At 46.6% G+C, this 72,089-nt stretch overlaps 1 protein-coding gene across 1 annotated transcript; it reads left to right on the top strand.

Moving 5' to 3' along the window:
• Nucleotides 1-51,485: 51,485 nt before the first annotated feature.
• On the top strand, nucleotides 51,486-58,848 carry LOC145348549 (calcium homeostasis modulator protein 6-like). The gene is made up of 2 exons (XM_080196738.1): nucleotides 51,486-52,086; nucleotides 57,703-58,848. The coding sequence occupies exons 1-2, from the start codon at nucleotides 51,556-51,558 to the stop codon at nucleotides 57,991-57,993; spliced, it is 822 nt and encodes a 273-aa protein (XP_080052864.1). The 5' UTR covers nucleotides 51,486-51,555; the 3' UTR covers nucleotides 57,994-58,848.
• Nucleotides 58,849-72,089: the final 13,241 nt, after the last annotated feature.

Here is a 72,089-nt window from a genome sequence, read left to right as displayed (position 1 = left end):
GAGCATACCGTTTATAGAGAAGGAAGGGAGAGAATGCAGAATGTAGTCATTAGTTAAGGTGTAAAGAAAGATCAACTTAACGCAAGGTAAGTCTCTTCAAAAGCAGCAGGGAAGAAGCTGTTCTTGAGTTGGTTGGTACGCTTATGGTGGTTGTGAGTTGTTAGCAACCTTGGAAGGCCTGTTGTAGATAACTCGCAATGCATACTAGCCTTTTGTTACTGTGTAATGTTGATTTGTGCTATTGTTTTATAGACGGCATGTTTATTATTGATACAGTGTTATATTTATTAATGCAGGATGGATTGTATTTAGAAGTGTAATTTTTTTGCATTTGCAAATTGTTTGAATACAAAAGATTGGGTCCAACTGATGGGTCAATCAGAGAGTCTTTAACTTAACTGGGAGTGCCAGTTCCTCTGTCACCCCAGGAGGTCGACTGCTCGCACTCTGTGTACTGCTGTTAAAAGTTAGTAAATAAAGGGATTTTGGCGAAGGGATTTCTGCCTCTCATTACAGCAGCCAAAAGGATTCATCCAATGCTTTCATTGGATTCACCAGTCCAATTAATGAAAAAAAAATACCCAAGTCCCTTTGCAAACTACTTCCGGTTTTCGGAATAAAATTTAAAGAAAAAATTATCAAAGTTAATTTTTTAAAAAATCACTTTAACTTACCCACAAGCTCTCCTTTCACAAATCACTGCCTCTCTTCAGTGCTCCCAAGGAACAATGAGCAAACTCATATTAACACAATACCGACACAATAATATGATACCCCCCCGCCATGCTACAAAGTTTACTTACTTATCAGTCACAAGTAATGCTTACATTAATACTGCAATGAAGTTACTGTGAAATTCCCCTCGTCGCCACAGTCCGGTGCCTGTTTGAGCCAATTCACCTAACTAGCTCACCTTTCAGAATGTGGGAGGAAACCGGTGCATCCGGAGGAAACCCACGCAGACACGGGGAGAACATGCAAACTCCATACAGACAGTGACCCGAGCCCGGAATCGTACCAGATCTATTTACCTTATAGAAACATAGAAAAACTACAGCTTAAACAGGCCCTTTGGCCCACAAGTTGCACCGAACATGTCCTTACCTACTAGACATACCTATAACCCTCCATCTTACTAACTTCCTGCACTTATCCAAAAGCCCCTTAAAAGACCCTATCGAATCCGCCTCCAACACCACTGCTGGCAGCCGATTCCATGCACCCACCACCCTCTGAGTGAAAAACCTACCCCTGACATCTCTTCCGTACCTACTCCCCAGCACCCTAAACCTGTGTCCTCTTACCTAGCCCTTAACCCTGTAACCCCCCATGTACTTACCCTGCTAACCCCACTAAACTATGCACTTGGGACACTACGGGGCGATTTAGCATGGCCAACCCACCTAACTATCTTTGGACTGTGGGAGGAAACCAGAGCACCCGGAGGAAACCCACGTAGACACGGGGAGAACGTGCAGACTTCACACCGATTGTCCACCCAAGGCTGGAATCAAACCTGGGTCCTTGTGAGGCAGCAATGTTAACCACTTTGGCACAGTGCCACCCTCAACAGGGGAATGATGTGTTGCAATCCCAGCTGATATCAATACTGGACATGTCACGTTCCAGAATTAAACCTTTTTCAATTTTTTTTTGATTCATTCATGGGTGTCACTGGCTGGCCAGCATTTATTACCCATTATTAGGGTGCAGAGGAGATTTACAAGGATGTTGCCTGGATTGGGAGGCATGCCTTATGAAGATAGGTTGAGGGAGCTAAGTCTCTTCTCCCTGGAGAGACGAAGGTTGAGAGGCGACCTGATAGAGGTTTATAAAATGTCGAGAGGAATAGATAGGGTGGATTCTCGGAGGCTATTTCCCAGGGCTGAAATGGTCGCTATGAGAGGACACAGGTTTAAGGTGCTGGGAAGCAAGTACAGAGGAGATGTTAGGGTAAAGTTTTTCACTCAGAGGGTGGTGAGTGAGTGGAATCGGCTGCCGTCAGTGGTGGTAGAGGCGAACTCGCTGGAGTCTTTTAAGAGACTTCTGGATGAGTATATGGGATCTAATGGCATTGGAAGTTACAGATGAAGTTCTATGGATTGGTAGGTATAGATGTGATAGGCACAACTTGTGGGCCGAAGGGCCTGTTTGTGCTGTAGTGTTCTATGTTCTATGTTCTATCCCCAGTTGCCCTTGTAACTGAATGGTTTGCTGGGTCATTTCTGAGGGCAATTGAGAGTCAACCACGTTGCAGTTACTCTGGATTTACTTGTAGACCAGGACAGGTAAAAATGGCAGATTTCCTTCCCTAAAGAACATTAGTGAATCAGATGGTTTTTTTTGGCAATAGTTTCACAGTCATAGTGTCTTAGAGTCCTACAGTGCAGAAGGAGGCCATTTGGCCCATTGAGTCTGCATCAACCACAATCCCACCCTGGCCCTATCCCCACAACCCTATGCATTTACCCCAGCTAGTCCCCCCCCGATACTAAGGGGCAATTTAGCATGGCCAATTTATTTACCTTATCCAGCCCCTAACCCTGTAACCCCATGTACTTACCCCACTAAACTACACACCTTGAGACACTAAGAGGCAATTTAACATGGCCAATCCACCAAACTCGCACATCTTTGGGCTGTGGGAGGAAACCGGAGCACCCGGAGGGAACCCACACAGACACAGGGAGAATGTGCAAACTCCACACAGACAGTGACCCAACCCGGGAATCGAATGGGGGTCCCTGGCACTGTGAGGCAGCAGTGCTAAACCACAGTGCCACCGTGCCGCCCACCATCTATCTATACAGACTCTCCAGTGCAGTATGAACTGGGTGCTGCTCTGTCAGAGGTGGTGTTTTTCAGTCGACACATTCAAACTCAGCTCCCGGCTGCCGTGATGTGGATCCGATGGCTCCATTTTGAAGAAGACCGGAGGAGCTCTCCCTTCGTGTCCTGCCCACTGTTTATTCTTCAACCGAAACCTGACTATCTCACCACTTATTATCGTCTGTGTGTAGTACTGTCTGCTCATTGGCTGCTCAACTTTATTACTGAGAACACAGCTCAAAAATCACTTTACTGCCTGTAATACCCCTTAGAACATCCTGACATTCTGAAGCTGTGAAAGTTGTAGTGGTATTATGTGTGTGTGTGTGTGTGAGTGTGTGTGTGTGTGTGCTTGTGTTTGTGTGTGTGTGTACGTGCATGTGCATGTGTGTGTGTAAACGTGTGTATGCATGTGAGTATGTGTACATGTGTGTGTTGAGTACATGTGTGTGTGTATATCTGTGTGTGTTGAGTGTGTGTGTGTCTATCAGTGTATGCGAGTGAGTGTGTGTTGTGAGCAAGTATGTGTGAGTGTGTGCGCACGTGCGCGTGTGTGTGTATGTATGTGTGTAAGTGTGTGAGTGTGTGTGTGAGTATGCGAGTGACTATATATGCGTGAGTGTGTGTGTGGGTGGGTGAGTATGTGAGTGTGTGGGTGTGTATGTGTGGGTGAGCGTGTGTGGGTGAGTATGTGAGTGTGTGTGTGTGTGTGTGAGTGGACGAGTGCATGTGAGAGTGAGTGAGTGTGCGAGGAGATGTACCACAGACAATCGGGAACCACTGAATCCTCTGAAAGCTCCCATTGTTTCTCAGTGGGAGTGACATTGAGCTTTGACACTCACTGAGGAAGGAAATGCAGTTACTGATTTGAGAATATTCATCCCAAACCCTCTTATCATTTGTCACAGGCCTCTGGTGATTTGAGATCTATTTTACCAGTGACCCCCGGGCTGACTGATTGTAGAGTCTGCACGGCCCAGTCACCAGGATACAGGACAGAACTCTGCTGGAATATCCCCTAACCGGGGATATGAGCGCTCTACAGAATCGTAGAATCCTACAGTGCAGAAGGAGGCCATTCAGCCCCATCGAGTCAGCACCAGCTACAATCCCACCCAGGCACTATCCCTGTAACCCCATGCATTTACCCTGGCTAGTCCCCCAACACAAACAGACAATTAAACATGGCCAATCCTCCTAGCCCACACATCTTTGGACTGTGGGAGGAAACTGGAGAACCCGGAGGAACCCCACGCAGACATGAGGAGAATATGCAAACTCCACACAGACAGTGGCCCGAGCCGGGAATCGAACCCAGGACCCCAGAGCTGTGAAGCAGCAGTGCTAACCGCTGTGCTACCGTGCCGCCCACGTAACAAATTAAGGCCTCTAATAAACTAGTATTTTTTGCATGGTATATAATCTAGATGAGATGAGCTAATAGAGCATTGAAACTCTCCGGAAAGGCATGTTTTTGAAAAAACAGCCCCTGGCCCAAGCTTCCTGTTCAATTTTTAAGTTGGTTGGATTGTATCCAGTATATCTATCCTTCATTTTTGTGGGGACATGCCTTTCCTGACATTTCAATCAACTGGCCATTAAAAGCCCCGCAGAACCCTTCGTAACGTTAACATACACATGGATCTAGACGTGCAAGTCCATAGTTCCCTAAAAGTGACAACATGTATCCAAGGAGATGAAGAAGGCACATGGCACGCTTGCCTTCATCAGCCAGGAATTGAGTACAAGAGTCGGAAATCATGTTGAAGGTATATAAAACCTTGGTTAGGCCACATTTGGAGTACTGCGGGCAGTTCTGGTCACCACACCACCAGGAGGATGTGGGAGCTTTGGAGAGAGTGCAAAGAAGGTTCAACAGGATGTTGCCTGGTCTCGAGGGTGTTGGCTACGAGGAGAGTTTGAATGAACTAGGGTTGTTTTCACTGGAAAGACGGAGGCTGAGGGGAGACCTGATAGAGGTCTACAAAATTGTGGGAGGCACAGACAGGCTGGATGGCCAGAGGTTTATTCTCAGGATGCAAGTGTCAATTACAAGAGGGCGCAGGTCAAGGTGAGAGGGGGAAAGTTTAAGGGAGATTTGCGGGGGAGGTTTTTCACGCAGAGTGTGGTGGTTGCCTGGAACGCGCTGCCAGAGGAGGTGGCGGAAGAAGGCACATTAACAACATTTAAGAGGCATCTGGATGGGTACATAGGTGAATAGGGAGAGAACAGAGGAATATGGACCGAGTAAGGGCAGAAGGTTATTTTTATTTTAGTTAGGGCATCATGATCAGCGCAGGCTTGGAGGGCTGAAAGGTCTGCTCCTGTGTTGTGCTTTTCTATGGTCTTTGTGCTAACCACTCAGCAATGACAGGCATTCCCCACCTCACACACACACACACACACACACACACACACACACACACACACACACACACACACACACACACACACACACGCATGAGGTTTGTCTGACCAGATAACCCCACGCCAGCATCTTCCCCCCTCAGATCCATCACAGACCCACCCCTCCCCCACTTCTCTCCTAGACAACCCCCGCACTCTCACAAATTCATAAGTTCAAAAGATATAGGAGCACAATTAGGCCATTCGGCCCATCGAGTCCACTCTGTCTTTCGATCATGGCTGATATGCTCCTCATCCCCATTTTCCTGCCTTATCCTCCTAACCTTTAAATGCATTAGCAATTTAAAAATCTGTCGAACTCCTCCTTAAATTTATTCACTGTCCCAGCATCCGCTGCAACTATTTACAATCTATATTAATGACTTGGATACAGGGAGAGATGAAACTCTGGTTTAATCTTCCAAGGGACTGACATTCACCCTAGCGACTCTTTTCCCTTTTACGTACCTATGGAAGCTTTTGCTATCCTTCTTGATGTTTTTCGCTAATTTTCTTTCATAGCTTACCTTAGGTCTTTTTATAACTTTTTTAGTAACCCTTTGTTTATGTTTGAAAGTTTCCCGATCTTCCAACCTGCCACAAATCTTTGCAATACAGTATACTTTACTTTTTGTGTTTATATTGCTCTTAGCCTCCTTGTTTAGCCATGGATTTTTTTCACCCATTCCCTTACCATCTTTCTTCCTCACTGGCTTACATTTTAGTCGCGAGGACTTGAGGATCTCCTTAAACAACGGCCACTGCTCATCCACTGACCTTTTAGCCTTCCTATCCACTCTACTCAAGCCAAATCTGTCCTCATGCCTATTTAATTCCCTTTATTTAATTCAGAATGCCAGTGTGGGAGTCCACTTTCTCACCTCCCCCAAACTGAATTTTGAATTCTATCATACAATGCTCACTACTTCCTTAGAATCATCAATTAAGAACATAAGAACATAAGAAATAGGAGCAGGAGTAGGCCATCTAGCCCTTCGAGCCTGCCCCGCCATTCAATAAGATCATGGCTGATCTGTCGTGGCTCAGTTCCACATTCCCGCCCTCTCCCCATCACCCTTAATCCCCTCACTTATCAAAAACCCATCAACCCGCGTCTTAAAAATATTTAGCGAGGCAGCCTCCACCACTTCAACGGGCAGAGAATTCCAGAGATTCACCACCCTTTGAGTGAAGAAGTTCTTCCTCAACTCCGTTCTAAACCGCTCCCCCTTTATCTTGAGGCTGTGCCCCCTAGTCCTACTGTCCTTTCTGAGCGGGAAGAGTCTCTCCACCTCTATCCTATCCATCCCATTCATCATCTTCTTTGTCTCAATGAGATCTCCCCTCATTCTTCTAAACTCTAACGAGTACAAGCCTAGTTTATTCAGCCTCTCCTCATAGCTCAACCCCCTCAACTCCGGCATCAGCCTAGTAAACCTCCTCTGCACTCCCTCCAAGGCCAAAATATCCTTGCGTAAGTACGGCGACCAAAACTGCACACAGTACTCCAGCTGCAGCCTCACCAATGCCCTATACAGCTGCAGCAAGACCTCCCTACTTTTATATTCAATCCCCCTCGCTATGAAGGCCAGCATCCCATTCGCCTTCCTGACCACCTGCTGCACCTGCAAGCTGGGTTTTTGCGACTCATGCACAAGGACCCCGAGGTCCCTCTGCACCGTCGCCTGCTGCAGTTTTTCGCCACATAATTAATCCCTCCTCGTTATACAACACCAAATCCAGGCTAACCTGGTTGGTTCCACAGCATGCTGTTCCAAGAAATAATCTCTAATACATTCAATGAACAGTCCCTCCAGGTTACCCTTTGCCAATTTCATCCCTCCAGTCTGGGTTAAGGGTGACGGGGGAAAAGTTTAAAGGGAATATTGGGGGGGGGGTTCTTCACACAGAGAGTGGTGGGAGTGTGGAATGAGCTGCCAGGCGAAGTGGTGAAAGCGGGTTCACTTTTATCATTTAAGAAAAACTTGGACGGGTACATGGATGAGAGGGGTGTGGAGGGATATGGTCCAGGTGCAGGTCAGTGGGAGTAGGCAGAAAAATGATTTGGCTCAGCCAAGAAGGACCAAAAGGCCTGTTTCTGTGCTGTAATGTTCTATGATTCTATGGTGCATATTAAAATTACCCATGATTATTACCCATTACTCTTTCTTGCTGGCCCCCAGTATTTCCTGGATTATACTGGTGCCCCACTGCAGGACTAATGCTTGGGGACTTATCGCTTACTCCAACCAAGCACTTTTTTCCTTTGTTACTTCTTATTTCCAGTTGGATTGATTCCACATCTTGGTGCCCTGTGCTTATGTCATTTCTCATTACAGCAGTGACCCATTTCTTCACCAGCAAAGCTACAACACCTCCGTTTCTTTTCAGTCTACCTTCCCGAAATGTTACGTACCCTTAGATATTCAATCCCCAGGCCTGGTCTCTTTGTAACCATGTCTCAATAACTGCCATCAGATCATACCCTTCTGTTTCGATTTGCACCGTTAACTCATTAATTTTGTCCCAATCGCTTCATGCATTTAAACTTGTTCTACTGGTATATTTCTCTACTCTTTCATAATTCCTTGGTGCATAAAGATATTCAGCCGTTCTAGCCCACTCTTTTAGTGTTTGGTAAAATCTGTCACATCATTAACCTGCACTCTTACCTTCTCCTTTAATTTGGGTTTTCTAATTTCCTCTACAACTGAACCCTCTCCCCCATATTCAGTTTAAAGTGTTATCTACAGCCCAAGTTATGTGATTCACTAGGAGTCTGGTCCCAGCATAATTCAGATGAAGACCATCCCATCAGAACAGGTCCCCTCTTTCCTTCTGGTGCCAATGTCCCATGAATTCAAACCAATTCCCCCCACACCAATCTTTAAGCCATGCATTTACCTGCTTAATCTTATTGACCCCGTGCCAATTAGCTCATGGCTCAGGTAGGAATCCAGAGATTAATACCTTTTTGGTTCTGCTTTTTAATTTAGCTCCTAGCTAAAGTGAAAAGGCTGATGCCAAAGCCTTCAATAAATTGGCAATGGAATGGGATTTACCCTGGCCAGAAAGAAACTGTGACAACATCTTGATTTGGTAAGTATGTTCCATCACTCGTTATCACAGTTGGATCCTATTGTTAACCTCTCGTAGCTGATTTGAAGAATGAAATCCAAACCCAAGATAAAGTGGACCAGACAAGGATAATGAAAAGGGAGATGCCCCTGGTTTTTGTAAAGAATAAACATATGCCTGCGGTGGTCAGCAAGACCATGGGTCATGGTGATTGCCAAGAAGGCTAAATGGTCGGACTCTGAAGAGTGCAGTTGAACAGAGGGACCTGGGAATACAGGTTCAGAATTCCCTTAAAGTGACGTCACAAGTGGATAGGGTCGTGAAGAATGCTTTTGGTACATTGGCCTTTATAAATCGGAGTATCGGGTTTAAAAGTTGGAGTGTTATAGTTAGGTTATATAAGGCATTGGTGAGGCTGAATTTAGAGTATTGTGTACAGTTTTGGTCACCTAGTTACAGGAAGGATGTAAATAAGGTTGAAAGAGTGCAGAGAAGGTTCACAAGGATGTTGCTGGGTCTTGAGAAGCTGAGTTATAGATAAGGATTGAATATTTAGGACTTTATTCCCTGTAGCGTAGAAGAATGAGGAGAGATTTGATAGAGGTGTATAAGATTTTAATGAGTATAGATAGACTGAATGCAAGCAGGCTTTTCCCACTGAGACTAGGGGAGAAAAAAAACAGAGGGTGTGGGTTAAGAGTGAAAGGAGAAAAGTGTAAAGGGAATATTAGGGGGGGCTTCTTCACACAGAGAGTGGTGGGAGTGTGGAATGAGCTACCGGATAAAATGGTAAATGCGGGGTCACTTTTAACATTTAAGAAAATCGTGGACAGGTACATGGATGAGAGGGGTGTGGAGGGATATGGTCTAAGTGCAGGTCAGTGGGGCTTGGCAAAAAATGGTTCAGTACAGACAAGAAGGGCCAAAAGGCCTGTTTTTGAGCTGTAATTTTCTATGGTTCTATGGTAAGGCGAATGCCAACAAGGCAGCAGTCAAAAAGATGGAACTTGAATTTATTACTGAATAAGGAGGAGACGCAGTAAAAATATTGATTTAAGAGCTCTCTCTTAAATCAAGGCTCCGAATGTGGTGGGAGGCACCACAACTGTAGAAAAATGTGATGAATTGATATCTGCCTAGAGGACGGGTGAGTTGTAGGTTTGAACTACACCTATAAAGTAAGGAGTCTTGTTTGGTTTATCTGGACATTCATAGATTTGTTTATTTTGGTATTGAACTCAATGTCTTTCCATCTGAAGAGATAACTTCATAGGATTTTTTGCAGGAAATTAGAAGGTCAGAAACAGAACCATGAGAAGTGTTTACTGAATTCATCGCTGCTTTAAAGTGGGTGTTAAGTTTCTCTGTTTTTGACCCCGTCTGTCGACAGGTCACAGCAGAGTGAATGCAGAGCCAAGGACAGAATGGGCAATAATTGAACATGTTAGGACAAAACTGAAAATGGGATTTATTTGGTGGATGACGAGAATGATGATGGTGATTAAAAGAAAAGACGTTGAAAGGGATTCCAAGAGGGGAAAAGAAATAAATAGTTTGTGTGGATGTAGGAACCATTTTTTTTCCTTCTAGATCCTTGAATGGCTCTAATTTTAACTCATTTCCTGCATACCAGTTTTCCAAGGATTCTAGCGAGTATTCATATATCCCTTTACTTAGAACGGTATTACTCATAAAATTCCCTGGTGGTTAGTTGTGCCATGGCTTTGTGCTCGCCTGCACTCTTAAGTAGAAGGGAGGTGATGGCCTCGTGGTACCATCGCCCGACTATTAATCCAGAAATACAGTTAATGTCCTGGGGATCCCAGGTTCGAATCCCACCATGGCAGATGGCGGAATTTGAATTCCATATAAAATATCTGGAATTAAGAATCTACTGGTGACCATGAAATAATTGCCAACTGTTGGAAAATCCATCTGGTTCACTAATGTCCTTTCAGGGAGGAAATGTGCCATCCTTACCCAGTCTGGCCTACATGTGACTCCAGAGCCATGGCAATGTGATTAACTCTCAATTGCCCTCCAAGGGCAACTAGGAATGGGTAATAAATGCTGGCCAGCCATTGACACCCATGTCCCATGGATGAATTAAAAAAATAATATTTTGATTACATTATCGATAGATAAGGGTTGCATAAAGAAGCTAGAAGCCGTAATGAAGCCACCGACATCAGAAAATGTTTCCCAGTTGAAGTATTTCCATGGCAAACTTGACGATCATATTGAAATGACTATCTCGGTTAGTGATGAAGGGAGAGGCATGGTGACAGTGGGTGCCGGAGTGTGTCAGAGCTTACCAGGCAGCAAAGAAGGCATTGAACGAATCCAAATTACATCTGTAGCTGGCCTGTATCGCTTCACCATATGGCATAGGGGCAGTGAGACCCCCATGGGATGGCAAATGGAGAAGAGAGGCCCATTGCATTCACGTCTCGGACACTCTCTAACGCGCAGATAGAGAAGGAGGCATCATTTTTGGGATTGCCAAGTTTCACCACTCCCTTTAGAAACTTTGTCTTAATCACAGACCACAGACAGCTGACCAAACTTTTGGGACCTCACTCGGGGATTCCATCCATGGCCGCAGCTCATCTGCAAGGGTGGGCATTGTTACTGTGGGACCATTCATCGGAAATCCACTTCTGTCCCAAGGCAGTCATTTGCCTCATTTATAGAATCAGAGAAACCCGATAGTGCAGAAAGAGGCCACTTGGCCCATCGAGTCTGCACCAACCACAATCTCACCCAGGCCCTACCCCCATATCCCTACATATTTACTCGTTAATCCCTCTGACCTATACATCTCAGGACACTAAGGGGCAATTTTAGCATGGCCAGTCAACCTAACCCGCACATCTTTGGACTGTGGGAGGAAACCGGAGCACCCGACGGAAACGAGGAGAATGTGCAATCTTCACATTGTTCTGTGTGTGCCTGCTCCAGACTTTTCTGATATTTGTTCACCCTCACTCCTATCCAGCACTGAATTACATTTTTGGGAAATATTATAAATCTGTACTGTTTGTCTCTCTTACTCCATCAGATGGCCATCCACTTACTGTTCTCCCGAACTCTCGGAAGTGTGGAGTGGGAATGTGGGAATGTCTGCTCGAGGGAATTTCCAGCTTTCCAAATCCCCTGCATGGCTCCAGACTCCCCTCAAACTCAAGTTGCTGCGGCTGGAGGCATTTCCTTGGTTACCCAGGACCTCACAGCTCGGGAAATGAAGTCCAGGCTCTCAGCCATCTGAGCGCTTTGCTTCAAAGTTCCTTCACATCTTGGAATACAGTGTTCAATTCTGGCCGCCACACTACCAGAAGAATATGGAGGCTTTGGAGAGGGTACAGAAAAGATTTGCCAGGATGTTGTCTGGCATGGAGGACACTAGCTATGAGGAGAGGTTGGAGAAACTTGGTTTGTTCTCACTGGAATGATAGAGGTTGAGGATCGGCCTGATAGGAGTCTACAAGATTATGAGGGGCATTGGCAGAGTGGATAGTCAGAAGCTGTTTCCCAAGGCGGAAGAGTCAATTACTAGGGGGCATAGGTTAAGGTGCGAGGGGCAAGGTTTAAAGGAGACGTACGAGGCAAATTTTTTACGCAGAGGGTGGTGGGTGCTTGGAACTCGCTGCCGGGGGAGGTAGTGGAAACAGATACGATAGCGACTTTTAAGAGGCATCTGGACAAATACAGGAATAGGGTGGGAATAGAGGGATATGGTTCCTGGAAGGGTAGGGGTTTTAGTTCAGACAGGCAGCATGGTCAGTGCAGGCTTGGAGGGCCAAAGGCCCTCTTCCTATGCTGTAATTTTCTTTGTTCTTTGTCTAATTAATTTCTCCGATTATTTAGAAATTTACCACTCCCGTTTGCAATTACTGAGGGTCTGCTTCCAACTCTGCTCTGAATTCATACTTGCACCAAGTTCCTGAATGTTCACACTGCTCACTTAGAAGCATATTTACCGTAAGGAACAAAGCCTGTAGCTTCAGAATCGATTTGGTATAAACTGGGGTTGGGGCATGGGGGAGTTGGGGTGGGGGTGTCATTGGTGGGGAGTGCACACATGCTTTCAGTGTATAGTTTCTATGTTGATGCATTGCAGTCACTCAAACCAGGGCAGGACTTACTCAGTTAATGGTAAAGTGTTGGGGAGACTTATAGAACAAAGAGATCTAGGGACACAGATTCACAGCTCATTGAAAGTGGAGTCACAGGTGAACAGAATGGTCAAAAAAGCATTCGGCATGTTTGATTTCACTGGTCAGAACACTGAATACAGGAGTTGGGACATCTTGTTGCAGTTGTACAAGACATTGGTAAAGCCATACTTGGAATACTGTGTGCAATTCTGGTCATCCTATTATAGAGAGGATATTATTAAACTAGAAAGAGTGCAGAAAAGATTTACTAGGATGCTCCCGGGGCTTGATAGTTTGAGTTATAAGAAGAGCCTGGATAGACTGGGACATTTTTCTCCGGAGCATTTTCCTCTGGGATGACCTTAGTGAGGTCTATAAAATAATGAGGGGCATTGATCAGCTAGAAAGTCAATATCTTTCCCCAAAGGTAAGGGAGTCTAAAATTAGAGGGCATAGGTTTAAGGTGAGAAGGGAGAGATACAAAAGTGTTCAGAGGGGCAACTTTTTCTCACAGAGGGTGGCAAGTGTCTGGAACGAGCTGCCAGAGGCAGTAGTAGAGGGTACAATTTTGTTTTTTAAAAAGCGTTTAGATGGATAAGATGGGTATAGAGGGATAAAGGTCAAACGTGGGCAATTGGGACTAGCTTAGGGGTTAAAAATACAGGTGGCATGGACAAGTTGGGCTGAAGGGCCTGTTTCTGTGCTGTAAACCTCTCTGACTCTATGATTTTATTGATGCAAGTGTATGGTTCAGGGGACAGTATCTGCTGCAAATGAATGAATAAATGAACACACTTTCCAACACAGAACTCACATAAGTGTCTTTTGCAAATTGTGTGCGCCCAACTCGAACACAATGTTTACTTTTAAATTTTACCAATGATACATTGCAACATCTGTGTTAAGCGACTGAGATTACATTGAAACAAGTTCAATAAATGATGCTGAATGACATTCCAGATGTGGGCTATGTGCGGAGCTCGGACATTTCCACGGATCCTGGTGGCTGTCTTGTTTCCTGGTTCGTCTGTGGAACGCTAGCCGGTCCGGAAGTGCGATTCTGTTTGGAAAATCACAGGTATAATTGTTAATTTTTAATAATCATTGTTACACAAATGGAGTCACATCTACTTCTGGTTATCATCGGCACCGGAAGTGAGAACATCAACCTTTTTGAACTTGGCAACACCCTTCTTACTAACAGCTATTCATATCACTATCAGCTACTCATATAAAAACCTGGACTGAAAGTAAAGAGGATGGTGCCACAATTCGTCAGAGCAAATCAGACCCTACCTGCAGCATAGGGTGGAGATAACATGTGAGGACCCACCCAGGCCTGATCCCACAATCATATGTATTTACCCTGGCTAGTCCCCCAGACACTGAGGGGCAATTTAGCATGGCTAATCCACCTAACCCCCGCATCTTTGGATTGTGGAGGAAACCTACGCAGACATGGGGAGAATGTGCAAACTCCGCACAGACAGTGACCCGAGCTGGGAGTCGAACCGAGGTCCCTGGAGCTGTGAGGTAGCAGTGCTAACCACTGTGCCACAATGCCACCCCAGTCAATGCGACTGCCCCCGAGAGATCTCTCTCTCTCCTCTAAATTCTTAGCCCACCCCTCCCGGGTTTGAGGATTGAACCTGGGTCCCTGGCGTTGTGAGGCAGCAGTGTTAACCACTGTGCCGCCACTCTTGTTCTGGAGCTCTCAGTCTGCAGACGGTGCTGTTTTAACACATTCATACAAATTCAAATTATGATAATCAATTAGCACCACAGGTATGTGCTAAATCCAGGCTTTCAACAGGCGAGTCTTGTTCCGTATCCAATTTCACTCTCAACAAAATAATGTTCAAACTATGGAGGCAGCAATACCCTGTTATAATAAGACAATTATGTCAACTGGGTTTGAGAGAGTAGCAGCTCACTTTTGGAATCTCACTTTGTGTCCAACTTAGGTGGACATAACTTGTTTATCCAATTTGGAGACTCTCAATGACCGGGATGTTCCTGCTCCAACTCTGTGGGAGGCCTAAAATCGGAATTGTGCCCAAGCCTTTTTTTATTCTGCCCTGCACCAGGCACTGGTGCGAGGCTGATTTTAACATCGATTCATCTTTGGCGAGTTCCAGATGCAATTGTCCAGGCTCACTTGGTTTCCTGAGTGACGTTTCCCAGCGGGACTCGGAGATGTCTCCAGCAATGGGGAGCAGACATGATGGCTTCACCAGTTGGCCATTGAGGTGCCCCGTGGGAGGTCAGGGACACAGGGAGCAGTACCCCAACACTGCCAGTCTAGGACCCTGGTACTGCCAGCCTGGCACACTGGCAGTGCCTTCCGCACACTGGGCAGTGCCAAGTGAGTGGGGCCAAATGGGGGCAGAGTCAGCCAGGTGGGCTGAGGGAGAGGGAGGGGAGGAAGTGGGGGGACACTCATCCGGGGGAGCGGGCTGGTGCTGGGGTTGGTGATTGGGGTTAGGAGCCGTCTATAAATGAAGGATTTTGGGGGGGTGGTCAATGCCAGCAATTGGGAGTCAGGATCGGCGGTTGGGAGGCTGGCAATCAGGACCACTGATCAGAGGCCGGGTGGGGCCTGACTATCAGGGGGAGGGGGTGCGTTCTGTCGGGTGGGGTGGTGACTGTTGGGAGATCTGTGGGGTTGGCAGTGATCAGGGGGATTCCATGGGGAGGGTTTGTGTGGGGGGAGGACCATATCCATGGAGGGGACAGGGGGTGTGTTTTAACAGACCTTCCATGTACTGTGTAGACATTTATACAGTGGGCAGAATGTCCCAAAAAAATTCTAACGGCTGAATTTTACCATCAAGTTTCCAGGCGCGAACACTTGGTAAAGTCGGGTGTGAGGCGAGTAGCGCGATTAGAGTCCACTTCCTCTTCAGTCCCCCTTTACAAGGGGTCCAAAATGGCAACTGAAATGGGCATGATGTCAATTTAAATGCATTCACATGCATTTAACTTGACTTAATGGGCTGCACGCCCAAACTTATTGGCACTTCCCCCTTCACCTATCCAGATTCGATAGCAAACAGACATGCTGTAAAAAAGTCCAATTTGGGCGCTCCAGCTTCTGAGGGGGTAAGTTCCAAGCGCCCTGCAGCTCTCTGACTCCACTCAGGTCAGTGGCAGGGGTGAGGGAGGCTGCGGAGGGGTGGGCAGGAGGGGTTCCACTGCCACTCTGCCTCTGCTCAGTGAGGGGGGAAAGTCGGGGGGAGAGTCCTCTGCCACTCTGCGTATGATCAGTGGGAGGCACGGGTGGTTTGCTGCCACTCTGTGTATGATCAGTCAGGGGAAAGGGGGGGGGGGTCCACAGTGTGTGATTGGTGGGGTGGGAGGAAGGGGGTGGTCTGCTGCCACTCTGCGTTTGATCAGTGGGGGGGGGGGGGAGGATTGGGGGGTCTGCTGCCACTCTGCGTGCCATCAGTGGGGGGGATGGAGGGGGGGTGGATCACTGGCTGAGATTGGTGGGGGGGAAAGTGAGAAGAGGCTACAATTGGTCTGGGTAGCGGAGGGTGGGTGGGGGAGGCAGAAGGGGGTCATTAATGTTGTGGGGGGTGGGGCAATGTCTGTGGGGGCCAGGGCGGAATCATTATCCAGCCCAGGAGCAGGGGGACATTGTATTTTATTTAACTGTGCACGTGTAGTTGGGGATGCCGATGGGAGCTGCGGGATTTCGGGTGGGTTAAGCCCTGTCCACAGGCTCCTGCAGCGCCATTCAGAATCGCTGCTATTTTTTTAACCCCAGGCAGGGTGCGTAAGGTGACGTCTGAGAAGGGGTCTAAAAGTCGGATCTGAAATGCCCCCAGTTTCAAATCCACCCCAGAACTTCGAATGAAAATGTGAAAAATAGGGCCCTAAGTGGCACAAAGGTCTGAAAATCGGAGTTTTTAGCTGAAAACTGGAACTCAGGCTCCTCATCCTCACCCCCCCACCCCCACCCCCTAACCCCCTCCACTTACCAGTGTAAAACTCCCTACTGCCAAAAGAATTTGACAGAGGAAATAGCACAGGGTACCTTACTCAAAAAACCCGAGTGAAACTCTCCGGTTTGTTTTGGAGGGTGGGGAGAGTGGATAACTTTCTCCCAGGAATACTGGGTACTCACTCTAACGATGTCTGCGATGGGAAGCAGCACAATATTTGACTCTACGTTTGCGGGTCGATTTTAGTGATATTCATCGCTCTTATTCTATGTTCAGAGCTCGTTCATTGATTAGTGCTTTGAATTTGAATGACATTTACCTGACTGGTGTTGCTCATTCCATCATTTCCTCTGGATCCAGAGTCGAGGAAGGGATTTAATTCGTCGACCAAGTCATTGGCGTACCCTTTGGCCTTTTCCCGTGATCTCGTTTGCAGTTTGACAGTAATCGCCAGATCTTTCTCCGTCTCATGCAGGTAATCGTATGGATATTTGTAATACGTCTTCCTGTTGCAGCATTTGCTACAATGGCAACAGTGGAGGAGTAGCAGTATGGCGAAGTAGATGAAGATGACAATGCCACCAATGAGCTATTGAGGAAGCGGTGAAGAGTTAAGAATCATTTTAGCAACAACCCTTGATCAGAATTGCTCCGTTTGTGAGGCAATCTCCCGGGTGCACGGTGGTTAGCTGCTGCCTCGCAGCACCAGCGAGCCGGGTTCGATTCCCGGCTTGGGTCGCTGTCAGAGTGGGAGTCTGCATGCTCTCTCTGTGGAAAATACTACACGTTTTACAGTAAATGTGTAAACCCCACACATTTACTCTGCTAATCCCCCTGACACTAGGGTCAATTTAGCGTTGCCAATCAACCTAGCCTGCACATTTTTGGAGTTTGGGAGGAAACTGGAGACCCAGAGGAAACCCTCGCAGACAAGGGGAGAAGGTTTACTAATATCCTAGTTTAATAAGATCCATATTATAATAGGGTGACCAGAACTGTAAACAGTATTCCAAGTACGGCCTTACCAATGTCTTGTACAACTTCAACAAGACGTCCCAACTCCAGTATTCAATGTTCTGACCAATGAAACCAAGCATGCTAAATGCCCTTTTCACCACCCTGTGACTCCACTTTCAAGGAGCTATGAACCTGTACCCCTAGATCTCTTTGTTCTGTAACTCTCCCTAATGCACCATTAGACACACTATTAAGCCGCTCATCCAAGGCACCCCTGATGACTCTCCCACCCCGGGTTCAGCGCTTTGCCTCCAGTTAAGCCTCCACTTCCCGCATTGAGAAGTTCAAGCCATCCATGCAATGCAGAACCACTTACTTCTCCCCTGTAGGCCTCGGTGCCATTTGATACCTTTCGGTACTTTAATTCTAATCAAAAAATGCCAATTCACAGAATCATAGAATCCCTGCAGTGAAGAAGGAGGACGTTCGGCCCATCAAGCCTTCACAATCCCACCCAGGCCCTATCCCCATAATCCCATGCATTTAACCTAGCTAGTCCCCCCAATACACCAAGGGGGCAACTTAGCATGGCCAATCCACCTAACCCTCACATCTTTGGAGTGTGGGAGGAAACCCACGCAGACACGGGGAGAACATGCAACTCCACATAGACAGTGAGCCAAACCACGATTCGAACCCCGGTCCCTGGCACAGTGAGAGAGCGGCGCTTACTACTGTGCCACCATGTCATCCAATTCAAATTAAGTCCAATCATGGTCCCTGCATGAGGGACAAACCAAATCCAAGCTGACACGGCAAGACCTTGCATCCCATCCTGGGCTTGATCTAATGCTTCACTTCAGCCTAAAGGCCGAGATGGCTTTTGAAGCACAGAACTAAAGCACAATGGTTAGCACTGCTGCCTCACAGCGCCAGGGATCTGGGCTCGATTCCTGGCTTGGGTCACTGCCTGTGTGGAGACTGCACGTTCTCCCTGTGTCTGCGTGGGTTTCCTCCGGGTGCTCCGGTTTCCTCCCACATTCTGAAAGGCGTGCAGGTTAGGTGCATTGACCTGAACAGGCGCCAGACTGTGGCGACTAGAGGAATTTCACAGTGACTTCATTACAGTGTTAATGTAAGCCTTACTTGTGACTAATAAATACACTTTACTTTAAATCACACCCAGATGACTCACAGCTGGGGAGCTGGGTGCATAAGCGGGCAGTGGCTGAATGGACCATCGAGCATGCTAATGTTATTAAAATGAAAGGTTTAGCATAATTATCAGGTTGCTAACCACTCTGGGGCCAATCAGGGCCAGCAGAGCAAGTTGAGTGAAGCTGAAATACTCTTCGGATAAGCGTTCTCCAAGGTGGCCTTCACAACACACAACATAGAGTCACTGAGCAGAGACAGATAGCCAAGTTCCACACACTCGAGGACGGCCTCAACCAGGATCTTGGGGTCATGTCACGCTATCTGTAACCCCCACAACTTGCCTGGGCTTGCAAAATCTCACTAACTGTCCTGGCTGGAGGCATTACACATCCCTGTAACCTGTGCTTAACACTCTCTCCACTCACATTGTCTGTACCTTTAAGACCTGTAAAGACTCGCATTCCAACCATTATTTTGTACATTGAGTTTGTGTCTTTATATGCCCTGTTTGTGAACAGAATCCCACTCACCTGATGAAGGAGCTGCGCTCCGAAAGCTAGTGGCTTGTGCTACCAAATAAACCTGTTGGACTTTAACCTGGTGTTGTGAGACTTCTTGCTGTCACCGGCATCTCTACATCATAGAACCATACACTGCAGAAAGAGGCCATTCCGCCCATCGAGTCTGCACCAAATACAATCCCACCAAGGCTCTACCCCCATATCCCTATATATTTACCCACTACTCCCTCTAACCTACGCACCTCAGGACTCTAAGGGGCAATTTTAGCATGGCCAATCAACCTAACCCGCACATCTTTGGACTGTGGGAGGAAAGAGGAGCACGCGGAGGAAACCCACGCAGACATGGGGAGAATGTGCAAACTCCACACTGACAGTGACCCGAGCTGAGAATCGAACCCAGGGCCCTGGGGCTGTGAATCAGCGGTGCGAACCACTGTGGTACCGTGCCGCTCATGGCTACATTTTCTAAACAGTAGTTACATTTATTATGTTTAAAGGCATTACTCACCCGCGAAATATTACAATGATGATAGACTTCAGATAACATGTTACTGGGTTTCCCTGCGCAGCTGAATTCGAGGCATGTTTTATTTGTCATTCCTTCAGTGTTCATTATCCGAGGACAGGTATAGTAATCACCATCCAGAAACAACAGCGACACCCATATCATTGGTGGAGTGAATATTTTAAAGAAGAATATGGCACGCATAATATTATATCTCCGAACTTCTGCTGTTCCCCCCTGTCTAGAACCCCCTGCAGTCTCCTGTCTAGAACTCCCTGCAGTCCCCTGTCCAGGACCCTCTCCTGTTCCCTGTCCAGAACCCTCTCCTGTTCCCTGTCCAGGACCCTCTGCCGGCCCCGCTCCTGGCGTCGCTCCTGGCGCTGCTCCCTTGCTCATTTCGCAATCACAGCATTGACACCATGGGCCGTGCACTGATCATCGCCAATATCACCGAAAGTATAACAAAAAACACCACGCAGTAGCAAATATCCTGTCCCAAAACACACGGGCACGGGATGTTTTTTTCAAAGAGCTCTTCCAGTCCATAAAGGATCAGAGAGAGTATACTATTCTGAATGAGTGTGGACGCGTTGTTGGTTTTAAAGAACTTCAGTCGATCGGCAATTTCCTTAACAACTGCCATTGTAGCGGTAATCGAAATTACACTGACTCCAGCACTCACAGCAACTAAAGATTATAGGGGAACATTTGTGTGTGTGTGGGTGGGGGTGGGGGTGGGGCGGGGGGTGTTATAGGAAGATCTGTGAAGATCCGCCCAGATCTTGTCGTTCAAGAAACGGAATTGAAATGTGTACACTTGAATTGTAGCTGTTCCAGTTTCGAAGTGAACGCAGTAAAAGTTAACACATTACCCAATCTTTCCGTGCTAAACTCTCTTGTGAATCGCTGAGTCTCTCTAACCGAACAGCTTCCAGGGGCGAGAATTTGCATTCAGACGGTTCATTCAGAATTTTACAAAGGAATTTTTTTGCGGAACAGCCAGTTGCAACAACAATAAGCGGGTGACTGACATTCTGGCCGAGGGAGAGTTTTGACCAGGACACTGATAATTTGGGCGTTGCAAAAATCCATCCTGTCCTTTCCGGACTTCGCCCACAGCTGTGATTCTCCGGTCCCGCTGCAGGGAAGGGCTGAGCGCCAAATCCACTCTGGCAGCAGGGATGGGGTGTGAACCAGCCCGCAGAATTTGTAGAAACACTCCGCTAACTAACGGGCAGAAATTTGACTGGGCTCCCTTTCATGCTGTTCTGGATCTGACTTTTCCTGTACTTAACTTTGGCAGTGATCCAACATTCCCAGGAAGAGGAATATCCCCTGGAATGAAACAAAAATCCCCCAGTGCAGCATTCCTCCCGCAGTCCGAATCCCAGCCTATGGCCAATCCGGCCCGATGTATGACATGCAGCGTTAAAGTTTATTTGTTAGTCACAAGTAAGGCTTACATTAACACTGCAATGAAGTTATTGTGAAAATCCACAGTCCGGTACACCGGGAGGGAGAATTTAGCACGGCCAATGCACCTAACCAGCATGACTTTCAGAATGGGGGAGGAAACCCACGCCGACACGGGGAGAACGTGCAGACAGTGGCCCAAGCCAGGAACCAAACCCGGGTCTCTGGTGCTGTGAAGCATCAGTGCTGACAGTAGGTTCCACTGTGCACCCAGTGTACATGTTTCATTGCTTTCTCTCTTCCCTTGTTCCAATTATTTGGCATTGCTGCTGGCAACAATATAAATTTGTAACCAGTATTGGCTGCTGGTTGTATATTTTAACAGGGTTGCAGGTTGTTTTAAGTGATCACGCGATTTGAGGGTGCTGTCATTATGGGTGACACAATGATTAGCACTGCTGCCTCACAGACACCTAGGTTTGATTCCAGCCTCAGGTCACTGCACGTTCTCCCTCAAAAGTTACTGAATGCCTTTAGAAAATTCTGAACGAATTGCTCCCAAAGACTATGAAGAACGGAGATGTTGAAAGCTGTTCGATTGGAGACTCGCCGATTAACAGAATATAGAGAGTTTAAAATGAAAGCTTGGATAACGTGTGAACTTTTCTGTCTTTTACTGCGTGCACTTCCAAATTGCCTGTGTGGGTTTCCTCTGGATGCTCCTGTTTCCTCCCACTGTCCGAATCCCAAGCTCGTGTCCAGGTCAGCGAATCTGGCCCCATGCATGCAAACCAAGTCTTTTCTTTCTGTTAAAAAGCAACAACCCCAAACATAGTGAATACATTACAGGGAGTATGAAGAGCTCAACAGGAAACGAATCTACCTTCAAGATTGTTAGAATCAACACAGACAAGTCAAGGAGAGCTGCCTATGAGTGTGTGTGTGTGTATGAGAGTGTGTGTGTATATGCATGTGTGTGTGTGTATCATTCTAAGGCACACAGCAATCACTGCAGTGTGACAAAGGGCTGCAGCCTCTGCACTGAGGAAACAAAGGGTTGACCATCGTTAAGTGTTTGATGGTGAGATTGGAAAACCTCTTGAGATGGCTGTAGACGTTGTTAGCACAATGCTCAGCACTACTGCGTAACAGCTCCAGGGACCTGGGTTCAATTCAGGTCACTGTCTGTGCGGAGTTTGCACATTCTCCCCGTGTCTGCGTGGGTTTCCTCCAGATGCTCTGGTTTTGGCCCACAGTCATAAATTGTGTGGATTAGGTGGATTGGCTGTGCTAAATTGTGCCTCAGTGTCAGGGGGATTAGCTAGGGTCAATATGGGGATAGGGCCTGGTTGGGATTGTTGTCGCTGCAGGCTTGATGGGCCAAATGGCCTTCTTCCGCACTGTTGGGACTCTATGATTTCATGAAATGTTGGAAATTTTACTTTAATAAATTTGCATCTCTTTATTCTATCCACACACGGAAATCACCGCCACACATACCTCCCACTCCAGACCAAAATTAGGTCCCACCTTGACATGCCTTTAGAATATGCTGATTTATAACTGCTTTTAAAGGGTGTATAGTGGATGGCCTGAACTTCAAGGGGAACTAGGAGGTAAGCGCGCACAATTTGGCACAATGTTGGCAAGGAACTGACTCCCCAAATTTGGGGAATGAGGGGGAGGGTCACAGCAGCTTCTTTGGGGCTGCTTTGCGGTTCTAGGACAAGTGCTGGGGAGAGGGGAGGGAAGAAGAGAACCTCAGGGCAAGGGCAACACTGCCTAAAGTGTGCCAATGAGTGCTGCTGTACCTTTAACCCCTCACATGCAGACTTCCAAATCAAATGAATGCTATGGTGTTGCAGAACCATTGGGTGGCTGGGTGAGCTTAACCTTAGACCTTTCCCCTTAGAAAGGTGGCCGTGGGGCACTGACCGAGGAGCGTGTGTTCCTAATCCCTTGTGTTATGTGTTTATGAACTTGAGTTGGACGATCAGCCATGATCATAATGAACGGTGGAGAAGGTTTGAAGGGCCTCCTCCTACTCCAATCTTCTATGTTTCCTAAACTGCAAGGCCAGCGAACAGCAATGAGTGGTGAAAAATTTACAGGCATGTGTTCCAGGCCATATCGCTGGCAGGGCGGCCTTTGAGGTATCCAGCCCGTCATCACCTCAGTGCCGTAATCATACTGGGGCCAGATTTAAAGGCTGCCTCATTTCACAGCTCACTGGGAAGTGGTGGGCTGACAGCAAGTGTGCTCCAAAGTTCTCAGACGCCTCCTGGAGAGATTGTGCGATGTTATGGAGAATTGCTGTGATCTCTGGGAGGCGGGCACGAGTGCCAATCCCATTCAGAAGAGGACTCCCAACGAGTGCAGGACGCAGATGAATGAACCCCTCCGTTCTGCCAGGGTATGTCACCCATCTCATCGCTCACAACTCACACATCAACACCAATTCAGGGTACGCCACCATTCGCTACCTCTTCTCCCCCTTGGGTCATACTGTTATCCCACACATGGGCTCACTCACCACTCGCACATGCCAGGCATACTTATCATAGATCATAGAATCTCTACAGTGCAGAAAGAGGCCATTCAGCCCATCAAGTCTGCACTGACCACAATCTCACCCAGACCCTATACACGTAACCCCACATATTTATCCCTGCTAATCCCCCTTGACGCTAGGGTCAGTTTAATATGGCCAATCAACCTAGCCCGCACAGCTTTGGAGTGTGGGAGGAAACCGGAGGAAACCCATACAGAGAACGTACAAACTCCACACAGACAGTGACCCAAGGCTGGAATTGAACCTGGGACCCCAGCACTGAGAAGCAGCAGTGCTAATAACTGCACCACTGTGCCACCCCTTATCACCTGGTCTGGCAGGTATCCTGCTTCCACTTTCTCCATCTGTCTTCATATAGGACAAACTGGCATATAACAGGGAGGAGACATGCCAGACTGTTGAATGCCTGAACAGGATATCCTCCTGAACTTTGAGGAGCGAGCAATTCAGCTAGCCAGTAAGGAGATAGAAATATAGGAACTAGAAGCAGGAGTAGGCCTTTGGCCCTTCGAGCCTGCTCCACCATTCATTTGATCATCAAATTCAATATCCTGATTCCTCCTTCTTCCCACAACCCTTGATCCTTTTAGCCCCAAGAGCTATTTCTAATTTCTTGAAATCATACAAAGTTTTGGCCTCAGTTACTTGCTGTGGTAATGAATTCCACACATTCACCACCCTCTGGGTGAAGACATTTCTCCTCACCCCATTCCGAGAAGACATGAACCATTCTTGTGCTGATGCAGAGTTTGATGGCGATAAACAAAGTGGGGATTCAGCACCACAGCACCCATCAGAATACCTTGCTGCGAGTGATGTTTCCTGTTTCCCAGGTCCCTACCGAGCACTCATAACTCTTGGTGCGGCATGTTGGCACAGTGGTTAGCACCATTGCCTCACGGCACCAGGGACCTGGATTCGATTGCCAGCTTGCAATCTAGTTGTGAGAGAACCCCTGGGGACAAGTGACCATAATATGGTAGAATTCTTTGTCAAGGTGGATAGTGGTGAAGTTGATTCTGAGACCAGGGTTCTGAATCTCAATAAAGGTACCTATGATGGCATGAGGCATGAATTTCATCAGAATGTACTGGGAAACATTACTGAAAGGAAAGACAGTAGACAGGCAATGGCAGGCGTTTAAAGAACGGATAGGTGAACTCCAGAAGTTGTTTATTCCTGTTTAGCATGAGTGGTAAGGGAATTGTGGTCAATCCATGGCTTACAAGGAAAATTAGAGAGAGTATCAGATTCAAGGAAGAAGTGTACAAATTGGCAAGAAAAGAAATAGGCCTGAGGATTGGGAGCCGTTTAAAGTTCAGCAAAGGAGGACCAAGGGATTGATTAAGAAGGGAAAAATAGAGTGTGAAAGTAGGCTAGGAGGGAACAAAAAGACTGACTGTAAAAGTTTCTATAGATATGTAAAGAGAAAAAGATTCACAAAAATGAATGTAGGCCCCTTACAGTCAGAAACAAGAGAATTCATAACGGGGGATAAAGAAATGGGCGAGGAACTAAATTTCTACTTTGCCTCAGTCGTCACAAAAGGAGACATGAATAATGTGCCTGAAGTGCTGTGAGAAACATACTTTAGTGAGGAGCTGAAGGAAATCAGCATTAGTAAAAAAAGTGGTTTTGGGAAGTTGATGGGATTGAAGATGGATAAATCTTCAGGCCCTGAATCTTCATCCCAGAGTATTTAAGGAATTGCCCCTGGAAATAGTAGATCCATTGGGGGCTATTTTCCAAAATTCTTTGGACTCTAGAATAGCTCCTTCATTCTGGAGGGTAACTAATGTAAGCCCACTATTCAAAAAGGGAAGTAGAGAGAAAACAGGAAACTATAGACTAGTGAGCCTAACGTTGACACTGGGGAAGTTGCTCAAATCTATTATCAAGGATTTCATAGCATTTGGAAGGCAGAGATATAATCAGACAAAGTCAGCATGGATTTACAAACGGGAAATCATGCTTGACAAATCTATTGGAATTTTTTGAGGATGTAACTAATAGAGTTGACTGAGGATAACCAGTGGATGTGATTTATTTAGAGTCTCAGGAGACTTTCAACAAGGCCTCACATAAGCCGCAGCTGGAGTACTGTGTGCAGTTTTGGGCGCTGTACTTACGCCAGGATATTTTGGCCTTGCAGGGAGTGCAGAGGAGATTTACTAGACTGATGCCAGAGTTGAGGGGGTTGAGCTATGAGGAAGGCTGAATAAATTAGGCTTGTACTTGTTAGAGTTTAGAAGAATGAAGGGAGATCTCATTGAGACATATAAGATGATGAATGGGATGGATAGGATAGAGGTGGAGAGACTCTTCCCGCTCAGAAAGGACAGTAGGACTAGGGGGCACAGCCTCAAGATAAAGGGGGGGCGGTTTAGAACAGAGTTGAGGAGGAACTTCTTCACTCAAAGGGTGGTCAATCTCTGCCCGTTGAAGTGGTGGAGGCTGCCTCGCTAAATATTTTTAAGACGCGGGTTGATGGGTTTTTGATAAGAGAGGGGATTAAGGGTTATGGGGAGAGGGCGGGAATGTGGAACTGAGCCACGACAGATCAGCCATGATTTTATTGAATGGCGGGGCAGGCTCGAAGGGCTAGTTGGCCTCCTCCTGCTCCTATTTCTTATGTTCTTAAAGTTAAAGCACATGGGATTTAGAGAATCATAGGATCCCTCCAGTACACATTGCAGGTAATGCATTGAGATGGATAGAAAGCTGGTTAGCAGATAGGAAGCAAAAGAGTTTTCATAAATAGGTCTTTTTCTGATTGGCAGTCAGTGACTATTGGGTTTGGCACAGATCTATGCAAAACCCCAACTGCTCACCTTGTATATTAATGATTTGGAAGAGGGAGCTGAATGTATTATCTCCAAATTTACAGATGATACAAAGTTGGGTGGGAGGGTGAGCTGTGAGGAGGATGCACAGATGTTTCAGTGTGATTTGGACAGGCTGAGTGTGTGGACATCTGCATGGCAGATACAGTATATTGTGGATAAATGTGAGTTATCTGTATGGAACCAATAATAGGAAGTCAGAATATTACTTGGATTGAAAGAGGTGGATTCTCAACAAGATCTTGGAGTCCTCGTGCATCAGTTGCTAAAAGTAAGCATGCAGGTAGGTACAGCAGACAGTAAAGAAGGCAAATGGTATGTTGGTCTTCATAGCAAAAGGATATGAGTATAGGAATAAGGATGATCAGGTGCAATTGTATTGGGTGTTGGTGAGGCCACACCTGGAGTATTGTGTGCAGTTTTGGTGTCCTATCTGAGGAAGGATGTCCTTATTATAGAGGCAGTGCAGTGAAGAGTTACCAGGCTGATTCCTGGGATGGCAGGTCTGTCATATGAGGAGAGACTAAGTCACTCATGATTGTATTCACTGGAGTTTAGAAGAATGAGAGGGGACCTCATAGAAACTTACAAAACACTGACAGGGTTAGGCAGGAAAGATTCAGAAAGAATGAAACCAGTGGTGGTCAAGCCCAGAACTAGGGTGGGGTGGGGGGGGGGGGGGGGGGGTCATAGTTTGAGGATAAGGGGCAAACCTTTTAGTACTGAGGTGAAATTTCATCACCCAGAGAGTGGTGAATGTGTGGAATTCACTATCAGAGAATGTAATTGAGTCCAAAACGTCGTGTGATTTCTAGAAGAAATTAGATATATCTCCTGGGGCTAAAGGGATCAAGGGGTATGGGAGAAGGGGTGGGGGGGTGAAATCAGGGTATTGAATTTGATGATCAGTCATGATCAAGATGAATGGCAGAGCAAGCTTAAAGGGTCAAATGGCCTGTTCCTGCTTCTAGTTTCTATGTTTCTCTGTGCTCTGGCTCAGGGGTTATGGGGTTTTAGTCGAAGGGATGGAGGGATGAGTCGGGGGATATGGGGCGGGGGTGGGGAGTGCTGGGGGACACAGGGATTGACAGCCAAGTCTGAACAGCAGCATTTCAGAGGATGCCGTCTGCTGCCATGCCATGGGCTTCTTGGAAGTGGTGTGCAGAGGGATGCGAAAACTGGGGGCATGGACTTCAGTGCAGAGGGCAGGGTGGGGAGTCAGCACGGACTGACAGTTCCACACAAGCATGAGATTGGGAGGGTTTCTGAGACAGGATGTTGATAGGGCAAGGAAAAATGTGATAATAAAGAACAAAATTACAGCACAGGAACAGGCCCTTCAGCCATCCAAAATTGCGCTGACCATGCTGCCTGACTGAACTAAAACACCCTGTCCTTCTGGGGACCATATCACTCTATCCCCATCATATTCATGTATTTGTCAAGATGCTCCTTAAATGTCACTCTCGTATCTGCTTCCACTATTTCCCCTGGCAGCAAGTTCCAGGGACCCACCACGCTCTACATAAAAAAAAACTTGCCTCGTTCACCTCCTTTAAACCTTGCCCATCGCACCTTAAACCTGTGCCCCCCAGTAACTGACTCTTCCACCCTGGGAAAAAGCTTCTGACGATCCACTCTGTCCATGCCCCTCATAACCTTGTGGATTTGGATCAGATCAGCCCTCAACCTCCGATCTTCCAGTGGGAACAATCCAAGTTTCTCCAACCTCTCCTCATAGCTAATGCCCTCCATGCCAGGCAACATCGGGATAAATCTTTCCTCGACCCTCTACAAACCTTCCACATCCTTCTGGTAGTGTGGTGACCAGAATTGAACACTGCATTCCAAGTGCAGCCTAACCAAGGTTCTATAAAGCTACAACATGACTTGCCAATTTTTAAACTCAATGGCCCAGCCAATGATGGCAAGCATGCCATATGCCTTCTTGATGACCTTCTCTACCACTTAGTGACCTGTGTACCTGTACACCCAGATCCCTCTGCCTATCAAAGGTTCTGCCATTTACTGTATAGTTTCCATCTGTATTAGACTTTCCAGAAAGCATTACCTCATGTTTGTCTGGATTAAACTCCACCTGCCATCTCTCCGCCCAATTATCCAACAGATCTACATCCTCTGATGGTCCTCATTGCTATCTGCAATTGCACAACCTTTCTGTCATCTGCAAACTTACTAATCAAGCCAGTTACATTTTCCTCCAAATCATTTATACATATATATATTACAAACAGCAAAGGTCCCAGCACTGATCCCTGAGGAAGGCAACTAGTCACAGCCCTCCATCAGTGCAGTGATCAATATTGCCACTGAGGCCTCTCAGCTTGAGCTCAATTGTCATGCTTGGATTCATAATAGTCACACAATAGCCCACTCAAGTAGCACTGATGAGTGCCGCTGATTGCTACTCAGCATTTAATCCCTGGCTCACAGACTTAAAAAAAATCAATGACTGCCACGATGTGCCTGCACCATTGCCTGAGTGAGCAAGCAATTATAACCCCTTAGGAAGTTAGCAGTGACACACTGCCCATAGGAGAGCACTCCTAATTCTTGGCTCTGTGCCGAGGTGCCTATTGACAAGTGGCCCCCAAGGGCTAAGATGAGCACAAGGCTTTGGAGTGTAGTTGAGGACAATACCTGCACCTGAGAGCTCAGGATGCCCGTGGAGTGACCAAATTGGGCCGGCACGGTGGCACAGAGGTTAGCACAGCTGCCCACAGTGCCAGGGACCCAGATTCGATTCCCAGCTTGGGCCATTGTCTGTGTGGAGTTTGCACATTCTTCCCGTGTCTGTGTGGGTTTCCTCCGGGTGCTCCAGTTTCTTCCCACACCCCAAAGATGTGCGGGTTAGATGGTTTGGCCACGCTAATTTTCCCCTTAGTGTCCGGGGATGCGGAGGTTGGATGGATTAGCAGGGTAAATATGTGGGGTTATGGGGATCGGGCCTGGGTAAGATTGTTGTCGGTGCATATTCGATGCTCTGAATGGTCTATTTTTGCACTGTCAGGATTCTACGAATATATCACCACTGTGGTGTGGGTTTCTTTTCCAATCAACTTCGAACTAAGAGCTGCCCATGGATTTTGTGACAATGGACACGAGTCTGTGAGAGGCAGTTGAAGTTGTTGAATGGAAAAAGAATGGTAGACAAATGTTAACCATCAAGTCTCTCTCTTTGGAATGTCAGCACGGAGACTGCCTGGAACAAGGGGGCTGGTGATCTCACTGTCATTCCTCTTACTCGTAAGCAAGAGAGAAAAATATAAAGATGTCAAAGGCAGGAGCAACAGAGTGAAAAGGAAAGGATGGGAAAGTGGGTTCCATGCGCAGAGGATGAGCCCCGCAGCGAGTCATCACTCATGTGTCTCACAAGACCCAGATCCTACAGACATAAGGAACAAAGAACAAAGAAAAGAACAGCACAGGAACAGACCCTTTGGCCCTCCAAGCCTGCACCAATCATGATGCCTGCCTAAACTGAAACCATATGCACTTACAGAGTCCGTATCCTTCCATTCCCATCCTATTCATGTATTTGTCTAGTTGCCCCTTAAATGCCACTATCGTACCTGCTGCCACCACCTCCCTGGGCATCACATTCCAGACATCCACCTCCCTCTGTGTAAAAGACTTGCCTCACACATCTCCTCTAAAACTTTTCCCCATGAACCTTAAATCTATGTCCTCTAGTACTTGACCTTTCTACCCTAGGAAAGAGCATCTGACTATCCACTCTGTCCATGCCACTCAATCTTGTAAACATTTATCAGGTCGCCCCTCAACCTCCATCATTCCAGTGAGAACAAACTCAGTTTCTCCAACTTCTCCTCGTCGCTAATGCCCTCCACACCAGGCAACATCCTGGTAAATCTCTTCAGTACTCTCTCCAAAGCATCCACATCCTTCTGGTAGTGTGGTGACCGGAATTGTACACTATATTCTAAATGAGGCCTAACTAAGGCTCTGTACAGCTGCAGCATGACCTGCTAATTTTTATACTCAGATAGTGCCTCATATACCTGGATATGTCCCAGAAACAATGTCAACGAAGGCTATGCATGTCCAGGGAAACAGCTGGTCACATCTGCCACGTGCTGCAGGATTTGGTGCCATGGGGAACTGGAGGGCATCCACTGCCAGTCACAATGACTGTGGCACTCAATTTTTTTAATTCAATCATGGGACATGGGCGTCGCTGGCTGGCCGGCATTTATTGCCTCTGCTTGGTAGCGCGTTCCAGGCCCCCACCGTCCTCTGTGTAAAATACCCGCTTACCTTGAACTTGTGACCCCTTGTGTTTGTCATTTCTGACCTAGGAAAAAGCTTCCAACAGTTCACCCTATCTCAATGGATTCTATGATTACTGCTACCTGCTCCAGTAACCTGAGTTCCTCCAATAAAGTCCCTAATCTGCTTCTCATGCTGTATGTGTCCTCCAGCCTATCCTCCAGGTGACATATCCCCTGCCCGCCCATGCTACCAGTGTAAACATTAATTCTCTGATCTCTGGCTAGCTTTACTGATTCCGTTAAGACTTTTAATTCAGCCGCCTGGGCTGAGTACCTTCCTGGGATCAGCTCCCCTGCTCTCCAATTCCTTTCCATGCCCACTACTGTCCATGTGGTGCAAGGAGTCCCTTCCTAATAATTCCGAGAGACACGCACACACAGTTCCCTCACCCTATCTCCTTCCAAAGGTTCCTTGGTGTGATGACCCTCAGGAGTTGCGTGGGGAAATCACTGATTGACTTCCCTGTAGTGGTCCTTGAACACGAGCACCCTGGGGTGGTTTAATCAGGTGGAACTCATACACCGAGCCAGGTATAAAGCAAGACCCTGAGTAGGTCCATTGTTATATTCTCCCAGTTGGGACCTGTTGTGTGTAGCATAGGCTTGTGGTTTTTCTTTCCTTTATTTTGTGTAGTAAAAACACCGTTCCTTTACGGTCTGCTCGTGGAGTTATTATACCCAGGAATCCCACTGCTCTCGTCACCTTCAACTTCTCTCACTCATATTTCTACTCTTATATTTACTCATGTTTCAACAGCTGTTGCAGCTAAAGGGATCAAGGGATATTGGAGGAAGTGGGTTGGGGGATGGGGTAGAGACAGGAAATTGAATCTGATGATCAACTGTGATCAAGATGAATGGCAGAGCAGGCTCAAAGGGCCGAATGGCCTGTTCCTGCTTTTAATTTCTATGTTTCTACGTTCATTCCCTTCCTGCCAGATCCACTAAATTGTCCTTGACAATTTGTATACATTTGTCAGCAGATAATGATAAAAGATTCCCATTTGGCTCTTAATCATGTGTCTGACACTGTTCTTAATGTCCCTGTTTCCAGTAGCTTTCCCTCTCTAATCATATGGCCCAGGTTGGCAACTTCTGACTTTGCAAGCAGCGTTTTGTGGGGATTAACTTTATTTCATTCGGTTTAATTCTTTATTTACTGTCCTTACATGCTCCTTCTCTCCTGCCAATGCTCTCAGGATACCATCTACATATTGCACCACCACACTCCCTATTCCAGTTCGATCTGTACAATAGGGTTCAATACTTGAGGTGAGGAGGAGTTACTTCGCGCAGAGGGTGGTGAATTTGTGGAACTCGCTGCCCTGCAGTGTGGTGGAGTCTGAATGGTTGAGTGGTTACGGGAAGGAGGTAGATAGATTTCTAATTTTAAAAATGGAAATCAGGATGAGGAACAGGTGGGGAGGTGGATTTGAGACCAGGGAGAGATCAACTGTGATATGATTGAATGGCAGGGTAGGTTTGAGAGCTGAATTTGCCTACTCCTAATTCCTATGTCCTTACCCTTCCAGCTATTTGGCTTGGCGGAAGAAGCTATCTGTCCCACCTGCTCCAGATTTGCACAATTTCCTCTAGGTTTCCTTTGCTCCATCACAATTTTCATGGAACTTCTTCCCTTATTCCGTCCCACTCAGGGTCTGACTTTCCCTCCATCAGTTCTTTGGTACCACAACTCACATCCAACAGTCAGCCACATGGCAGACTACCCTAACTACAGGTACTAAAATAAATTAGGAGCCACATAGTCAGTTGCTGTCCAGTGCAGTCCCTACTTTCAGGGAGGGTTTGATAAAGATTAAATCTTCAGACCTGAGTGAAACAAGGCAAATTTAATCAAGCTTCTACCACACGCACAGGGGAGAGGCCAAGTCAAGTTCAAAGATGCTCCAAGCGCTATATGTTGGCACTTCACAGCTGAAACCTGCATACAGTAAACAAAGGTTAATCAAATGCTATATCTCCGTACTGCAAACTAGATCAAACCTGAGTCACGGATCTCTAACCTCTGGTTTGGTTAACTCCTGTTGTTTTAAAGAACAAAGAACATAAAAAAAATCAGCCCAGGAAACAGGCCCTTCAGCCCAACGAGTCCGCGCCGCCGTCTCAACACCACCAGTCCGCCTCTCTACCCACGACCCCTGTCTAATGTTTTATGGCCATCCAGATTGAGGGAAACTGATTTAGGGACAATTTATTCCTGCCAATCAGCCTAACAGCACATCTTTGGGGTGTGGGAGGAAACCGGAGCACCCGGAGAAAACCCACGCAAGCACGGGGACAATGCGCAAACTCCCACAGACACCGGCCCAAATCCATGTGTCTGCACAGCAATCAGCGATAGTCACTGAGCTGTCGTCTTGCCCAGTATCTTGTCCAGTTTAGGCACACACTAACGACATGAAGCACTAGGCCAATCTCGAACAACCAAGAGCAGCCCCAGTATGACCCATCGCGTGTATGCCCCTCGTTGGACACGAGGTGGACCAACTTAAAACCTGTGAATGAAAAGAGAAAAAATATTATCATACTATACCCATTTACATTACCAGGGACGCCCCAATGCTAATGACTCTTATTAAAAGGATCTCCTATATCCACCCATCTCCAACTCAGTCATGTGCCTGTCTAAGTTACTCTTAAAGGACTCTAGCGTGTTTGCCTCCACCACCTTACTTGGCAGAGCATTCCATACCCCCATTACCCTCTGTGTGAAAAATCTCCCCCTAATATCTGTGTTGTACCTCTCCCCCCTCACCTTAAGTCCATGGCCCCTTGTCCTACGTGTCTGTATGATAGAGTAAACAGAGGTAAGCTATTTCCTATCTATACCCTTCATAATCTTATATACTTCTATTAGATCCCCCCTCAGTCGGTGTCTTTCAAGGGAAAAGAGCCCCAATTTCTTCAATCTTTGTTTTTGCAATAGCACACCCTGTCTGTTCTACGCTTTCACAAGTACATAGATCACAATGTGGTTAAATCATCTGAATCTATAAATGTCACACTTACGGTTCATGTCACAATCTTGCTGCTAATTAGCTAAGCTGCATTCTGTCCCTACCTCGTCCATTTTGTACTGTGCCACAAGACACAGTGTCCTGTTTTCTCTCTTTATGTTTTTCCCCTTTTTACACTCTCTTATCTACCGTAACCATTTTCAGGGTTAAATATTTTATATGGGTGTAGGGTCTGGGAGGAATGTTATCAGTGGAGGCTCAGCAGGTTGAACACCCTCATTTGTAAGGATTGTATGGTTCTGATCTCTTTAGTGGCACGATTGAGCCAGCCTCCAACTAGAACAGAAATCAGTCAATTGAATTTAACTTCTTCCTAATGTCAGGCTAAAATTTGAACCTATGCCGCCCCAGGGTTGGATCTCTGGATTACCACTATTCAATACTTTACGTATCATCATTATGAAAGAAAATGGGGGGGGTTCTCCATGTCCATTCGCTCCGATCGTGAATCCTGATGGCCCACAGAATTGAGCGTCGGTGCACAAACATGTTTGCACTGGGTGCCAAATCTGCTGCGGCCTCTGAGGCTGCGCTGCCAGCCCTGGGCAGTCCCTACACACAACGGGCATGAACCCGATGCATATGCAAATCAACAACTTTAAACATAATTAGCGGGCTCGCAGCCCGATTCAAACAGCCCTCGCTAATCACCCGCCAGTCCAGCAGGAATCTTCAGTGGTTGACTTTTTCGTGCAATGTTGGACCCAAGGGTCAAGGGAGAACTGCCAACCATACTAGACTTGGTAGTGGGCAACGAGCCGGCCCAGGTGATTGATGTTTCAACGGAGGAGCATTTTGGGTTTAGTGACCATAGTTCCATAAGATTTTGTGTAGTCACGGATCAGGCCAAGAGTGGCCCTCGGGTGAGGATGCTTAATTGGGCAAGGGCCAATAACAGCCAAATTAGACAGGAACTGGCGAATAAACTTGGGAACGGCTAGTTGAGGGCAAATTCACAGGTGGCGTGTGTGTGGCTTCTACAGGCCAATTAATTGAAGGGCAGGGCGGGCATCCTGGTGTATTGAGACTTCTTATAGGAAAGACGGAGGCTGAGGGGAGACCTGATAGAGGTTGAAAAATTTACGAAAGGCATTGACAGAGTGGATGGTCAGAGGTTTATTCCCAGGGTGGAAGTGTCAATTACAAGGGGGGGGCACAGGTTCAAGGTGAGAGGGGGAAAGTTTAAGGGAGATGTGCGGGGGGAGTTTTTCACCTAGAGAGTGGACGGGGGGGTGCCTGGAACGCACTGCCAGGGATGGTAGTGGAGGCAGGCACATTAGCAACATTTAAGAGGCATCTGGACAGGTACATGAATAGGGAGGGACTAGAGGGATATGGGCCGAGTAAGGGCAGAAAGTTTCTTTTAGATTAGTTCTGGCATCATCATCGGCACAGGCTTGGAGGGCCAAAGGGCCTGTTCCTGTGCTGCATTTTTCTTTGTGCTAAACCCTCAGCAACCACACACACACACACACACTTTATCTGACACAATACCCCCACGCAGGTGCCTTCCCCCACACAGACCCCCTTCCCTCCCAGACACCACCCGCACCCCCCCCCACCCCCAAAGCCTCCTTCCCTTAGCCTCCCTTGGCCGTACACATGGTCAGTACCAGCAATGCATGGCCCCCGGCACACTGACACTGATAACCTGGGGGCTCAAGGAGGTAGGTTTAGTGGCCATTTATTCACCCCTGCTGCAGCGTGCCTGCAAAGGATGGCACCCTGAAGGGTCCTGGAAGATTGGCTGGGCTCAGGCTGGAGTCAGTGTTAATGTCATCACTCTATGCCAGGTTTTGTGCCTCTTCTAGTCCTGGCAAACTTGAAGATCACCCCTGGCATGGTGACTTCAGGCAGCCCTGTGGATTCCTGGCTGTTAGCTGTGCAAATTCTGCAGTGGCCAGGTCACTTTTAACCTCCATGCCTCCTGGATACTTGACATGATTTTAAACCAAAGGTACAATCTAAGTAGAAAAATTAACACTGGTTAAATATTGAGTGGAACGGTCTGACGTGGGTCGGTAAATAACCATTTTAATAAAGGAGCAGGGAAAATGTTTAAGTGTGCACTCTGCAGTCCGAGTGGACATTTTTGGCTAAGATCGAGGGTAGGATGGAGTGTGAGATCAGATGTAATGCCTATCTTGTATGTCTCTTTAGTGGAGACCTTGAAGCGGATTCAAGTTGAAATTGTATTAGAGTTTGGAACAAGTGCCGAAATGGATTAAGGGCTTACCCTGTCTGCTCTACACATTGGATTTGTAACACTGAGGAAGCCATAAAATACATAAATCTGACAGAGTTCAAAATACATGAGGTTTGAAGTACAAATTGGTTGGCAGGTGTGTTAAATTTGGCAAACCTTTGTTCAGGCCCCACTTCTACAATTCCATTGAACTCATACCATTTTATTATCGGACTTTTTTTTATTCATCCATGGGACATGGGCGTCACTGGCTGGCATTTATTTCTCATCCCTGGTTTTGTTTAGTACTTTATTCCTCATCAAAAAGCCAATTAAGTCCAATCAAGTTCCCCAGGAGGGACAAACCAGATCCGAGCTGACAAGTTAAACATCCCATTTTGGGCTCAATCAAACCAGATCTAAGTTGACAGGATGAGCCATTGGGCCCCCTTCAGGGCTTGATCTGAACTCCATTTCAATCAAAAGTGGCTTTCAAAAATTGTATCAGGAGAAGCCTCAGTTGGCTACCTTTGGTACAAGCAACCCTACTTAACCTTCAATTGAGTGGCTTGCTAGGCCATATCAGAGAGCAGTTGAGAGTCAACCATGTTGCTAGGGCTCTGGAGCCACATGTAAGCCAGACCAGGTAAGGATGGCAGAATTCTTTCCCTAAAAAAGATTAGTGAACCAGATGGGTGTTTTCTCCGATAATGGTTTCATGGTCATCAGTAGATTCTTGATTCCAGATTTTTTTGTTGAATTCAAATTCCACCATCTGCCATGGTGGGATTCGAACTCGGTTCCCTAGAACATTAACTGATTAATAATCGAACGATAACACCACGAGGCTATCGCTGCCTGAGGTTGAATTCTGTCAAATGCACTGTTATCCAAGGTGTCCGTCCTTCCAATCTTGTGGCCGTCACCCCAAACTCCATGACTGAGCTCCTGTGGTTCCGGAAGAGCAGCTGAAGTGGGATTTGTGTTACCCTCAGAGACTTACGGACAACTGACCAACTTAATGAGTCTGCTCCTCTTTCTGCTTTTACCTTTATCCTCAGGCTGTCTTTAGATGATAAACCAGTGCAAGGAACTGCAACTGAGATGTGAAATCAGCACCAATTCCATGCAAATCATATCCAATTCTCTGTGTAACACACATATTTGGACAGAAAGAACGGATGAAAATCTAGGTTCCGTGTGAAAGGAGTAGGTGAATGAACTTGTAATCCCTCCACCACTGACGTACAATGGCATCGACAAGATGCACTGCAGCAACTTACCAAGGCTCCTTAGACAGCATCTGCTCAAATATTGCACATAAAACTCCTACCCTTTACCAATATGTTATCAGCTTCCTCCTATTGCAAAGCTGAACTGCCTAAAAACTGACTGATTGTTATTAATATTTTGGGCCCAATTTTGATTCGAAGTGTCGAGTCTGGGTGTAGTCCAGATCCAACTCAGAAATCCCCTTTCGGGCGCCCCCAATCACTCTCAGCCATCTCCAGTCCCATTCGCGCTGTGGGCGAGACTTAGCGCTGCTGGAACGATCGGAGCTCTGAACTGCGCCCGCGCGGTTAGAAAAGTGCACCCGTGTCAGATCGCTCCCGAGCCGCAGAAAGTGGCCCAGGAACGAAAGTGGGAGTGAGGGTGTATCCTGGAAGGTGGGGGGGGGCGGTGGGGGTAAGATATATCTCTGGGGGAAGTAGGGTTGTCCGCTGCCACTCTGCGAGCAATAGGTGGGGGACAAGGGATGGTGATCGGTCTGGGTAGTGGAGGGGTGGATAAGAGGAGCAGTGATGTGTGTGGGCGGGGGGGAAAAGGATAAGGGGGACACACACATCACTGCCTCCTGTATCCACTCCCCCCCCCATCCAGACCTATTGCCACCTCTGTCCCCCACCGATCACCTGCAGAGTGGCAGCGGAACCTCCTGCCTCCTCCCAACCAGAGATCCATCTGACCTCACTCCCCTCCTCCCCCCGTCAACCAGACAGCGATCTGACCTCACTCCTCCCCAACCAGACAGCGATCTGACCTCACTCCCCTCCCCCTACAACCAGACAGCGATCTGACCTCACCCCCCCCGCAAACCAGACAGTGATCTGACCTCACTCCCCTCCCCCCACAACCAGACAGCGATCTGACCTCACTCCCCCCCAGACAGCAATCTGACCTCACTCCCCTCCTCTCCCCCCACCAGAGAATGACCTGACCCACTTCCACCCCCACCCCCACCACTGATCTGAGTCAGGGAACAGTTGGAAACAATGAAGACGCTCTTCAGAGGCTGGAGTAGCCCACTCAGACTTTTATTTAACAGATCCGTAACAGCGTGGTCCCGGATCGGCGAACACAGCGGAAAAGGGGGAATTGCTGATAGAGTTGGGCGCGCAGTTCATTAATTCAACTTAAAACGCATTCAAATGCATTTAAATCGTCGTTGCGCCCAATTTCTTTACTCAGAGAGTGGCTGGGGTGTGGAACGCACTGCCTACTGTGATAGTGGAGTCGGACACTTTAGGAACTTTCACACGGTTATTGGATAGGCACATGGAGCACACCGGAATGACAGGGAGTGGGATCGCTTGGTCTTGGGTTTGGACATCGCTCGGCACAACATCGAGGGCCGAAGGGCCTGTACTGTGCTATGTTTCCATGATTTGGGCGCAGAACGGATCCACACCATACGCGGGTCTCGGTAAAGTCGCAATCTGCTCGGACTCGGATGCAGATCGCAATAAAGGCCTCACACCCAATTTTCCCACTGACGCAAATTGTTGGTAAAATCAGGCCCTTTGTGTTGTTTTAAGGGAGACCAACGTACTGGGGTGGGTGGCACTCCCTGGCGAGTGATTGAAAAACATCCAGTGGAGTACGTTGCTAACCAGTGTGATGTATTACTTATGCATCATTTATTTACTTATTAATGTCACAAGTCGTCTCACAGTAACACTGAAACAAAGTTACTGTGAAAATCCCCTAGTCACCACATTCCAGCACCTGTCTGGGTACACTGAAGGAGTGCTTAGCATGGCAAGTGTACCTAACCTGCAGGTCTTTTGGACTGTGGGGGCATCTGGAGAAAGCAGTTCTGGTCACCTCACTACAGGAAGGATGTGGAAGCTATTGAGAGGCTGCAGAGATTTACAAGGATGTTGCCTGGATTGGGAGGCATCCTTATGAGGATAGGTTGAGGGAGCTGGGACTCTTCTCCCTAGAGAGATGAAGGTTGAGAGGCGACCTGATAGAGGTTCATAAAATGTTGAGAGGAATAGATCGGGTGGATTCTCGGAGGCTATTTCCCAGGGCTGAAATGGTCGCTACAAGAGGACACAGGTTTAAGGTGCTGGGAAGCAAGTACAGAGGAGATGTTAGGGGTTAGTTTTTCACTCAGAGGGTGGTGAGTGAATGGAATCGGCTGCCGTCGGCGGCGGTAGAGGCAAACTTGCTGGGGTCTTTTAAGAGACTTCTGGATGAGTATATGGGATCTAATGGCATTGGAAATTACAGATAGTTCTATGGCTTGGTAGGTATAGATGTGATCAGCACAACTTGTGGGCCGAAGGGCCTGTTTGTGCTGTAGTGTTCTATGTTCACACAGACATGGGAAGAACGTGCAGACTCCACATAAGACAGTGACCCAAGCCAGGAATTGAACCCGGGTCCCTGGCATTGTGAGGCAGCAGTGCTAACCACTGTGCCACTATGCTGCCCAGTGTGCTAACTGCTAACAGTGTGTTTGTCACAATTGATAAAGGACAATGAACTCAGGCAGGATTGCGCAGGGTCCTAGAATCATATAGTGCAGAAAGAAGCCATTCCACCCACCAAGTCTGCACCGACCACAATCCCACGCTGATAAAACAGAAAATATCGGAAACACTCAGATCTGACAGCACCTGTCAAGAGTGAAAATGGCTCAAAGATTCAGATCGCGTTGAGCATTTCTTTCCTTATTTCAGATTTCCAGCAGTATTTTGTTTATGAAGAAATTTTATGCAGAAAATAAGACGAGGCCATTTGGCCCTTTGAACCTGCTTCTATAATAGATCAGCAATCAAGAAGGGGAGATCCATTTAAAGGTGTCAGAAAAGCAGTTATTACAAAATCTGGAGTTGCTCATGTATATCGTCAGGTTTTGTGCTGCAGAAAGAGAAAGTAAGAATTAGAGAAAAGGGTAACTCAATGTACTGAAGTTTGTGTTTGTTGGAAGTGTGATTTTCTGTTTATGACTCTAAGTAGTGGCAGATTTCCTCTCACTTGAAATGTTTCAGCTCTTCAAAGGATTGTTTTGAAATAAGGGTGTGCTCACGTAAGACAGAGGTAAGATTCTTTTTCTTTGAAGGCAGATTTTTTTCCCCTTTTCTTCCCGCTTTGAAGGAAAAAGAAACTCACCTCTCGTCTTACATGAGCAACCTTCATTTTAAAACAAATGAGCCCTAGTTCTAGATTCTCAACAGAGGAGACACCCTCTCCACATGTCAATACCTCTTAGTCTTAAATCAGGATTGATCGGGAATTATTGCTATTTAACTGTGAGAAAGCAGCCATTCAACAATGTTAGGCTCAAAGGGCTAGATGGCCTACTCCTGCTCCTATTTCTTATGTCCTCAAATTGTGAAGCTCCCTGCTGCCCCTTATGAAACTACCAAATCTCAATATTGGCAATTTAGAATTTGATTCATAATTTCAGCTGTTTGTCTTTGTCCACCTTCTTCCAACTGTCTTTATTTTCAAAGGGGAACGAGCGCAGTAGATAAGTCTCACTAAACTGTACGGGGGAATTGCCGAGTACTGGGTACAGTATTAACCTGTTTATCGAAAGAAAGAATTTTCCCAGTAGAATTTCAAATAAAGTTCGCCAGGCTGATTTCAGAGATGCGAAATGAACAATAGTTCAACAGTTTGATTTATTATTGTCACCTGGATTAGATTACAGGTGAAAAATCTTTTTTTGCACGATGTATAAAGACACAGACAAGAAAAGGAGAGGGTGAAGAATGTAATGTTAGTTATAAGGCATATGTTCACTGGAATTTATATGATGAGATGTGATCTTATTCAAACATCCAAGATTCTGGGGGTAAAGTTGAATTTATACAAATATCCTCAACTTTGCCCCTCGCCCAACCTTCAGGTTAAAGCTCTCAAAGGGGAGAGCAGCCTATGGTCATAGAACAAAGAACAACACAGCACGGGAAACAGGCCCTTCGGCCCAACGAGCCCACGCCGCCATCTTAACAATGTTTTTTTCCCCCTCCACCCTTGACCCATGTCTATGCTTATGGTACCCCCATTGGAAACCAGATTCAGGGGAGAATAATTTACGGATAATTTGTTACACCAATCAGCCTAAGAGCACATCTTTGGGGTGTGGGAGGAAACCAGAGCACCCAGTCATCTGAGACATGGTGACACGTACATTTTATTTTTATTTTGCTGGACATGGTGGATACTGCAACTGTTTCCCCACAAGGATAATCTAGAACTAGAGGGCACGGATTTATGACAAGGAGGAAATTCTTCTCTGATGGTCACTTGGAATACTTTTCTCGAGAGCAGTGGGAGATTGAGTCATTGAATATATTCAACATTGTGAATCAAAATCTGTCTGGCTCAAAGGAGTCAAGGGTTATAGGGGGTTGGGGGGGGGGAAGGGGAGGAAAATAGGTAAGAGTGTTCATGGGCTAATGGTCAATGGACTTCTGTTGGTCCATGGTTATATGTGCTGAGGTATCACAGTGGTTTGCCATTGCCTTTTACGTTTTTTTTTTAATTCAATTCACAGGATGTTGCTGGCTAGGCCAGCATTTATTGCCCATCCCCAACTGCTCTCCATTTCAGAAGACATTCAAGAGTGAACCACAGGCTGAGTAAGGACAGACTTCCTTCACTAAAAGACATTTGTGAACTCAGATGACTCTTTACAGCAATCAATTTAGGGGCATCGTTAGACCTTTAGATCCAGATTTTTATTTAATTCAAGTTTCACCATCTGCCTTGGGAGGATTTGAACCTGGATCCCCAGATCTTGCTCTGGCTTTGTAGATCACTAGTCCAGTGGCAATACCACTGCTTGATCAGAGACATTTGCACTCTTGCCACTGCCATGGGAAAGACTTGCAAATTGTTTTTTTAGTTTGGTCACATTGTGAACATACCCTCCATGCCCATCAAGTCCTGGAGTGGGACTCCATCCAGAAGCTTGTCTTAGATAAGGACCCTGCCCACTTTGACACAGAATTTCTGGCCCCCTGCAATGCAGCATGCTGGCTACAACTATTACCTCACAGATCCACGGATCTGGATTCAAATCCTGGCTTGGTTACTGTGTGGAGTCTGCTCACTCTCTAAAGATATGTGGATTAGATTGATTGGCCTTGCTAAATTCTGAGTGCCCCAGATGCCTAGATTAGAGCAATTAATGGGGTGAATATGTGGGATTGTTGTCAGTACAGACCTGATGGGTCAAGTGGCTCCCTTCAGCACTGTAGGGGTTCAAATTGACTTTCAGTTAAGAACTGTGTTAAGTCAACTCCCACCTGGTTTCTTAGGTGAATGAATTGATTGTAAAGTGCCACGTGGTAGCACACAAAACATTTTAAGAGCACCTGGTTTTCTGCATCCGGATGTAAAGGCAAAGATAAGAATTGCAACAAGTATTCTATTGAGTCCCTGGCAAAACAATATCATTCACCAAGTATTAGACCTCAAAATACTTTGTCACTAATCTTGTCAAAAGTAACTTTATTGGATCTCCTTAATTTTATCTTTGGTCCATGCAGGAATCCCTCAAGAAACATAGTGTATTCCTTGTTCATTCTATGTGGAAACGCCAGCATGAGATTTAAATCTAATAGGGGTATTTGGAATCACGAGCTTTCAGAGCACTGCTCCATCAGATGAGCGTTCTTGCAACTCATTCCAATTATACCTGTGTAACTTTAACCTGTTGTGGAACGTTCACTAATCCCTAATGTTGTGGTCCTCCTTTAAGGTCAAACCAAATAAACACTCAAAAATAGGACAAAGTAAATAAAAAGGGGCAGCTCGCGAAAAGGGGAACAACCCAAACAAAAAAAAGGGAAACTTAAAACACATCAAGTTAAAACGTGATTATTCAGGTCAATAACGCGACCCATTCCCTGCGGTGCCCAACGACTGCGAAAGGCTTTAAACTGCGCCGAGACACGTGGCTATTAAGCAGCTGTCCACTGAGGCCATTGTAACAAACGCATCTTCTCATCGCCCGGTTTCTTCAGGCGCTATCTTCCTTACGCGCCGGTTTCTCCCGCTTTTCGTTCTCCGATTAACGAATTCTACACGTTTCAGGACCTCTTCACAGGTTGGTTACAACTCTATAAATTCCGTAATAAATATTAAAGTTGGTACACCTTGCCATTGGGCGCCAGACACGTTCTTTTACAGTCATACTGACTCACTTTTTCAAACCACACAATTTTGCTCCATTCAGATCTATTTGATATTCTGATAGTGGAACTCTTCCGAAACCTTTCAAAAGATTCTTAATGTGCCTTCAGTATACACTGACAATGTACCTGCTTTCCTTATTCGCATATTTTCCTTAATAGGAAATGCGTCTGTTCTCTCATTGGGGGGGAGGGGGCTGCAATATGGACAGTGTCCAACAGGTGGCTCTGCTGTCCCAGCTTTCAGACTCCACCCTACTGAAGCTGAGAAACAACATCTCAATTTCTTTACAGAATGCTTTTCATATAAAGAAGGAACTGTTATATTGAAGCAAATGGGCAAGCAAAATGTGTTTAAACGAATTTAAAACCTTTACATTCACAAAATTAGTTCCTAAAATTAACATTTCCTCCCTATCTAACACCTCTTTCTCCTCCCCTTGCCCTGTAAATTCCCTTTAAGGATGCATCCAATTTCCTTTAGAAAGTTAATGTTGACAGTAGCCGGATGACAGCGAGGGGGAGTACAGGATAATGTACCTGTGCAGGTGATGTGGAGATGCCAGCGTTGCTCATGGTGGTTACAGATAGTGTGACATGAACCCAAGATCCCTGTTGAGGCCGTCCTCATGTGTGCGGAATTTGGCCATCAGTTTCTGCTCGGTGATTGTTGTGTGTCTTGAAGGCCGCCTTGGAGAACACTTACCCAAAGATCAGAGGCTGAATGCCCGTGACTGCTGAAGTCTTCCTCCACAGGAAGAGAACACTCCTGCCTGATGATTGCTGAGCGGTGTTCATTCATCTGTTGTCGTAACATCTGCGTGGTCTCACCAATGTACCATGCCTCGGAACATCCTTTCCTGCAACATATCAGGTACTCTTCAACTCAGCCAATGTTGTCTACCTGATCCGCTACAATTTTTTCTCTGGTGCTTCTCAACTGTAGCATCAGCACGGAGGGACCAGGACAATTTTTGGTGATCTGGACACCTAAAAACCTAAAGATTTTGACCATTTCTACTTCATCCCCATTGATATAGACAGGGGTATGTTCTCCACTATGCTTCCTGAAGTTGATAGCAATCTCCTTCATTTTGTTGACATTGAGGGAGAGGTTATTGTCGCCGCACCAGTCCACCAGATTATCTCATTCCTGTACTCTGTCTCGTCATTAAGAACATAAGAACATAAGAAATAGGAGCAGGAGTAGGCCATCTAGCCCTTCGAGCCTGCCCCGCCATTCAATAAGATCATGGCTGATCTGTCGTGGCTCAGTTCCACATTCCCGCCCTCTCCCCATAACCCTTAATCCCCTCTCTTATCAAAAACCCATCAACCCGCGTCTTAAAAATATTTAGCTAGGCAGCCTCCACCACTTCAACGGGCAGAGAATTCCAGAGATTCACCACCCTTTGAGTGAAGAAGTTCCTCCTCAACTCCGTTCTAAACCGCCTCCCCTTTATCTTGAGGCTGTGCCCCCTAGTCCTACTGTCTTTTTTGAGTGGGAAGAGTCTCTCCACCTCTATCCTATCCATCCCATTCATCATCTTCTATGTCTCAATGAGATCTCCCCTCATTCTTCTAAACTCTAACGAGTACAAGCCTAGTTTATTCAGCCTTTCCTCATAGCTCAACCCTCTCAACTCCGGTATCAGCCTAGTAAACCTCCTCTGCACTCCCTCCAAGGCCAAAATATCCTTGCGCAGGTGCGGCGCCCAAAACTGCACACAGTACTCCAGCTGCAGCCTCATCAATGCCCTATACAGCTGCAGCAAGACCTCCCTACTTTTATATTCAATCAGTGGTGTCATCAGCAAATTTGAAAATTGAGTTGGACACAAATTTGACTGCACAGTCATAGGTGTATAAGGAGTATAATAGGAGGCTGAGAACACAGCCTTGTGGGGCACCGGTGTTGAGGATGATCGTGGAGGAGGTGTTGTTGCCTATCCTTACTGATTGTGGCCGGAAAGTTCGGAAGTTCAGGATCCGCTCACAGCGAGAGGTGCCGAGGCCCAGGCCATGGGGTTTGGAGATGGTTTTGTAGGAATAATAAGGTGAAAGCTGAGCTGTAGCTGCAAATAAGAATTTGGTTTTTGGAACAAGGAATGGATTTGTGATGCCCGCTCCGCTCTGAGTATTGGATTTGTAACGTTAAATAAAGATGGAGTAAAAAATTTTTTAAAAATTTAAAAAATAGTTTTGCAATAAAAGTAAATAAATTATTTCCTTCCTGGAGAGTCAGTTTTAAAACAGTAAGCTATTCTTTAAATCCAAAACTGCACTTCATTCATAATATTTGTAAAAGTACATTATAAAACATTTCAACTTAAAATTACATGGAACTGGATTTATCTCCATGCGTATCTGACTATTAACTGTCTCTATACAGTTGTAGTTCTTCTGAATGCTTACTTCATATATTTCCTGTCAGGCATATAGGCTGGGGAAAAAATAATACATAAAATCATTGAATCCCTGCAGTGCAGAAGGAGGCCATTCAACCCATCAAGCCTGCATTGACAACAATCCCACCCAAACACTGTCCCCGCAACACCATGGATTCACCCTGCTAATCCCCTTGACACTAAGAGGCAATTTAGTATGGCCAATCCCCCTAACCTGCACATCTTTAGACACTAAGGGGCAATTTAGCATAGCCAATCCATCTAATCTGCACATCTTTAGACACTAATGGACAATTTAGCATAGTCAATCTACCTAACCTGCACATCTTTAGACAGGGACTGGGAGATGAATGTACAGGGCTATCAAGTGTTTAGGAAGGATAGGCAGGAGGGAAAAGGGGGGGGCGTAGCTCTGCTGATTAAGGATAGCATCACGGTGGTAGCAAGGGATGATATTGGAGCCAAGGAGCAGAGGGTGGAATCGTTGTGGGTGGAGATTAGGAACAGCAAAGGGAGGAAGACGCTGGTGGGTGTCGTCTATAGGCCCCCGAATAATGATCTGGAGATGGGGCGGGCTGTTAACGCGCAAATAAGTGCGGCGTGCAGGAATGGGACGACCGTAGTTATGGGGGATTTCAATCTGCATATTGATTGGTCGAACCATGTTGGACGTGGGGGGCTCGAGGAAGAGTTCTTGGAATGCTGCAGGGATAGTTTCCTCGAACAGTGTGTGTTGGAGCCGACGAGGGAGCGAGCTATCTTGGATCTGGTGCTATGTAATGAAGCGGGTAGAATTAGGGACCTTGTGGTGAAAGATCCTCTTGGGGAGAGTGATCATTGTATGGTGGAGTTTCTGGTGCAGATGGAGGAGGAGAAAGTGGGTTCCCGGACACGCGTCCTTTGTTTGAATAGAGGGAAATACGGTAGGATGAGAGAAGAATTGGCGAATGTGGACTGGGAGAGCGCGTTGGAGGGAGGGTCTGTTAAGGAGCAGTGGAGGATCTTTAAGGAGATCTTTCTTGGTGCTCAACGGAAATTTATTCCGATGGTCAAAAAGGATAGTAGGAGGAGAGGTAATAAGCCGTGGATAACAAAGGAGGTGAAGGAAAGTGTTAAACTAAAAGCGGAGGAATTTAGAGTAGCTAAGAGTAGTGGGCGAGAAGAGGATTGGGAGAGGTTTAAATGTCAACAAAGATTGACAAAGAAGTTGATAAGGAAGGGTAGGAGAAACTATGAAGCTGGGCTAGCGCTTAATATAAAAAAGGATAGCAAGAGTTTTTATAAATATATAAAAAGGAAGAGGCTGGCTAGGGTGAATGTTGGTCCTTTAGAGGATGAGAAAGGGGACCTAGTGGTAGGGGATGGGGATATGGCTAAGGTATTGAATAACTTTTTTGTTTCTGTCTTCACGGAGGAGGACATGAATAATTTGCCGGGTGTTAGCGATAGAAAGGTGGTAGGACTGGAGGGTCTTAATGACATTACTGTTACTAGAAAGGCGGTGCTCGACAGACTGGAGGGGCTGATTGTGGACAAGTCCCCAGGACCGGATGGAATGCATCCGAGGGTTCTGAAAGAAATGGCGGAGGTTATAGTGGATGCCTTGGTGGTTATTTTCCAAACGTCGCTGGATTCCGGGGAAGTGCCGGATGATTGGAAAACGGCTAATGTTACGCCATTGTTTAAGAAGGGTGCCAGGCAAAAGGCGGGGAATTATAGGCCGGTTAGTTTAACGTCTGTGGTAGGTAAAATGTTAGAATCTGTCATTAAGGAGGAAATTGCGAGGCATCTTGAAGGGAATTGCTTGATAGAGCAGACGCAGCACGGTTTCATTAAAGGGAAGTCGTGTCTGACAAATTTACTGGAGTTCTATGAGGATGTGTCTAGGGCGGTGGATAGAGGAGAGCCGGTGGATGTGGTCTTTCTAGATTTTCAGAAAGCGTTTGACAAAGTGCCTCACAAGAGGTTATTGCAGAAGGTCGAGGGACATGGAGTTGGGGGTAGGGTGTTAGCGTGGATAGAGGATTGGTTGTCAAATAGGAGGCAGAGAGTGGGGGTCAACGGGTGCTATTCGGATTGGCGGATGGTGACTAGTGGAGTGCCCCAGGGGTCGGTGCTGGGGCCTCAGCTTTTTACCATTTATATAGATGATCTGGAGGAGGGAACCGAGTGTAGAGTGTCGAAATTTGCTGATGACACCAAGATTGGGGGAACGGCAAATTGTGTGGAGGGTGTGGAGAGTTTGCAGAAGGATCTAGATAGGCTGGGCGAATGGGCCAGGAAATGGCAAATGGAATTTAATGTTGGCAAGTGTGAGGTGGTCCACTTTGGTAGGAAAAATGGTAGGAAGGACTATTACTTACAAGGCGAAAAACTGCAGCAGGCGACGGTGCAGAGGGACCTCGGGGTCCTTGTGCATGAGTCGCAAAAACCCAGCTTACAGGTGCAGCAGGTGGTCAGGAAGGCGAATGGGATGCTGGCCTTCATAGCGAAGGGGATTGAATATAAAAGTAGGGAGGTCTTGCTGCAGCTGTATAGGGCATTGGTGAGGCCGCAACTGGAGTACTGTGTGCATTTTTGGGCGCCGCACCTGCGCAAAGATATTTTGGCCTTGGAGAGAGTGCAGAGGAGGTTTACTAGGCTGATGCCGGAGTTGAGGGGGTTGAGCTATGAGGAGAGGCTGAATAAACTGGGCTTGTACTCGTTAGAGTTTAGAAGAATGAGAGGAGATCTCATTGAGACGTATAAGATGATGAATGGGATGGATAGGATAGAGGTGGAAAGACTCTTCCCGCTCAAAAAAGACAATAGGACTAGGGGGCACAGCCTCAAGATAAAAGGGGGGCGGTTTAGAACGGAGTTGAGGAGGAACTTCTTCACTCAAAGGGTGGTGAATCTCTGGAATTCTCTGCCCGTTGAAGTGGTGGAGGCTGCCTCGCTAAATATTTTTAAGACGCGGGTTGATGGGTTTTTGATAGGAGAGGGGATTAAGGGTTATGGGGAGAGGGCGGGAAAGTGGAACTGAGCAGCGACAGATCAGCCATGATCTTATTGAATGGCGGGGCAGGCTCGAAGGGCTGGATGGCCTACTCCTGCTCCTATTTCTTATGTTCTTATTTCTTATGTTCTTAAGGGACAATTTAGCATAGCCAATCCATCTAATCTGCACATCTTTGGACACTAAGGGGCAATTTGGGCATCATGGTTGCACAGTGCTTGACGCTGCTGCCTCACAGCGCCAGGGACCTGGATTCAATTCTAGCCTTGGGTCGCTGTCTGTGTAGAGTTTGCACGTTCTCCCCGTTTCGGAATGGGTTTCCTCCGGGCGCTCCGGTTTCCTCACACAATCCTAAGATGTGTGGGTTAGATTGATTGGCCATGTTAAGTTGACCCTGCTAATCCTGGGGAAATCTGTGGGGTTACGGGAATAGTGCCGAAATGGGATTGTAGACTCGATGGGCCGAATGGCCTCCTTTTGCACTGGAGGGATTCTATGAATTTAGCATGGCCAATCAACTTAACAGGCACATCTTTGGTCAAAATCGAAAGTCTGCCAAAAGTTTGATAGAATTCAACTTTCCTTCACCCTCTCTCAGGTCACAATATAATTTCAACACTTTCACATTCGTAGTCAATGTTAACCATACAGCTGAAGAGGAGGAACACCTTTTCAAACTGTTTACACGGGAGATGATAGCATTGTATTTTCACAAACATTTTTTTTGAGTGCGTATGAATATCAGTAAACTTGCATTGTACAACCCTTGTCCTACAATTGTTGCCAATTGTCGCATGGTTTGAAGTCATTTTTCTGTTAAATCTAATATTGGTTATGGGTTGGCTATGAGGAGAGGATGAATTTGGCTAGAATCATAGAGTCAGAGAGGTTTACAGCATGGAAATAGGCCCTTTGGCCCAACTTGTCCATGCCACCATTTTTTTTTAGCCACTAAGCTAGTCCCAGTTTCCCGTGTTTAGTCCATATCCCTCTATACCCATCTTACCCATGTAACTGTCTTAATGCTTTTCAAAAGACAAAATTGTACCCGCCTCTACTATTACCTCTGGCAGCTCGTTCCAGACACACCCTCTGTGTAATGAAAGAAAGGGGAGGTTGAGTCAACTGGGATTGTTTTCACTGGAAAGATGGAGGCTGAGGGGAGACCTGATAGAGGTCTACAAAATGCTGAGAGGCCCAGACAGGGTGGATAGTCAAAGGCTTTTCTCTTAGTGTCAATTACAAGGGGGCACAGGTTCAAGGTACACTAAGGGAGAATTTAGCATGGCCAATGCACCCAAGCAGCGCGTCTTTCGGGAGGAAACTGGAGCACCCAAAGGAAACCCACACAGACACAGCAGGGTGGGGGGGAGAACATGCCAACTTCCCACGGTGGAGAATCGAACCCCCGGGTCCCTGGCGCCGTGAGGCAGCAGTGCTAAACCACTGTGCCACCGTGGAGAGCGGTCGATCATAAAGGACGAAGAACAGCACTGCACAGCGCCGCCCATTTTAACACTCAGTGAGCGCCTTATTCAAGTCTTTCGTCGATCGTCGACGTTTTTGTCTACGTCTAGTGGACTCCACAATAAAGGGGTGCAAATTTAGGGAATTATATGTGCGTCAGATTAAGGGAGATCCAATTCAGGGACAATTGATTGACACCAATCAGCCTAAAAAGCACGTTTTTGGGATGTGGGAGGAAACCGGAGCACCCGGAGAAAACCCAGGCAAGAATGTGCAAACTCCCACAGACATTGATCCAAGCCGGAGATCCGACTCGGGTCCCTGTATCTGCACAGCGGACAGTGATAGTCACAGAGCTGAGGTGTTGCCCGTCAATTGGTCCAGTTTAAGCGGACACTAATGACGTGAAGCACTAGGCAACTCTCGAAGCAACATCCAAGAGCAGCCCTCGCACGACCCACCGCGTGTATGCCCCTCGTTGGTCAACAAGGTGGACCGAGTGCAGAGGAGGTTTACTAGGCTGATGCCGGAGTTGAGGGGGTTGAGTTATGAGGAGAGGCTGAATAAACTAGGCTTGTACTCGTTAGAGTTTAGAAGAATGAGGGGAGATCTCATTGAGACGTATAAGATGATGAATGGGATGGATAGGATAGAGGTGGAGAGACTCTTCCCGCTCAGAAAGGACAGTAGGACTAGGGGGCACAGCCTCAAGATAAAGGGGGGGCGGTTTAGAACGGAGTTGAGGAGGAACTTCTTCACTCAAAGGGTGGTGAATCTCTGGAAGTCTCTGCCCGTTGAAGTGGTGGAGGCTGCCTTGCTAAATATTTTTAAGACGCGGGTTGATGGGTTTTTGATAAGAGAGGGGATTAAGGGTTATGGGGAGAGGGCGGGAAAGTGGAACTGAGCCACGACAGATCAGCCATGATCTTATTGAATGGCGGGGCAGGCTCGAAGGGCCAGATGGCCTACTCCTGCTCCTATTTCTTATGTTCTTATGAATCGCCTGTGGATGTAAAGAGGAGACATCAATAAACATCAATAGAAACATTTTGACTTCCTGATGGAATGACGCTTGGAATCCGGACAAATTAAAAGGAAGGATGACCACAAACGGTTGCACAACCCGTGTGGCTTTCCACTTTGGCTCCCGGCACCGATTTCCAAATTTGGACAGAGGTGTCAAACTTCCTTGGACGACCTCAAGCACTCACTGGGTGGGGCCTGGGTGATCTGACTATCAAAAGGGTTTAGCTTCCTTGCCACTGCTTTAAGTTCAGTGGCTTAGCATCGTTTTGGGAAGGTGATTCCAATCGCCTTCGCAATGGTGTGTTTTGCCAAGGTACTCCTGTATCTGCAAGGTCACCTGCAGGGCAAAGAGGCTATTGCAGTAGAAATCATTCTGAGCGGCATAGTCCTTCATTTTTTGGAAGTGGCAGTGGAGGAGGAGTTCCCGTGTCCGTGTTCAGAGCCACAGAATCGCACTTACGCCTGGGCCATCTTCCTGGTCCCTATTGTGCCGTTATTTTTGCTCAGTCTTGTGTTGCTGCCGGACTCACGGAGATGGTGTTCATGTAAAAACCATCAGAAGTGTAATGACCTTGACTGCTTCAAAAACTGCTCGCGCAACTGCTGCCCAAGCGAGCAAATGATGTCCCTCACGACGATGATACTTAAAGCATCGATTCCGCCAATCATTTGGACAATCTTACTCTTCCTGGATGGCGATTACTACGCCTGCTCGAACCTGAGGGTAACAAATGAATCCTTGAACCACACGGACTGCGAGTTGAAGTGTACTCAACCTGCCAAAGAACTCCCACCATATCTATACAATCTTTGCACTGAATCGCGGGTGGGTAGTATTTTAAAATGCTCTCTCTGGTGTTAATTCAGCGACAAAGCGTGCATTATTGGGAGGCGTGGCCCAGTGATACTATCATTCGATTGTTAGTCTAGAAACTCGGCTAATGTTCTGGGGACCCGGGTTCGAATCCCACTACGGCAGCTGATGGAATCTGAATTCAATAGATTGACAGATCTGGAATTAAGAATCTACTGATGATCTGTGAAACCGTTGTCAGAAAAATCCATCTGGTTCACTAATTTCCTTTAGGGAAGGAAATCTGCCATCCTTACCTGGTCTGGCCTACATGTGACTCCAGAGTCATGGCAATGTGGTTGACTCTCAACTGCTCTCAGGCAACTAGGGATGGGCAATAAATGTTGGCCAGCCAGCAATGCCACAATTGAATAAATGAAAGTAACTTATAAATATGAGGTAATGCATTTTGGAAGGTCTAATACAGATTGGAAATATACAGTAAATGGTAGAACCCTTATTGAGTATTGATGGGCAAAGGGATCTGGGTGTACAGGTACACAGGTCACTAAAAGTGGCAATGCAGGTGGAGAGGGTAGTCAAGGTATACGGCATCCTTGCCTTCATTGGCCAGGACACTGATTTTAAAAATTGGCACGTCATTTTGCAGCTTTATAGAACCTTAGTTAGGCCGCACTTGGAATATAGTGTTCAATTCTGGTCGCCACACTACCAGAAGGATGCGGAGGCTTTGGAGAGGGTACAGAAAAGATTTACCAGGATGTTGCCTGGTACGGAGGACATTAGCTATGAGGAGAGATTGGAGAAACTTGGTTCGTTCTCACTGGAACAACGGAGGTGGAGGGGCGGTCTGATAGAAGATTATGAGAGGCATGGACAGAGTGGATAGTCAGAAGCATTTTCCCAGGGTGGAAGAGTCAATTACTAGGGGGCACAGATTTAACGTGCGAGGGGCAAGGTTTAAAGGAAATGTACAAGACAGATTTTTTACACAGAGTGTGGTGGGTGCTTGGAACTTGTAGGTTGGGGAGGTAATGGAAGCAGATATGGTAGTGACTTATAAGGGGCGTCTTGACAAATACACGAATAGGATGGGAATAGAGGGATATGATCCCCGGAAGGGTAGGGGATTTAGTTCAGTCGGACAGCATGGTCAGTACAAGCTTGGAGGGCTGAAGGGCCTGTTCCTGTGCTGTAATTTCCTTTGTTCTCTTTAGACCACAGCTCAATGTAGTGGGATGCTGGCCTTCATCGCGAGGGGGATTGAATATAAAAGTAGGGAGGTCTTGCTGCGGCTGTATAGGGCATTGGTGAGGCCGCAGCTGGAGTACTGTGTGCAGTTTTGGGCGCCGTACTTACGCAAGGATGTTTTAGCCTTGGAGGGAGTGCAGAGGAGGTTTACTAGGCTGATGCCGGAGTTGAGGGGGTTGAGCTATGAGGAGAGGCTGAATAAACTAGGCTTGTACTCGTTAGAGTTTAGAAGAATGCGGGGAGATCTCATTGAGACGTATAAGATGATGAATGGGATGGATAGGATAGAGGTGGACAGACTCTTCCCGCTCAGAAAGGATAGTAGGACTAGGGGGCATAGCCTCAAGATAAAGGGGGGGCGGTTTAGAACAGAGTTGAGGAGGAACTTCATCACTCAAAGGGTGGTGAATCTCTGGAATTCTCTGCCCGTTGAAGTGGTGGAGGCTGCCTCGCTAAATATATTTAAGACGCGGGTTGATGGGTTTTTGATAAGAGAGGGGATTAAGGGTTATGGGGAGAGGGCGGGAATGTGGAACTGAGCCACGACAGATCAGCCATGATCTTATTGAATGGCGGGGCAGGCTCGAAGGGCTAGATGGCCTACTCCTGCTCCTATTTCTTATGTTCTTATGTTCTTAAAACATCTCCAGGGGCAAGTATAAAGTTCATTTATTAGTGTCACAAGTAGGCTTACATTAACACTGCGATGAAATTACTGTGAAAATCCCCCACACTTTGGCTCCTGTTCAGGTACAGTGATGGAGAATTTAGCACGGCCAACGCAGCTAACCAGCACGTCTTTCGGACTGCGGGAGGAAACCGGAGCACCCGGAGGAAACCCACGCAGACACGGGGAGAAGGTGTACACTCCGCACAGACAGTGGCCCAAACCAGGAATCAAACCCAGGTCCCTGGTGCTATGAAAGAACAGTGCTAACCACTGTATCACACATTGGCCTTAGAGAGTGGATTGAGATGTTTGGAATGCTTTAGGGATTGACGGATTGTATTAATACAAGCCTATTCACAGAGTAGAAGCCATCCAATAAAGAATGGACAAGGTGGATTGTGTTTGGCTAACAGGGCACAATCTGTCCTCTATCCCACAGGTTGGTAAGCATGGCGAGGCCAGTGCACAATGCTAAAAATCTAATTCGCGCCAGGCACCAGGTGGTTTGCCATCTTCCCAGCCATCCTTATCTGGCATGAACCACCTCATGCCCAGTGCTTGGTTTGATTTGATTTATTATTGTCACTTGTATTAATACACAGTGAAAAGTACTGTTTCTTACACAGAAAAAGCATACCGTTCACAGAGAAGGAAAGAAGAGAGTGCGGAGCGTAGCGTCACAGTCATAGCTAAGGTGTAAGGAAAAATCAACTTAGTTCAGAGTTCGTGGCAGCACAGTGGTTAGCACTGCTCCTTCACAGCTCCGGGGACCTGGGTTTGATTCCCGACTCGGGTCACTGTCTGTGTGGAGTTTGCACATTCTCCTCATGTCTGCCTGGGTTTTCTCCGGGTACTCCAGTTTTCTCCCACAGTCCAAAGATGTGTGGGTTAGGTTGATTAGCCATGCTAAAAAAATTGCCCATTACTGTCCTGAAATGTTTAGGTTAGAGGGATTAGTGGGTAAAATATGGAGGGATACGGGGGGTAGGGCCTGGGTACAGACTCGATGGGCTGAAGGGCCTCTTTCTGCACTGTAGGGTTCTATGATTCAAGCGTCTGATGGCAGCAGGGAAGAAGCTTTTCCTAAGTTGTTTTGTACGTGACTTTTGTATCCTTTTCTCAAATGAAGAAGGTGGAAGGGAGAATGTGTGGGGTCCTTAATTATGCCGAGGCAGCAGGAAGTGTGGACAGAGTCAATGGCTGGGAGGCTGGTTTGAGTGACGGACTGGGCTTCGTTCATGACACGTTGTGGTTTCTTGTGGTCTTGGGCAGAGCAGGAGCCGTACCAAGCTGTGATACAACCAGAAAGAATGTTTTCCATGGTACATCTATGCAGCAGTAAGGAGTGGGTGCTGAGTACCACTGAGCACCATCCTTTGGAGTGGGGAGATGAGAGTTCGGGGGGAGGGGGGAGGGGGCGGCAGGGTGGTGGGGAGGTTCTCAGCTGCTCCAGTTTTGCAAGGTGGAGTGGGGAGCTTGCATGCGTGCAGGGGTTGGGAGGGCTTGTGTTGGTCTGGAGATCTTCAGGTTGGGGACGGCCACTGGTTTGGGGTTCATGTTGCCCTCACCCAGCGAGAAATAGGAGCAGGAGGAGGCCATTCCTCATCCTGAACTGTACTGTAATCCATCTGCCAATCCTTGGCCCACTCTCCGAACTGATCAAGATCCCTCCGTAATTTTTGATAACCTTCTTTGCTAGCAACGCTAATTTGGTATCATCCACAATCTCACTAACCGTGCCTTGTACATTCACATCCAAATTATTAATCTAAAATAACGAATTACGAGGCTCCCAACATTGACCTGAAGCACAACGCTAGCCACAGGCCTCCAGTCCGAGAAACAACCTTCAACTATCATCCTCTACTTCCTACCATTGAGCCAACTTTGAGTCCAATTAGCTAGCTCTGCCTGGATCCCATGTGACCTCACCTTCCAGACTAGCCAGCATTTGGGACCTTGTCAAAGGTCTGGCTGAAGGTCATACAAACAACATTACCCTCATCCATCCTCATGGTTACCTCTTTGAAAAACTCTAAAAGATCGGAAGAATGACTACGACGCACAAAACCGTGTTGTCTATCTCGAATCGGGCCTTGACTATCCAAATGTTAGTAGATCCTGTCCTTTAGAATCGCCTCCAGTAACTTGCCCAGCACTGATGTCAGGTTCACCGGCCTGTAACCCATCACTCAATATGAGCACGTGATCTTATTATTGGCTTCACTCCACTTTCCTGTTTCGTAGCTCGTACGCAATCTCAGATGGACACAGCGAGGATAAAGCCCAGACAGGGATTTGACTTCCTCACCAGATTGGGGTCAATCATTTTCTGTTTTGCCACAAGATACAAAAGGTGGTTAGCGCTGCTGCCTCACAGCGCCAGGGACCCGAGTTCGATTCCTGGCTTGGGTCACTGTCTGTGTGGAGTCTGCACGCGTCCCTCCGTAGGTTTCCTCCGGGAACTCCAGTTTCCTCCCACAATCCAAGGATGGAAGGGTCAATTACTAGGGTGCATAGGTTTAAGGTGCAAGGTTTAAAGGAGACGTATGAGGCAAGTTTTTTTACTGGGTGGTGGGTGCCTGGAACTCACTGCTGGGGGGGAGGTAGAGGAAGCAGATACGATTGTGACTTTTAAGGAGCGTCTGGACAAATAAATGAATAGGATGAGAAGAGAGGGATACGGTTCCCCGACGGATAGGGGGTTTTAGTGCAGGCTTGGGGGGAGGGGGGAGGGGGGGGGGGGGGGCCGAAGGGCCTGTTCCTGTGCTGTAATTTTCTTTGTTCTTTGAAAAACGTGTTGATTAGATGCTAAATTCTCCCTCAGTGTACCCGAACAGGCGCCGGAGTGTGGCAACGAGGGGGTTTTCACAGTAACTTCATTTGCAATGTTAATGTAAGCCTACTTGTGACACTAATAAATAAACTTTGCTTTTGAATACCTTCGAAAACAGATGCTCCACTCTCTAAGGCTTTGTTTATGATTAATTATTATTAAGGTTAATGTGCAGGTTCAGTCAGCAGTTAGGAAGGCAAATGCAATGTCAGCATTCATGTCGAGAGGACCAGAATACAAGATGTAATTCTGAGGCTGTATAAGACTCTAGTCAAAGTCCATTTGGAGTATTGTGAGCAGTTTTAGCCCCATATCTAAGGAAGGATGTGCCCCCCTTGGAAAGGGTCCAGAGCAGACTCACAAGAATGATCCCTGGAATGAAGAGCTTGTCATACGGGGAACGGTTAAGGATTCTGGGTCTGTACATGTTGGAGTTTAGATTGCGGGGGGGGTGTGGAATCTTAATGAAACTTACAGGATGCTGCGAGGCCTGGATAGACTGGACATGGAGAAGATGTTTCCACTAGTAGGAAAAACTAGAACCAGAAGGCACAACCTCAGGCTAAAGGGACGATCCTTTCGAACAGAGATGAGGAGCAATTTCTTCAGCCAGAGAGTGGTGAATCTGTGGAACTCTTTGCCGCAGAAGGCTGTGGAGGCCGGGTCATTGAGTGTCTTTAAGACAAAGATAGATAGGTTCTTGATTGATAAGGGGATCAGGGGATATGGGCAAAAGGCAGGTGAGTGGGGAAGAGAAAAATATCAACCATGATTGAAGCAGACTCGATGGGCCGAGTGGCCTAATTCTGCTCCTATTTCTTATGGTCTTACATTATTACTCTCTCAATCACTTTCTCTTCGTCTGCAACAGATTATCGGTGGCTGTTTACTTATCGCACTCCTGATTCTGGTGACGGTCTTCTGTTTTATCCCTCGGTGCATGCCTCCCAAAACTGACACGTTTTATCGGTGTGAATACGATTATCTCTGTCAGACCGAGAGCGAAGCGCTGATTATATCGAAACTGAAAGACAAAGCAGCGGAAAAAGCAGAGGAAGACAGCGCCAGACGCATCGATCAAATAATCCGCTCGAGGACTGAGAACTCAGGGGGAGCAGCTCGAGACGGACGTGAACTACAGACGCTTGAGTCAGAGAAATGATAATGACACACGGTGAATACACAGAGGGCGTTCTTGGTGCAGCTTAAAGAAACAATTATAATCTTTTAAAACATTCTCCAGCGACACTCCTGCTCTGACTGGAAGTGTATCATCCAGTCTATTTCCTGCCGTTGAATTTGACCGGAGAGGTTTACAGCATGGCAACAGGCCCTTCGGCCCAACTTGTCCATGCTGTCCTGTGTTTTTAACCACTAGGCTAGTCCCAAGTGGCCCATATCCCTCCATACCCATAGAACAAAGAACCATACAGTACAGGAACAGGCCTCCAGGCCTGCGCCAATCATGTTTACCTATCTAACCAGCTGCTTATATCCCTCTATTCCCCATTTGTTCATATGCCTATCCAGATAAGTCTTAAACGTGGCTAACGTAACTGCCTCAACCCACCTCCCTTGGCAGTGCAATCCAGGCCCCCACCACCCACTGTGTAAAAAACCTCACTGAACCTTTCCCCCTTACCCAGTCCAAGTATCTGCAGGTTAGGTTGATTGGCCGTGCTAAATTGACTCTAGTATCAGGGTAAATATGTGGTGTTGTGAGAATAGGGCCTGATAGGATTGTGATTGATGCAGACTCGATGGGCTGAATGGCTTCCTCCTGTAGGGATTCTATGAACCCTCAATACCCATCTTACCCATGTAACTGGCTTTTTAATAGACAAAATTGTACCCGCCTCAACTACTACCTCTGTCAGCTTGTTCCAGACGCTCATCACCCTCTGTGTGAAAAAAATTGCCCCTCTGGACACTTCTCTCCCCTCTCACCTTAAACCTATGCGCTTAAATCTAGTTTTAGACTCCCCTACCTTTGGGAAAAGATGTTACAAAGAACAAAGAACAACCCAGCACGGGAAACAGGCCCTTCGGCCCAACAAGCCCGCGCCGCCGCATCACCCTACACCTATTCTACCCTGCGTATCTACAAATAGAACCCCTGACTTAGCCAGACTCAGGGGAGAATAGTGTCAATTTGGTAAAACCAATCAGCCTAAGAGCACATCTTTGGGGTGTGGGAGGAAACCGGAGCGCCCGGAGGAAACCCATGCATCCACAGGGAGAACGCACAAACTCCCACAGACACAGGCCCAAATCCATGCATCTGCACAGCTAGCAGTGATAGTCACCGAGCTGTTGCGGCGCCCTTCTACCGGTCCAGGATCAAGCACACACATCGACACGAAGTACTAGGCCACTCCCGGAACCTCCAAGAGCAGCCCACGCACGACACACATGTTGACTATCTAGCTGATCTGTGCCCCTCATTATTTTATACATCCCTGTAAAATCACCCCTAAGCCTCCAGAGAAAGGAGTCCCAGTCTATCCAGTGTCTCTTTAACTCAAACCATCAAGTCCCAATAGCACCCTACTAAATCTTTTCTGCACTCTTTCTTATTTCATAATATCTATAGGGTGACCAGAACTGTACACAGTATTCCATGTGTGACCAATAATAATATTTTAATCAATTTGAAGTGTGATTTTTCTTTTCAACTGTGTTCCTGTCCTCCTTAGGAAGCTTATTCATTTATTAGTGTCACAAGTCAGCTGACATTAACACTGCAATGAAGTTACTGTGAAAATCCCCGAGTCACTGCACTCTGGCGCCTGTTCGGGTACATTGAGGGAGAATTTAGCACACAGTCGATGCGCCCTAACCACCACATCTTTCAGACTGTGGGAGGAAACCAGAGCACCCTCAGCATCTGGACAAATGTGAGGTAATGCATTTTGGAAGGTCTATTACAGATAGGAAATATACAGTAAATGGCAGAACGCTCAGGAATATTGGTAGGCAAAGGGATCTGGGTGTACAGGTACACAGGTCACTGAAAGTGGCAATGCAGGTGGAGAAGGTAGTCAAAAAGGCATAGTTGCCTTCATCGGCCCGGGTAGTGAGTTTAAAAATTGGCAAGTCATGTTGCAGCTTTATAGAAACTTAGTTAGGCCGCGTTTGGAATATAGTGTTCAAATCTGGTCGCCTCACTACCAGAAGGATGTGGGGGCTTTGGAGAGGGTACAGAAAAGATTTACCAGGATGTTGCCTGGTATGGAGGGCATTAGCTATGAGGAGAGGTTGGAGAAACTTGGTTTGTTCTCACTGGAACGACGGAGGTTGAGGGGCCCACCTGATAGAAGTCTACAAGATTATGAGGGGCATGGACAGAGTGGATAGTCAGAAGCTTTTTCCCAGGGTGGAAGAGTCAATTACTAGGGGGTATAGGTTTAAGGTGCGAGGGTCAAGGTTTAATGGAGATGTATGAGGCAGATTTTTTACACAGGAAGTAGTGGGTGCCTGGAACTTGTTGCCAGGGGAGGCAGTCAAAGCAGATACTGTGGTGACTTTTAAGGGGCATCTTGACAAGAACATGGATAGGATGGGAATAGAGGGATATAATCCCCGGAAGGGATTGTAGAAAGGAGTGCTGGAACCTTGAAGATGGTGCTAACCTGAAACAGATCCAGTCGATGGACATATTTCCCCTGTGTTTACTAGCAATAAATCAACAGCCCAGAGGACGCAAGAGTTAATTCATACGAGGAAGTGACTGAGAGGCAGATGCAGATAGCAGCAAAGTTGACTTTGCAAGGCAAAGCACGCTTTGCCAGAGAACCACATAGTTAGGCAGGGCTGCAAGCATTAATTAATCATTTAATAGCCAGAAGTATTGGGAAAGCTTGTAACCAAATCAAGAAACCTTCTAATGAAAGGGTCAAACGATTTGAAAACGAGGTAGGAGGTGCGGTGATGCCAGAGAATCACTCATTTACTATCAAATGGTCAGGACCATATAGTATCCTGGACAGGTTAATTCCTGCCTTATAATTGCTGCAAATTCCTTATGAACCAAAAGGGGAAGCAGAGCTGAAATGGTTGTACGGAGATTGGTTAAATGCAGAGGCAAACGTAAATTATTGTGGATGCTGGAATTTGAAATGGGCAACACGGTGGCACAAGCTGGCACAGTGGTTGGCACAGCAGCTGCCTCCCAGCACCAAGAACCCGGGTTTAATTTCAACCTCCAATAACTGTCAGTGTGGAGTTTGCACGTTCTCCCTGTATCTGTTGATGCGAGGGTTAGGTTGATTGGCTATGCTAAGTTGCCACTTAGTGTCAGGGGGACTAACATGGTAAATGTGTGGGGTTACAGAGATAGGGCCTGGGTGGGATTGCTGACAGTGCAGGCTCAGTGGGCCGAATGGCCTCCGTCACACTGTAGGGATTCTGTCCGATGATTCTAAACAAAAGCAGAAAAATGCTGGAAAATCTTAGCAAGTCTGACAGCATCTGTGGAGAGAGTTCTGATGAAGGGTCAGCTAGACTTGAAACATTGGCTCTACTCTCCCTCCACAGATGTTGTCAGACCTGCTGAGATTGTCCAGCATTTTTCTGTTAATTGTGGAGGCAGTGGCCTAGTGGTATTATCGCTGGACTATTAATCCAGAAACTCAGCTAACGTTCTGGAGATCGGGGTTCGAATCCCGCCACGGCAAAGGGTGAAATTTGAATTCAATAAAAAATGTTTTGAATTAAGAATCTACTGATGACCAGGAAACAATTGTTGGTTGTTAGACAAATCCATCTGGTTCACTAATACCCTTTAGGGAAGGAAATCTGTTGTCCTTATCTGATCTGGCCCATATGTGACTTCAGATCCACATCAATATGGTTGACACTTAATTGCTCTCCAAGGGCAAACTGGGGATGGCCAGTGACACCTACGTCCCATGAATTAATTAAAAACTAAACTTGATCTTTATCTTGTGCTTAGCACTGCTGCCTCACAGCGCCAGGGAGTCCAGTTCGATTCCTGACTTGGGTCACTGTCTGTGGAGATTGCACATTCTCCCCATGTCTGCATGGGTTTCCTCCCACACTCCAAAGATGGGCAGGATAGGTGGATTGGCCGTACTAAATTGCCCTTTAACGTCAGGGGTCTAGCTAGAGTAAATGAATGTGGTTATGGGGAGAGGTGGGATTGTGGTTGGTGCAGACTCGAGGGGCCGAATGGCCTCCTTCTGCTACTGTAGGGATTCTACGATTCGATGATCTTGTGGGAATGAAACATGAAGACGCTGTATATTCTGCACCTCAAACTAACAGAAATATTCAGAACGCACATTGGAACTCACCAAGAAAAGCTTCAAAGATACACCCCGATAAAAGAAAATTCAACTGAAAGGTTGAATATTTCCTTATTTCACAAGTGTTGAAAGCAGGATGCTGTAGAAATAGCTGCGGGCCGATCAAGTTTCACAAGGAAGACATGGCCATGCAGTTGATTAATGCCTTGCCAAACCACACCTTCAGTTGAGTATTACTTAACATTGGAGAATTATTTTCAGTTGCTCATGGTTCTGTTCCTTCAGGTAAACTCAGCGACACACAACATCGATTTCTCAGAATCGTACGAATGCTTTTTTGCAATCTTAAACGTCACTAAACTGGATTGAGATTAGCAATGTTTTATATCACAGAATCATACAGTGCAGAAGAGACCTTTCGCCTATTGTGTCTGCACCACCACTTTAGAAATGCCTGACCTCCCATTTGCCAGCACTTGGCCCTTAGCCCCTGAGTGCCAAGTGTTCATCCAAGCATTTTTTAAATGATGTGAGGTGAGCCTCCTCTCCCAGGCAGCGCATTCCAGACCGTCACTACCCTCTGGGTAACAAGGTTTTTCCTCACATCACCCCCTTGAGAAGCTGAGTTACAGAGAAAGATTGAATAGGTTAGGACTTTATTCCCTGGAGTGTAGAAGGATGAGGGGAGATTTGATAGAGGTGTATAAGATTTTGATTGGTATAGATAGAGTGAACGCAAGCAGGCTTTTTCCACTGAGGCTAGGGGAGAAAAAACACCAGAGGGTGTGGGTTAAGGGTGAAAGGGGAAAAGTTTAAAGGGAATATTAGGGGGGGGCTTCTCCACGCAGAAAGTGGTGGGAGTGTGCAATGAGCTGCCGGATAAAGTGGTAAATGCAGGGTCACTTTTAACATTTAAGAAAAACTTGGGCAGGTACATGGACGAGAGGGGTGTGGAGGGATATGGTCTAAGTGCAAGGCAGTGGGATGAGGGAAAAAATGGTTCGGCACAGACAACGGCCAAAAGGCCTGTTTCTGAGCCGTAAATTTTCTATAGTTCTACAGTTCTAACATAAGAACATAAGAAATAGGAGCAGGAGTAGGCCATCTAGCCCTTCGAGCCTGCCCCGCCATTCAATAAGATCATGGCTGATCTGTCGTGGCTCAGTTCCACATTCCTGCCCTCTCCCCATAACCCTTAATCCCCTCTCTTATCAAAAACCCATCAACCCGCATCTTAAAAATATTTAGCGAGGCAGCCTCCACCACTTCAACGGACAGAGAATTCCAGAGATTCACCACCCTTTGAGTGAAGAAGTTCCTCCTCAACTCCGTTCTAAGCCGCCCCCCCTTTATCCTGAAGCTGTGCCCCCTAGTCCTACTGTCCTTTCTGAGTGGGAAGAGTCTCTCCACCTCTATCCTATCCATCCCATTCATCATCTTATATGTCTCAGTGAGATCTCCCCTCATTCTTCTAAACTCTAACGAGTACAAGCCTAGTTAATTCAGCCTCTCTTCATAGCTCAACCCCCTCAACTCCGGCATCAGCCCAGTAAACCTCCTCTGCACTCCCTCCAAGGCTAAAATATCCTTGCGCAGGTGCGGCGCCCAAAACTGCACACAGTACTCCAGCTGCGGCCTCACCAATGCCCTATACAGCCGCAGCAAGACCTCCCTACTTTTATATTCAATCCCCCTCGCTATGAAGGCCAGCATCCCATTCGACTTCCTGACCACCTGCTGCACCTGCAGGCTGGGTTTTTGCGACTCATGCACAAGGACCCCGAGGTCCCTCTGCACCGTCGCCTGCTGCTAAACCTCCTGCCCCTCACTTTGAACCCATGTCCCCTTGTGGCTGACCCTTCAAATGAGGGGCTCCTTTATTGTGGAGTCCTTGAGATGTAGACAAAAGTCGTAGGTAGGAGGAGGACTGGAATGAGGCACTCACTGAGTGTTAAAATGGGCGGCACAGGCTTGTCGGGCTGTGTTGTTCTTTGTTCTTACCCACTCTGTCCATTTTTATTGGTGGTCAGTGCAGGTTTCTTTAGCCCCTTCGATGTCAGAGTGAAATGTGAGCGTTAAAGTAATGGAGGAAAATCGTACACTTGAAATATTGGGCGTTTTAGAAAGGAGTTTTATATTCAAAAAAGTGATACAGGTCCCAAAGGGGGGCTGAGAATGTACAGACAGCCAATGACGGGAATGGCTGCGGGGAGTTTCTCCAAGGAATGATAGAATCCCTCCTTGTGTGCCCAGACAAGGGTAATTCTGAATTCATCCAAAGATTGTTCTATAGGAAAGACAAAGGAAAGTAATGGCTATTTCATCAAAAGACCCCGATTATAATTGCCTTGATCAACTAGTGGACTCTAGTTTGAATTCACAAAGATGGGGGTTTAAAGCTAGTTTATTAGTGTCACAAGTAGGCTTACATTAACACTGCAATGAAGTTACTCTGACATACCCCTAGTCGCCAGACTCCAGCGCCCGTTCAGGTACACTGTGGGAGAATTTAGCACGACCAGCGCACCTAACTAGCTCATCTTTCGGACTGTGGGAGGAAACTGGAGCATCCGGAGGGAACCCACGCAGACATGGGGAGAACACGCAGACTCCACACACTCAGCGACCCAAGCCGGGAATCGAAGCTGGGTCCCTGGAGCTGTGAGGCAGCAGTGCAGCCCAGGTTGTGTCTGTCTATAGGTGTGTGTGTGTGTGTGTGCGCATGTGTGTGTGTGTCGGCGTGTGCGCATGTGTGTGTGTTGGCGTGTGTGTGTGCGTGCATGTGTGTGCGCGTGTTGGCGCGTGTGCGTGTACGCCATGGGTAAAGCAGCTAGATCTTTGCCACACTGAACGTGATACAGTAACTACTGATACAATAGGCAGTGCCCCTGCTTCTGATGGCTGTGGGTTATGAGGGCAGCAAGGTGGCACAGTGGTTAGCACTGCTGCCTCACAGCTCCAGGGACCTGGGTTCGATTCCCGGCTTGGGTCGCTGTGTGTGTGGAGTCTGCACGTTCTCCCTGTGTCTGCGTGGGTTTCCTCCGGGTGCTCCGGTTTCCTCCCACAGTCCAAAAGATGTGCGGATTAGGTGCATTGGTCATACTAAATTCTCCCTCAGTGTACCCGAACAGGCGCTGGAGTCTGGAGCCTAGAGGGATTTCACAGTAACTTCATTGCAGTGTTAATGTAAGCCTATTTGTGACACTAATAAGTAAACTTTAAACTTAAACTTGAAGTATCCAATGATCAATTTGTACGTTAAACTTTTCTGCTGTGTTTTCTTTTATCCCATCCTTCAAGTTACAAAGAATGGATCGGTCAAAACCCACATCCATTCATAAATTGTTGCAAGACCCAATTGAGATGACTAGATCCAAAATAAAAGTAAAGTTTTAAGTTTATTTATTATCACAAGTAGGCTTACATTAACACTGCAATGAAGTTACTGTGAAAATCCCCTAGTTGCCATACTCCGGCACCTGTTCGGGAGAATTTAGCACAGCCAATTCCCCCTAACCAGCACATTCTCCGGGGCTTCTTAGCACTGCTGCTGTTGCTACAAATAAACCTGTTGTACATTAACCTGGTGTTGTGGGACTTCCCCCTGGAGGAAGGCAGAGGAGGTGCCAGCCCCAATATTTTGCCAAGGTGTGCCTCAGTGGTGATGGGTTGGGCCAATTGGCGTCAGCGCTCTTAACCAACTGACAGACCGAGGTGGTTTTCATAGAATCACAGAATCACTACAGTGCAGAAGGAGGCCATTCGGCCCATCGAGTCTGCACTGACCACCATCCCACCCAGGCCCCAACACCACATATTAACCCTACCAACCCCCCCGCTGACACAAAGGGTCAATTTATCATGGTCAATCCACCAAACCCGCAGATCCTTGGACTGTGGGAGGAAACCGGAGCATCCGGAGGAAACCCACGCAGACACGAGGAGAACATGCAGACGCCGCACAGACAGTGACCAAACCGGGAATCGAACCCGGGTCCCTGGCACGGTGAGGCAGCAGTGCTAACCACTGTGCCACCATGCCATGCTATTCAGATTTTCCCTAACATCGAAATTTACAGTGCTCAGCCTAAATCCTGAGGGTGCAACCTCCGGCTAAAGAGAGGATCCTTTGGAACAGAGACGAGGAGGAATTTCTTCAGCCAGAGAGTGGTGAGTTTGTGGAACTGTTTGTAGGGTTAATATGTGGGGTTGGGGCCTGGGTGGGATTGTGGTTGGTGCAGACTCAATGGGCCAAATGGCCTCCTTCTGCACTGTAGGGATTCTATGAGTCTTTGCTGCAGAAGGCTGTGGAGGCCAGATCATTGAGTGTCTTTAAGACAGAGATAGATAGGTTCTTGATTAATAAGGGGATCAGGGGTTAAGGGGAAAAGGCAGGAGACTGGGGATGAGAAAAACATCAGCCATGATTGAATGGTGGAGCAGACTCGATGGGCCGAGTGGCCTAAGTCTGCTCCTATGTCTTATGGTCTTATCTATTACAGTACAATCCAAAGTTCTTTGAAAATTACATTTGATCTTGAATCTTTGCATGGATTCCCCCTGGACCTCACATGACTAACGTTTCAAGACCCCAAGTTCACTCTGTGTTAAACTCTTCCAAGGCATAATACTTATGATGCTATTAGAAAATATTGATATTGCGCCTTATTCCTTATTCGCATATTTTCCTTGACTGGGAATGAGTATCTTCTCTCATTGGGCTGGGGTGGAGGGACTGCTGCCTGCAATAAGGACAGTCTCCAACAGGTGGCTCTGCTGCCCCATCTCTCAGACTGGCTCCTCACCACTGATGCCTACACACAGCACTTAAATATATTTAAATATAAAGACAGAACAGCTCAAATAGCACTTCTGGCTCAACCACAGGGTTGGGCAAAATTAGCTTAAGCCAAAATACTTGCAAATACCTTTGCACTCACAAGTCAGTTACTGAAATTAACATTTCTTGCCCACCTCTACCCTCTACCCACACCCTGGACTGTAAGATCCCTTTCAGAGTGAATCCAACTCCCTTTTGACAATTAATGTTGGCAGTAGCACACTGTCAGCAAGACAGAGAGGACAGTACAGGAAAATGTACCATACAGGGGAGTGAGGGGGTGAGGGGGAGAGGGGGAGTACAGGATAATGTACCTGTACAGGTGAATGGGGGGGAGAGGGGGAGAGGGGGAGAATGTAACTGTACAGGTGAATGAGGGAGACATGGGGAGTACAGGGTAGTGTACTTGTACGGGTGAGTGAGGGGGAGAGGTGGAGCACAGATAATGTACCCATACAGGTGAGTGAGAGAAATAAGGGAGTAGAGAATAATGTCCTCAGATAAGGACACAAAAAATTGTGCACAATATCTCAGGTGTGGCCTCACCAATTCTAGTAAAACATCCCTATTCCTAGACTCAAATGCTCCTGCTATGAAGGCCAACATACCATTTGCCTTCCTTACTGCCTGCTGTACCTGTGCACTTATGTTCAGCAACTGATGGATGAGGACACGGTGGTCTCACTGAGTATCCAATTCTCTCAATTTATTTCCATTCAAATAATAATCTGCCTTCCTATTATTACTACTGAAATGGATAACTTCACAGTTATTTACATTATACAGCATCTGCCTTGCATATGCCCACACACTCAGCCTATCCATATCACAGTGAAACATCTCTGCATCCTCCTCACAGCTCAGCCTCCCACCCAACTTTGTATCGTCTGCAAATTTGGAGATAATATATTTAGTTCCCTCTTCCAAATCATTAATATATAATGTGAACAGTCCTAGTACAGATCCCAGCGATACCCCACTGGTCACTGCCTGCCAATGAAAAAAAGGCTCATTTATGCAACCCTTTGCTTCCTGTCTACGAACCAGCTTTCTATCCATCTCAAGACATTATTCGCAAACCCATGCGCTTTAACTTTACATAATAGTCTGCTACGTGTCAAAATTGTTCTGAAGGTCTAAATAAACCACATGTTTTTACTTTGTCCTATTATTGAGTTTATTTATTTGGTTTGACCTTAAAGGAGGACCACAACATTAGGGATTAGTGAACGTTCCACAACACCAGGTTAAAGTTACACAGGTATAATTGGAATGAGTTGCAAGAACGCTCAGCTGATGGAGCAGTGCTCTGAAAGCTCGTGATTCCAAATACCCCTATTAGATTTAAACCTCATGCTGGAATTTCCACATAGAGTGAACAAGGAATACACTATGTTTCTTGAGGGATTCCTGCATGGACCAAAGATAAAATTAAGGAGATCCAATAAAGTTACTTTTGACAAGATTAGTGACAAAGTATTTTGAGGTCTAATACTTGGAGAATGATATTGGTTTGCCAGGGACTCAATAGAATACTTGTTGCAATTCTTATCTTTGCCTTTACATCCAGATGCAGAAAACCAGGTGCTCTTAAAATGTTTTGTGTGCTACCACGTGGCACTTTACAATTAATTCATTCACCTAAGAAACCAGGTGGGAGTTGACTTAACACAGTTCTTAACTGAAAGTCAATTTGAACCCCTACAGTGCTGAAGGGAGCCACTTGACCCATCAGGTCTGTACTGACAACAATCCCACATATTCACCCCATTAATTGCTCTAATCTAGGCATCTGGGGCACTCAGAATTTAGCAAGGCCAATCAATCTAATCCACATATCTTTGGAGAGTGAGCAGACTCCACACAGTAACCAGGCCAGGAATTGAACCTAGATCCGTGGATCTGTGAGGTAATAGTTGTAGCCAGCGTGCTGCATTGCAGGGGGCCAGAAATTCTGTGTCAAAGTGGGCAGGGTCTTCTGGATGGAGTCCCAGTCCAGGACTTGATGGGCATGGAGGGTATGTTCACAATGTGACCAAACTAAAAAAACAATTTGCAAGTCTTTCCCATGGCAGTGGCAAGAGTGCAAATGTCTCTGATCAAGCAGTGGTATTGCCACTGGACTAGTGATCTACAAAGCCAGAGCAAGATCTGGGGATCCAGGTTCAAATCCTCCCAAGGCAGATGGTGAAACTTGAATTAAATAAAAATCTGGATCTAAAGGTCTAACGATGCCCCTAAATTGATTGCTGTAAAGAGCCATCTGAGTTCACAAATGTCTTTTAGTGAAGGAAGTCTGTCCTTACTCAGCCTGTGGTTCACTCTTGAATGTCTTCTGAAATGGAGAGCAGTTGGGGATGGGCAATAAATGCTGGCCTAGCCAGCAACATCCTGTGAATTGAATTAAAAAAAACGTAAAAGGCAATGGCAAACCACTGTGATACCTCAGCACATATAACCATGGACCAACAGATGAAAGTCTATTGACCATTAGCCCATGAACACTCTTACCTATTTTCCTCCCCTTCCCCCCCCAACCCCCTATAACCCTTGACTCCTTTGAGCCAGACAGATTTTGATTCACAATGTTGAATATATTCAATGACTCAATCTCCCACTGCTCTCGAGAAAAGTATTCCAAGTGACCATCAGAGAAGAATTTCCTCCTTGTCATAAATCTGTGCCCCCTAGTTCTAGATTATCCTTGCGGGGAAACAGTTGCAGTATCCACCATGTCCAGCAAAATAAAAATAAAATGTACGTGTCACCATGTCTCAGATGACTGGGTGCTCCAGTTTCCTCCCACACCCCAAAGATGTGCTCTTAGGCTGATTGGTGTAACAAATTGTCCCTAAATTATTCTCCCCTGAATCTGGTTTCCAATGGGGGTACCATAAGCATTGACATGGGTCAAGGGTGGAGGGGGAGAAAAACATTGTTAAGATGGCGGCTTGGGCCGAAGGGCCTGTTTCCCGTGCTGTGTTGTTCTTTGTTCTATGACCATAGGCTGCTCTCCCCTTTGAGAGCTTTAACCTGAAGGTTGGGCGAGGGGCAAAGTTGAGGATATTTGTATAAATTCAACGTTACCCCCAGAATCTTGGATGTTTGAATAAGATCACATCTCATCATATAAATTCCAGTGAACATATGCCTTATAACTAACATTACATTCTTCGCCCTCTCCTTTTCTTGTCTGTGTCTTTATACATCGTGCAAAAATAGATTTTTCACCTGTAATCTAATCCAGGTGACAATAATAAACCAAACTGTTGAACTATTGTTCATTTCGCATCTCTGAAATCAGCCTGGTGAACTTTATTTGAAATTCTACTGGGAAAATTCTTTCTTTCGATAAACAGGTTAATACTGTACCCAGTACTCGGCAATTCCCCCGTACAGTTTAGTGAGACTTACCTACTGCGCTCGTTCCCCTTTGAAAATAAAGACAGTTGGAAGAAGGTGGACAAAGACAAACAGCTGAAATTATGAATCAAATTCTAAATTGCCAATATTGAGATTTGGGAGTTTCATAAGGAGCAGCAGGGAGCTTCACAATTTGAGGACATAAGAAATAGGAGCAGGAGTAGGCCATCTAGCCCTTTGAGCCTAACATTGTTGAATGGCTGCTTTCTCACAGTTAAATAGCAATAATTCCCGATCAATCCTGATTTAAGACTGAGAGGTATTGACAGGTTGGATGTGGAGAGGGTATTTCCTCTGTTGAGAATCTAGAACTAGGGCTCATTGTTTTAAAATGAAGGTTTGCTCATTTAAGACAAGCGGTGAGTTTCTTTTTCCTTCAAAGTGGGGGGGAGAAAAGGGGAAAAAATCTGCCTTCGAAGAAAAAGAATCTTACCTCTGTCTTACGTGAGCACACCCTTATTTCAAAACAATCCTTTGAAGAGCTGAAACATTTCAAGTGAGAGGAAATCTGCCACTACTTAGAGTCATAAACAGAAAATCACACTTCCAACATACACAAACTTCAGTACATTGAGTTTCCTTTTTCACTAATTCTTACTTTCTCTTTCTGCAGCACAAAACCTGGCGATATACATTAGCAACTCCAGATTTTGTAACAACTGCTTTTCTGACACCTTTAAATGGATCTCCCCTTCTTGATTGCTGATCTATTATAGAAGCAGGTTCAAAGGGCCAAATGGCCTCGTCTTATTTTCTGCATAAAATTTCTTAATAAACAAAATACCGCTGGAAATCTGAAATAAGGAAGGAAATGCTCAACGCGATCTGAATCTTTGAGCCATTTTCACTCTTCACAGATGCTGCCAGATCTGAGTGTTTCCGATATTTTCTGTTTTATCAGCGTGGGATTGTGGTCTTGTGTGTGCAGACTTGGTGGGTGGAATGGCTTCTTTCTGCACTGTATGATTCTAGGACCCTGCGCAATCCTGCCTGAGTTCGTTGTCCTTTATCAACTGTGACAAACACATTGGTCAGCAGTCATGCATCACACTGGTTAGCAGTTAGCACACTGGGCAGCATAGTGGCACAGTGGTTAGCACTGCTGCCTCACAATGCCAGGGACCCGGGTTCAATTCCTGGCTTGGGTCACTGTCTTATGTAGAGTCTGCACATTCTCCCCATGTCTGTGTGAACATAGAACACTACAGCACAAACAGGCCCTTCGGCCCACAAGCTGCGCTGATCACATCTATACCTACCAAGCCATAGAACTATCTGTAACTTCCAATGCCATTAGATCCCATATACTCATCCAGAAGTCTCTTAAAAGACCCCAGCGAGTTCGCCTCTACCACCACCGACGGCAGCCGATTCCACTCACTCACCACCCTCTGAGTGAAAAACTAACCCCTAACATCTCCTCTGTTCTTGCTTCCCAGCACCTTAAACCTGTGTCCTCTCGTAGCGACCATTTCAGCCCTGGGAAATAGCCTCTGAGAATCCACCCGATCTATTCCTCTCAACATTTTATGAACCTCTATCAGGTCGTCTCTCAACCTTCATCTCTCCAGGGAGAAGAGTCCCAGCTCCCTCAACCTATCCTCATAAGGCATGCCTCCCAATCCAGGCAACGTCCTTGTAAATCTCCTCTGCAGCCTCTCAATAGCTTCCACATCCTTCCTGTAGTGAGGTGACCAGAACTGCTTTCTCCAGATGCCCCCACAGTCC

Source organism: Carcharhinus amblyrhynchos, chromosome 9 (genome assembly GCF_965287045.1).
Source record: "Carcharhinus amblyrhynchos chromosome 9, sCarAmb.v2.hapA, whole genome shotgun sequence".
Classification (NCBI taxonomy): Eukaryota; Metazoa; Chordata; class Chondrichthyes; order Carcharhiniformes; family Carcharhinidae; genus Carcharhinus; species Carcharhinus amblyrhynchos.
The sequence above is the reverse complement of the archived record's forward strand: the minus strand, read 5'-3'. Positions and strand labels throughout refer to the sequence as shown.

Excerpts from the sequence above, each read along its gene's own strand:
- LOC145348549 (XM_080196738.1), top strand. The coding sequence starts at position 51,556 with ATGGTGTGTTTTGCCAAGGTACTCCTGTATCTGCAAGGTCACCTGCAG. Across the intron at positions 52,087-57,702 it reads ATCTTTGCACTGAATCGCGG|ATTATCGGTGGCTGTTTACT; the intron begins GTGGGTAGTATT and ends CGTCTGCAACAG.